The sequence below is a fragment of the Melanostigma gelatinosum genome (genome assembly GCF_949748355.1).
Source record: "Melanostigma gelatinosum genome assembly, chromosome: 17".
Classification (NCBI taxonomy): domain Eukaryota; kingdom Metazoa; phylum Chordata; class Actinopteri; order Perciformes; family Zoarcidae; genus Melanostigma; species Melanostigma gelatinosum.
Window position 1 is genome coordinate 12536775 of NC_136650.1, and position 60948 is coordinate 12597722.

At 42.8% G+C, this 60948-nt stretch overlaps 7 protein-coding genes across 8 annotated transcripts in view; 5 read left to right on the plus strand and 2 right to left on the minus strand.

Moving 5' to 3' along the window:
* Positions 1-3850, plus strand: part of grinaa (glutamate receptor, ionotropic, N-methyl D-aspartate-associated protein 1a (glutamate binding)) — a 12333-nt gene extending 8483 nt beyond the window's left edge. Inside the window, exons 4-7 of the mRNA XM_079287901.1 lie at positions 14-214; positions 446-574; positions 1047-1190; positions 2095-3850. Coding sequence (XP_079144027.1) covers positions 14-214; positions 446-574; positions 1047-1190; positions 2095-2244 — 624 coding nt within the window. The 3' untranslated portion in view covers positions 2245-3850. The remainder of the gene's footprint in view (positions 1-13; positions 215-445; positions 575-1046; positions 1191-2094) is intronic.
* Positions 3851-9509: 5659 nt separating this feature from the next.
* On the minus strand, positions 9510-22459 carry fam83hb (family with sequence similarity 83 member Hb; the record flags this gene model as incomplete). 2 transcript variants are annotated; one of them, XM_079288281.1, is made up of 8 exons in its annotated part: positions 22260-22459; positions 16874-17066; positions 16430-16762; positions 15132-15296; positions 14857-14981; positions 14205-14750; positions 11681-14066; positions 9510-11043 (listed from the first exon to the last, which is right to left on the minus strand). In XM_079288281.1, exons 2-8 carry the CDS (start codon positions 16994-16996, stop codon positions 11023-11025), a joined length of 3699 nt encoding a protein of 1232 aa, XP_079144407.1. In that variant the 5' UTR covers positions 16997-17066; positions 22260-22459. The 2 variants fall into 2 exon arrangements, with proteins under 2 accessions (XP_079144407.1, XP_079144406.1); XM_079288280.1 differs by lacking the exon at positions 9510-11043 and having other exon boundaries at positions 11627-14066.
* Positions 22460-27745: 5286 nt separating this feature from the next.
* On the plus strand, positions 27746-29489 carry LOC306791037 (receptor-transporting protein 3-like). The gene is made up of 3 exons (XM_079287642.1): positions 27746-27853; positions 28053-28227; positions 28791-29489. Exons 1-3 carry the CDS (start codon positions 27838-27840, stop codon positions 29143-29145), a joined length of 546 nt encoding a protein of 181 aa, XP_079143768.1. The 5' UTR covers positions 27746-27837; the 3' UTR covers positions 29146-29489.
* Positions 29490-29900: 411 nt separating this feature from the next.
* Positions 29901-45893, plus strand: LOC306791382 (ankyrin repeat and IBR domain-containing protein 1-like). The gene is made up of 21 exons (XM_079288061.1): positions 29901-30015; positions 32172-32489; positions 35208-35379; positions 35500-35631; positions 36051-36242; positions 36777-36894; positions 37029-37249; positions 37411-37499; positions 37611-37755; positions 38014-38174; positions 38387-38475; positions 38726-38856; positions 39013-39147; positions 39294-39380; positions 39513-39579; positions 39679-39824; positions 40533-40711; positions 40886-40937; positions 41107-41163; positions 41314-41437; positions 41816-45893. The coding sequence occupies exons 2-21, from the start codon at positions 32302-32304 to the stop codon at positions 43294-43296; spliced, it is 3966 nt and encodes a 1321-aa protein (XP_079144187.1). The 5' UTR covers positions 29901-30015; positions 32172-32301; the 3' UTR covers positions 43297-45893.
* Positions 45894-47095: 1202 nt separating this feature from the next.
* Positions 47096-50102, plus strand: snrpd1 (small nuclear ribonucleoprotein D1 polypeptide). Its single transcript, XM_079288636.1, has 4 exons — positions 47096-47231; positions 47867-47943; positions 48733-48924; positions 49872-50102. Exons 1-4 carry the CDS (start codon positions 47218-47220, stop codon positions 49946-49948), a joined length of 360 nt encoding a protein of 119 aa, XP_079144762.1. The 5' UTR covers positions 47096-47217; the 3' UTR covers positions 49949-50102.
* An 803-nt stretch (positions 50103-50905) lies between these two features.
* ggcta (gamma-glutamylcyclotransferase a) lies at positions 50906-53889 on the plus strand. Its single transcript, XM_079287525.1, has 4 exons — positions 50906-51202; positions 52754-52899; positions 52986-53118; positions 53288-53889. The coding sequence occupies exons 1-4, from the start codon at positions 51086-51088 to the stop codon at positions 53408-53410; spliced, it is 519 nt and encodes a 172-aa protein (XP_079143651.1). The 5' UTR covers positions 50906-51085; the 3' UTR covers positions 53411-53889.
* A 196-nt stretch (positions 53890-54085) lies between these two features.
* On the minus strand, positions 54086-60647 carry adnp2b (ADNP homeobox 2b). The gene is made up of 4 exons (XM_079287660.1): positions 60401-60647; positions 59529-59650; positions 57784-57888; positions 54086-57647 (listed from the first exon to the last, which is right to left on the minus strand). Exons 2-4 carry the CDS (start codon positions 59634-59636, stop codon positions 54987-54989), a joined length of 2874 nt encoding a protein of 957 aa, XP_079143786.1. The 5' UTR covers positions 59637-59650; positions 60401-60647; the 3' UTR covers positions 54086-54986.
* Between the last annotated feature and the right edge of the window lie 301 nt (positions 60648-60948).

Consider the following 60948-nt stretch of genomic DNA (forward strand, 5'->3'; position numbering starts at 1 on the left):
TCCATCCCACCAGGTCTTCCTGGTCCTCACAGTGCAGCTGATGGTCACGTTCTCGTTCGTTGCCATCTTCACCTTTGTCGACGAGGCCAAGTTATTTGTGCAGCGCAATCCATGGACGTATTACGTGTCCTACGCCGTCTTCTTTGTGTCTCTGATCGTCCTCAGCTGTTGTGGAGAGTTCCGCCGCAAGCACCCCTGGAACTTGGTTGCGCTGGTAAGAACTCGCCCGAATACCAAATCACAAAAAAAGTATGGATTAACATCTAATTGGAGTTGCATCAAGCATGCGTTCCAAACATCTAAACTAAAGACCATATAGCTGTGTGTGTTGTTTTTTTGAGACAGACGTATGGTCCATCTTTCCATCATCGTTACCTGAATCTACGACATGTAAAGTGTGTCATAAGTGATGCTGATTAAAATGTGTGTTTTCTGTGTCTTGCAGTCCATCCTGACCCTGAGTCTCTCCTACATGGTGGGCATGATTGCCAGCTTCTATGACACAGAGACCGTCATCATGGCCGTGGGCATCACTGCAGTGGTCTGCTTCACTGTCGTGCTCTTCTCACTACAGGTCAGCACACACAAACAGCTGTTTGAAAACGTGCTTTTAAATGTCTGTGTATGTATGTATGTGTATATGTATGTATATATATATATATATATATGTATGTATATGTATATATTATAGCTGCTTGTTAAACCCTCTGGAGTCTATGTATCCTAAATATACTGAGCATGCTATTTACAGTAGCAACTTTATTTATAAATCATTAAGAGTAAAGCTGTTAAAAGGGCTGATGTGGGGGCTTTCACACGGTACGCCATTTATGTTTCCAGACTATTTTAAAACTAAATTATTTAACAAAATTATCAATTTTCTTTCGTGATTTACAATGACAGACTTTCAATGAAAACTGTTAAAATCCCTTTACAAACGACTAGCTTTGGGAGGCTTATGAATGAATACATGTCTTTAAGTCCTTAAGGTTGTGATTCTCATGTCTTATCTCGGCTCATATTTTTCCACCATCTTGTCTCTACAGAGCAAGTATGACTTCACTTCCTGTCGGGGCGTGCTGTTTGTTTGCCTGATCGTGCTGCTGCTCTTCTCCGTCCTCTGCATCTTCATCCGCCACAGGATCCTGCACATCGTCTATGCCTCACTGGGGGCTCTGCTCTTCACCTGCGTACGTTTCATACTCTCATTGTGTTCTTAAAAAATTACATCAAACTGTTGCTTGTATTCAGTTCTTGCCGCTATTTTGAAAGTTGTTATTCAGCACAACAGTAATAATCACTTGGATGTCATTACTTGAGCAAGGGCTGTTCAATTCATCAAAGGTAGATTCTCCAGTTGTGTAATTTGATATTTAATATTTGTGAGGTAATAGTGTCAGGCGCTCTGGATACAGATACGATTTCCCACCTTCCAGTGAACTTTATTCTGCTCTAAAAGGTATAATTATAATAATAATTAGGTATAATTATCTGCAGAATGTTTAAGAGTACAAACTGGTTATGAAAAAGATGTCTGCTTATCAAGAGGAAAGTGGGACACTGACTTTATTATCAGGATCTGAATATATCACCAAAACAGTTGTTAAAACGGCAGGAATATTTCATTATACAGAGGATAAAATATGTGTTTTGGGCCGACAGAGGAGGTGGACAACTCTACGCAGAGTAGAATTCAATCAGACAATTTGATGTGTAAACAGCAACTCTTGAAGCCCAGCAGAATAATTGATATTGATCCATATGGTGTTACCAACACGATCCTGTGTGACACCCATGTGGTCTCAAAGCCTGTATGGACATTTAGCATTGGCGTGAGTGACCTGTGAACCTGTGAGATGATGAAATACGATCCAGTAAATCAATAGATCCACGAGACTGAAGAGTAATGTGCTGACTATCCCGTGTCTGTGCTGACTGTATATTCTGGTCTTTTAGTTTATGACAGTATTTGGATATATTTGATACATCTGAAACAATAGCTGATTAAAATAAATTAGTGTGTCTTTCATTTTAGATCCCGAGTGTAGTAAATCTCTTGAAATGACTAATTCCCTCCTTGTCGCCTCTCTGCAGTTTTTGGCTGTGGACACTCAGCTTCTGCTGGGCAACAAGAAGCTGGCTCTGAGTCCAGAAGAGTACATTTTTGCTGCCCTCAACCTCTACACCGACATCATCAACATTTTCCTCTACATCCTGGCTATTGTTGGACGCTCCCGTGAATGAGACGGAGAATTCCTCCCTTCATTGTGAAATGTTGCTAACATGCTCTCTAACTCCTTTTAACTTTTTCCCCACGGTCCTCTTCATTGCCTCTCCGATCACACATAAAACAGGCAGTTGTGCTGTGGAACAGCTGCAGCCTGTCATAAAATCCAACCGAGAGGGACACTATTTATTTAACACAGATCTCGTCTTTTCCTCGATTTGACGACTCTGCTTGCTGTAACTGTAACTGTGCTTCTACTAACACAGATGGCTACATTATGGCTGTGTTACCTCACCCCCCCCCCCCCCCCCCCAACTTCCAGTTGTAAAACAATGTTATCCTGTGAATGCGTGGCACTCAGCTTTGCCTTGCTGCAGAGATTAAAGAGAAAAAGAGCAGGGAAGGTATCCAAAGCGCCTAATATTGATGCAAACTAGCTTTGCCTGAAAAGAACTTAGTGCTAGAAAATACCCTCCTCTATCAGTCTGTTTTCTCCTTTTGAGCCCACTGGTGTAAAGTAACTGCATGGCAACATTGGAAACACAACTAAAGATGTGTTGTGGTTCTTTAGAGCTACCGGAGGAAGACCTCTCTCTAGCCTGTCACAGCTGTAAATAGTTAAGTGTATAACTGTGTACGATACCTCGCCCCCCTCCCACCACTGGTGTGTTGCTTTTTGGGAGACTGTGCGCTGATATTAGGACACGTACCCGGTACAGTAATTGAAATCTCTTAATGGCAAACGAATGAAAATCAATGTTGGATGTGGCAAACATGAACATAAATGATATATTCTTACGGAATGTCTTTTCATGTTTTGAAATAATTTCTGATTTTCTTTGAACTGAGATGTCCCCTTACTTTTACTTTTTTCTTGACAGTGCTCACTAATTTGCTCTCATCTGGTCATTAATGTGAAGTGAAAATTTAGTGCTGTATATGTTTTTGTTTTTTCTCATCATAAACAATGTGAACTAAAATTGAAGAATTGGTATTTCTGCCCACTTTCTATACCAAGCTAAATTTCAGAACTTAAAGTAGATGGATGACGGACTTATAACTTATCTATTTATTGAGCTTGATGTAGATAACAGAGTTGCTTTGAGGTTGCTGTTAAGATGGTGTTGAAGAAGACACCTGCTTCTGCTGTTGTTTGGAAATGTACAAGGACTTTGCTGCTTGAAGTGATTATAAAACCATCATATTCTGGTTATACTCACAAGCTAAAGGAATCATCGTGCACTGGAAGCCAAAATGCTCACGGCACGTAAACACACAACTTGAGGGATATATTTAACATGAACATTTTTTTATTTTGTAACTTGTCTTGATTTGTCACCTCTTGCATGGCCCTCTCCTCTCATTTGCATGTGCTGATAATGCACACTATACAGGTATTCCTGTTTTGGAGAGACACGGTGTTGTTTGGCGGCCCTGTTAAACTTTTTTTTAACTCTTGTGTTTGTATCTAACTGATGTGTAAGTGTACATAGAACTCCTTAGTGGTTTGATGTGCATAGGTATAGTAATATTGGGGCTTTGTAGGTCTGTTTGCATTGTATATTTGCATTAAATCCACAGTGGATCCACAGTCCTCTACACTGCTGTTTGCATTTCATTAAAACTGATACAATGGAAAGGTGTTGAATTGTGTGTGTGTATTCATTTACCTGAGTATTTTTCTGGTAAAATTAAACTGGCTGTGTTCTTGATTTTAAATACTGACCAATAAATCAGCATGGCCAAAATTATCAGTCCGTTTAGCTGATCATAGAAGAAGCTGCAGTACAAATCCTAAAGATCTACTTTAAGTTAACATTTTGCCATTGCATCTTGCGTTGTATATGTCACAGAGCTGAGACTTTATTTTTTTCAGTAAGAGAATGCTCCACTAAGTCCATGTGTTCGAGTTTTTGTTACGTGTTCAAAGATAAATAGCCATTTTATCATTATGGTATCTGCCTCAAACATCTTGGTCAGTTTAAGGCTTTTGAACAGTTGATACCTTGTTTCATATTTGGAGCAAATTTTGATTTAAAAGATGAATGTGATCGAAATATATAAAATCAAATGAAGTAGGCTTGATATTTCCATTGTGCTGAAATATAATTACAGGAGTTATATATTAAGTGTCCAACTGTAAATGTGGACATTCAAAATATAAATTTCATTATATCTTATAAAATGTACCATGTGGTAGCCATTGGGACCTGATTCATTATTCATTGTTCATAAAGCATTTGTAGACAGGCAGTAATTGTTTTTCTTCTGTTTACTTTTCTTTACACGTTAGTCTGCTTCTGTGGAGGGCGCGCACCTTTGGCGCCAAACGTCGTATTCCATTCTCACGCGCACGTACCGTTAAGTAGGACTCGGGAGGAAAAAAAATTGGATTCTTCCGCCATCTTCATATTTAAGGACAAGACTCTGCTGGCTGAGTAAATATGAGCGAACCTGCAGGTTCGACGGCTTAAATTAAAATTAAATGAACTGAGTTACTTTAGTGGTTAATGTATAACGTTAACTACAATAAATCATCAACATAACGTTATTCATGGGGATAAGTGGTAGAATCAGTCATCCAGTTGTTGCTGGCTATGTAACATTTTAAAATAATGTATGAATAGTATTCATGCAGAATAGTAAGACAGGGGCTTATTGTTTAGTATCTTCCTTTATAGCTGGTTAATCGTTCTAATATTACAGTTAATTAAGTGTCATGTCATTTTTAAAAGTCATTAATGTTAGCTAAAGGAGAAAGATTACCACTATTTTAAGTCAATGTTAGCTAATAACTGCTGACAGCTAACGTTATATCAGTCTGAGCCAAAACCTGAAAATAGCTGCAAAGAAAAAGCTTTAACTTTAACCCACCCAACAGTTAACTTTTAACCGTGTTACGTCAGCTAATTAGTGACACCTGAAGATACACATTAAAGTTAAGCTAGCTAACATTTGCTTATGGGCATGGTGGGACACTTATCTCACATTAACATTTATTTTTATTTAACAGGAATCAACCTTGGGGACTTGATTAATGTGACACCACTGAAAGAAGGTAAAGTTTTACAAAGTACAAATGAAACTAATCTTGAAAATCCCCAAAACAAGGCTGATAAAGTATATTTGTATGCCCTGCTGTCAGGTCGAGACGTGCTGGAGCCCAAAGTTGAACAGCTGATGGGCAAATTAAGAAGACTGCAACAGGGTTAGTGTTTTATTGACTTGAGGTTGTCACATTTTATGACTTACTTCAGAGAAAAGTTAGCTGTTAGTTGACTGTTTTAGGTCTGTTCAAACCCAATAGTGACATCTTTCGGAGAATACGAGTTAAGAAACATGTATAAAACGTTTTCAACCTACTGTAACGTATTTTGGTCAAGACACATGTACAAAGTGAAGTGAACGAAGTCACTGTCACGTCCTTCCCTCTTCGTGTTGAATTGCGCTCATGTCGGCGCTTTGGTACGGTTCTATGAAAATCCACGTTTAGGTAATTTGGCTGTCGTATTAATTGATTATTAATTTGATCAGCTTGAGTCCTGTAGTTCGTATTACGTATTCGCTGCTCTGAACAAGCCAGCACGAATTTCAACTTGGAATTCTGCGAAAACCGGATGTGGCGTGATCATCTTGACATTTTTGTTCGTCTTTGTGGAGCTGTACTTCCGCTTCCGGTGGTAAATCGCGCTGTGTTTTTCTTGAATTACGCTACCAAAACCTGTTAAATGAGCACTAGACCGCATGTAGCGTGTCTTATAGAGGTAAACTGATCATACAATGTGAACACTTTTCATCACGGAGGTCTGAGATAGATGGAAAGCTTCGTGAATGTCCACCAATGAGAAGGCTGGATGTGCTCTCTGTATGCTAATTAGCACACGACCTATTTTAGGTTTAGCTGAAATAATAGCATATAGAGCAATAATCGTAATAAGTTAAGACTAAGGGTCCGAGTTTAAGCTAAAGACTGTAAACTACATGCAACAAGTAAATGTTGACCAACCATTAGAACTTTAAACCGTGAGTAAGACAGCTGTACATACTGACCATAAAGGTTCTTACGTCTGTTCAGCGTCATCTTCAGTGAGGTACATCCTTACCTGTTACTCCAAACATGGAGTATCAGATCATGATGAGTGGAGGATCATGAGATATGATTAATATCTCCGTCTGATAGGGAACTGCAACACCCTATTAGATCCATTCTGATCTACTATGTAAACAATTAAAACAAATGCAATTATTTAAGTAGATGCAAATACAGTCGTGATGTGTTTCAGGAGTATTGTGATAGTTGAATATATTTGAATTACAAACTATGTCACGTGTAATAGGTTAGTAAGTGACCCTAAAGCTTCAAAATAACAATACTCTCAATCACAATGTTTTAGGTAAAAGAGACCGCATGTAGCGTGTCTTATGGAGGTAAACTGACCATACAATGTGAAAACTTTTCATCACGGAGGTCTGAGATCGATGGAAAGCTTCGTGAATGTCCACCAATGAGAAGGCTGGATGTGCTGTCTGTATGCTAATTAGCACACGACCTATTTTAGGTTTAACTGAAATAATAGCATATCGAGCAATAATCGTAATAAGTTAAGACTAAGGGTCCGAGTTTAAGCTAAAGACGGTAAACTACATGCAACAAGTAAATGTTGAACAACCATTAGAACTTTAAACCGTGAGTAAGACAGCTGTACATACTGACCATAAAGGTTCTTACGTCTGTTCAGCGTCATCTTCAGTGAGGTACATCCTTACCTGTTACTCCAAACATGGAGTATCAGATCATGATGAGTGGAGAATCATGAGATATGATTAATATCTCTGTCTTTTAGGGAACTGCAACACCCTATTAGGTCCATTCTGATCTACTATGTGAACAATTAAAACTGAATTGTTAGTAATTATATAGATACAAAGATAATCATGAGGTGTGTTTATGAAGTATTTGCATGGTTGAATCATGTTTGATTATACAATGTTATGTGTAATATGTTAGTAGGTGACCCAATAGCTTCATAATAACTACAACACACTCACACTGTGTTTTGTTTTAGGTAAAAGAGACCTGGAGGAAGAAATTAAGGAGATCATATCAGTCAGTGACCTTTTGCAGGAAGAGCTGACAACTTGTAAGACACAAAATGATCCCTGATAATTGTTTTTGATCCACATATATCACTCTGATTGTACCTGTTGCTGAGATGTTTCCAAAGACCTACTAAAAGTAGACAGTAACTGTGTTTGATACGTACCCTCTAGGCAACCATTTATGTGTTATGTATCGATACAAATGTTCACTATTGTATGTTATAACTAGGCACTGTTGTTGTTTTGACAGTTCGAACTGAAGCTTACAAACTGGAAGGAATCCATAAAGAAAAAGAAGGTATTCAAAAACAAATGTGTAGTTGATTATTGGTGCTGTGCAGAGGTTTCTGGAAACAAATAGCTCATTTGCTGTAAATCCACAAATAACTTATCATAATAAGTTGACGAGCTGTGATGTTTGTCTCCAGAGTTGTGCAGGAAGCTGCAGTTCCAGTGTGAGGAGTCTGAGCAGGATGCTGTCAGGTGAGCTCCACACCAGCCAGATAGACAATATTGTTGAATGTCTCCAGCTGTAAGGAGTCAACATTTATAACACTAGATGGCAGCAACAATCAGATCCTGAATATTGTGTCCTTTAAGAAATTGTCTGGTGTCAAACCTGTGTTTTAGATTCACCATATTGGCATATTATATTATTTTCTTCAGTCCTTCTATTTGTACTGTCAAATCATTTTGAAACTTGAATGTTGAAATTGTAATCAGCATTATTGGCCGAGTATGTTTAACACAAACAAGGTATTTGACTCCAGTGTACATACTGTAAATACACCTTTCTCTGTGGAATATATTGAGTAGAATCAAAATTAAGAAATGTACATGTTTCATTCTACACATCGAAAGCCCAAAAGAAGATGCTGTAGCGTCTAGGCTGAAGTTTAATACCAGTGTTACTCTTTGCTTTTCATGTCAACTGTTCACTTTGTAAATGTTATGCTTTTATATGTTGTTAAGCACATTTCCATGTATGATGACTGATGAGGTGACTAATTGTACTATATACCGCGTACTTAGCTTGTCATGGCTGTGACACATTTTTGTGTTATGTCACAGGATGATGCGATATCGATATCTAGTGTTAAACAAATGTTGTAAAATTAAGAATATGCTGTAATCACAGACCAAAGCTGATAGCTGTGTGAAGTGATGATTAACACTTTGTGAACCTTGTACCGGGTCTACTGTGCACTCTGTACGTTTAGGTGAAATGAAGGCTCTGGTGGAAACGTTTACATTTTATTTATATATATGTTTATATTTTGTAGTTAGTGATGAATCATGTGTTTTTTGCAGGCATTTGAAGCAGAACAAGAAAAGCGAGGAACTGCTGGAACAGTACAGATGTGAAATCCAGGAATACAAGCTTAAACAGCGGAAGCAGCGGTACGTATTAAAAGTGCAATTATGTATCACGACTTTTTGTCATATATTTCTGATAAAGTCAGACTTGTTTTTGCAGGATGAAGTTTGAAAACCAACTTCATCAACTGATCGAGCAGCATAAGCGTCTGCACTCTGTCTTTGTAAGTTTATTTTATATAAAATAACTTGCACATCTATATTTATCTCTTCAACTGATAACCTTCAAATTGTTACTTAGACTCCAGAAAGGCTCTCAGATGAAATAGAAAGTGCTGAGAATACAAAACGTCAGCTGCTATCAGCTGGTAAGTTCCCTCTCAAGCAGTAACACATTTAGTGTTTCTTTTCTTTTCCCAACCCCTCTCTGATTTGGTCTTCTGTAATTCTTACAGAAGAAATGAAGTTGTCTCAGCTGCACCGTCTCAATGAGGAGCTCGACGAGATGGAGAAACAGAGGCAGCCGGAGAAAACAGCTGCAGAGACTCAGGAGTGAAACAGAGTATTTTTGAGGTATTTTATAGAATCAGCGGGTCCCTCATTTAGATGTGCTATGATCACTTCCTGTCCGGTGAAAACCTTAAACCTCAAATGTTCTTCTAGTATCCTGTGTGGATATGTTCCTATGTTCATCTTACTTCAATATTGTGTATTCATATAAGTTATTCATATATTTATAAATAGAAAGGTTTTAACATTGTTGTGATGTACATGGGTTTACTTTATGAATCTTAAAGAGCCTATAAACAAGTAGTACAACCATTCACTACAATATACTGTTTTATGTGCACACAGCCAGATTCAATTTCAGTTTTAAAAAGATTTAATAAAAGACATTTTTGCAGTATTTCAAATACAATTTAACACTATCCGAGGTTCAAACAACATCAACACATTGACCCTGTGCGACTGATTTCACCGTACTTAATGCCAATTAGTTGTTACAGCCAAGAACACATGCTTTCATATTAATTCAAATAAACACACGGCACTTTGATAGTACAGTGAGGATGATCATCAGCTAATTTGTCATTTAAATTATCAACAAGCCCCCTTTTTTTAGATAAATATCTACATTATTATCCCGTATAGAAAACATTGTAACCCCTGAAGTGTCTGTATGACAATCGATCCTCCAGTCTGGTGCCCCGTCGAGCTCTCAAGCAGCCTGGGAACCGTACAGTAGAACTAAAGCTCTGCTTTACTTGTATTTACAGACCAACAAAGGCCTCAGCAGCTCTGCGTGGGGCGTAGGCCTCACAAGTTAAGTGACTTATGCAAGGAGGCATGGCCCTGCTCCAGTACGCTCAAATGCAGCCTCCCTTGTTCTCGTCCTTTCCTTTATCGGTGATGACTCATTTAAAAGTGAAAAGACAAAGAACCCGCAGTACATTTTTTTTTGTTTGTCAAATCTGTCTTCTTTTTTTTTAGTGTTCAGGACAACTGTAAGTGCTTTTACATTTTTATTTACATTACATAAGACAAGAGCTAGCACACTTACATTTTCAACCCCACTCCTCCAACCATGGACGCCTGTAGGCCGCTCTCCGGATGCTTATTGGACATCTTCAACCCTGAGCAGTAGGTTCACGACTCCACGCCTTGATAGAACGCTATATGAAACTCTTTTGTTTCACTGTGTTTTTCATTCTCTGTAATCTCACATATTTGCCTTTTAAATTCTCCACCTTCATCTCATGTTATTCCTCTTCATTTTACTCATCTTTGCTTTCTACTCTGGGTTAATAATGGCCCTTGTTAGACCATTGGCACACGGTGAATCCACAAGGACAACTTTCTCCCTTTCAGTTTCAAACAAGTACCAGCGACACAAACACTTGCAGAAACACACGTCAATGGCATGGTACACATGCTGCGTTGCACCTCGCGTTTTTTAACTGGCATGAATCTATTTTCTATCCCTCAGGTACAATATGTAATATCTTTTTATTTTATCCTCTCCAACTCCCTCAGCCACGTTCGTACAAGTTTAATTGCCCTACCTCTTTCTGTTTGGTGGAACATTAGCCCGTGCAGTCGAGTCACTGCTCTGTCTCTCAGTCACCATATAAGGTCAAGGTAGTACCAGGTCTTGGCACTCGGGCACATTCCAGACCCAATGACTTTAGTTTGTTTTCAGCATTTTCCGATATTGTCTTTCAAGTTTTATTACTTCTTGTGAAAATCCAGGAAAGGCTGCAGTGTCGAGCCGCAGAGGAACTTTGATAGCGGCGTTTGTTGGCACATATGGGCAATGGGTCATTTTGATCATCTTGCATAAATAGTTTCCATATAAAAGGTGGCTCCTCCTCCTTTCGTTATCCCAAGTTATTCCCCATCTGTCAACAGAACAACAGGGATGACATTGAATGCAACAGTGTATGAACTCACTTTAGTCCTTTTCCTCCTCTCTACTGTCAATATTATGAGGGACAGCCCTAAGTCACTTATATTTAACCAGCTCGTCCACCAACATTTATTTGTCAACATTAAGCTGTAGTTGTTTGGGAATAAAAACTAGTTTCAATTATACAAACAACATAATTACTTCTGAAATGATGTAGACCATCTATAAAAAATATCACAAAAACATATATATATAATGTTTATCTACATTTCAATGACTTATTTTCAAACCTGAATTAAAAATCTAAAATTGCACAAAGCCTTAAACATGAGTTTAAACATATCTGATCGTTTCTATGGCTCAGAGAGTTGCAAAGAAATCGTTCTTTTATGTTTTACTTTATAAATTCACACCAGTGTCCTGTATCCTGCTGCATCTCATTACCTCAAACAACACAGGATCTATATTTTAAACAGCTGTGTTTTCGTCGTGAAGTTTAATCTAAACCCCTGACTCCATTCATACATGTCCTAACTGCTTTCGTCGTTTACACCTAACGCTACTCTTGCTTCCGTTTATATCTCTTTCCCCTCCACGCTGCAAACATCACCCTTGCAGTGATACATTACCTCAAAGCGGCTGTAGACCTTCTTCTCCTTCCTCATACTCTCTATCCTCTTCAGTAATCCCTCCCGCTCCTGGACGTTGGTCTGTGGATGCAGAAACCGACTCTTTTTGATGGAGTTTTGTCTCTCCAGCCCCTTCTCCCCGCCGGCACCGTCTCGGCCCCCTCCGGTTTCTTCTCGCTCCAGTCGGTTCTTCTGGCTGTTGGCGGAGATCTGCTCTAGAATGACTTTGGTGTCATCTCGTAGGTTGCTGCTGAAGATAACCGAGCTGCCCGCGGCCTGGTATCGAGACGGGCCCAACGTGCTGGTCGGTGTCTTGTGATTGGCGGTAGTGTGGTCCGTCGCGGTAGATCCTTTATCTTTAGCCGATGAACTCAGCTTTTTGCTTGAATCTACCGTGACCTCTCTGACTGTGCTCATGACCCGATCATCTCCGGAAGATTTCTTATCTTTATCCTTGGGCCCCAGGAATCCCTTTAGCCTCTGAGTCTGCTTCTTTAAGAAGTCAAGTGTCTTACCCTCACCCTTGCTCTCCCCAAGTGTGTTGATGGATGTATTAGATCCCAAATATTTTTGCAGTCCTTCCCTGGATTCATCACGCGGCAGAGTTGAAGAACTATGAGAGCGACTCTTTTTCAATTCACTCTTTTCTGCATCTGTAGCGTCTGCGGTCAGCATATCTTCGCCAGAGGAGATGCGGCGAGGATTCAGTCCTTTGAGCTTCAACGGATCCCTCCTGAAGATCTTCGGTGAAGCGATGGGCTTTAGAGACCTGAATATGTCCTTCTTTTGACCCTCAGACGCACTTTCCTCTTTATGAGGTTGAGTTGTATCTGAAGGTCGGTGGGGGCTCGTAAAAGGCTTGGCGGAGATTATGGATGGTTTCAAGGAACTAAAGGAAGATCTGCGAGTCATCTCTGCCAGCTTTGCAGAGATGTCGGTCTTCTTTGGTTCAGGTTCTGCTGAACTAACAGAGACAGTTGGGAGCTTTGGAGTTATTGTATGTTTTATGGGAGGTTTAATAGAAAGGTCTGGTTTTTTTTCAGCAGGCTCTGGGGCTTTTAGCGATGACTCGGTCTCCATCCTTGAGGCTTTTCTCTTCTCAGCCAGCTCTTTGAAATACTGCAGTCTATTGGCTGGGTCATTCATGTTCACAGAAAATGATGTGACTTCAGATTTCTGAACACTTGGTGTCTTCTTTACCTCTTCGTTGGTTTTCTGCCATTCCTCTTTGGCTTTAATCTCATCTTTCAATCGAATCGCCTTCTCTTCTTGCTGTCGCTGTCGCTCTCTCTCCTCCTTTTCTTTCAGCTTCTCCCTTTCTTCATCCTTCTCTTTCTCCCTTTCTTTCTCCTTCTCTTTCTCCCTTTCTTTCTCCTTCTCTGTTTCTTCGGCCTTCTTTCTCCACTCAAAAGGCTCACGAGTCAATGACCTTCTCTTCTCTAGTATCTGGGCCACAATCGAGGAGGTGCGCACCTTGTCTAACTCCTCGTCTCTCTCTGTTGCTGGTGTCAGGCCAAGGCTACCGCTGTGTATCTCTGCTTTGGAAGATGAGAATATAAGCGAGGAACGCAGGCGAGAGCTGCGTTGAAGGAGTGGGTTAATACGTGTACGGAATGATTCATGTTTGGACAGGAAGAGATCTGGATTCTCATTCACCTCCACATCTACACCCACCTCCCTTGCTACCCCCCTCTCTGTGCCTCTCTCCCTTTCCATCTCAGCCTCCCTGGATTTTTTCTCCAGTGCATATGGCTGAGAGTCTTTACTGTTGCCCTCAGGTAAGATGGGCTTTCCATACCGCGGTCTTATGGCAGCTGGTCTGGGTTTGGTGGGAACATTCGGTGGCTCCTTTGTGCCAAAGCGGGGAGCTGAATATTCAGTGGCAGTTGGCTGCTGAGATGGTGGAAGATCTTCAAACGCATCAGGCCCTACAGGTTGAATCAGGCCTTCTTCTCCACTGTCCTCATAAGTGCTGAGATAGGATTGGATTCTCCAACTCCTCATGCCTTGCTTAGCGCCTTCATCTTCATCATTCTCTTGATCAGATAGTTTGACAAACTGTTTCTTCTCTGGTGGGTGGAGCTGCGTGGGAGACTTCTGGCAGGCATACGCCTGACCTATGGTTGGCCTTTTAGTGGTGGATACCCCTCCATACCTCCCAGCTAATGGATGTGCTTGGTGTTCCTCTGGTCCTCTCAAGTCCTCAGATGAAAAGTAGCCTCGGCCATAGTTTCCTGGTGGAGGCTCGGGATCTGAGCGATAGCTTGAATTTGAATACTGGTCAATGGAGAGTTGTGAAGGACGACCTCGAAGTCCGTCGTAGTGTCCTTGGCCAGATCCCGGCCCAGGCCCTTCATTGTAGTGATGGCTACTTTGGGTCTGCTCCCTGCCAAGAAAGAGTTATGGTTCTTAATTGTTTTATTATACATGTATTGTTATGTGTAAAGTCATGTACTCAATTAAGATTGTGATACATGTGATAATTCAGATTCCAAACAGTTGTAGATATCAAAGGGTTAGCTACCTTTGAAAATCTGTCTCATCCAGATTATTCATGACTCTATTCCTCATGTATTGCCTTGAAGATGAGTAGTTTTCCTGGGTTCCCTCTGCATAGCTGTGCCTCTGGAAGGAGGAGTTACTCAGCTCCATTTGTCTGGAAACGATGGACCTCCCCTGCTCCAGGTACGACTGCTGCTGACGAAACTGTTGCTGGGAATATTTTCCAATTGTAATTCCTGCCCCAGGTTCAACGGTGTGACGAAACGGATCAGTCCTTCGGAAAGGAAGTGCGAGGTTACGATCAGAGTCTCCATAGGGGAAGCCACCGGGAAGCTCGGGCTGCCTGCGGAAACGCAAAGACTGGGTCCTATTCAGACTGAACTGGCTGCTTATGTAACTGCTGGTGCTGCCGGTGTCAGAAACAGCAAGCGCTCCATTGGATGGGTCAATGACTAGAGGCTCTGACTGAGCAAAGAGAATGCGAAACTCTTCATCGAAGGTGGCAACTAGCGCCCCGAGGAAGAGGTGGGCGATGCAGCGGTGGATCTTCTCAAAGGACCACATGAAACTGTAAGAAATAAAGAAAGAACAGTGGAGGTAATTAATTGCTGAGTGAATGGCAAGGGAGTCTTGAGAATTCAATAAAACGTAATAGATACAATTGAATGGCTCACCTGTAGTTGCCACTAAGTACCGCTTTGCAGTCAGCAATCAGGAAACGATCCTTCAGCTGCCCTTTAAAGGATTTTCCCGTACGGGAATAATAGGTTACTCCTGCCACAGTCCTCACGCGCACCATCTGTAAAACCAAATTTCAAATCATGTTATGGACACATGCAAGCCTTAGTGGAAATGACATGTTATAAATGAGTAAAAAACACAATAAATGACCAAGGATAGCCAACTGGTAGCCCAGTCTTTTGTGGAAATGTCATGAAGGCGAACTCACAGGATGCATGTCCAGGTTGACTTTGCAGTTGACGACCATATCAACAAAGTGATGGGCTTCCTGCTCGTCCAGTAGAATGTAAACCGGAATGTGGCGTCCTGCTGCGTCCAGAAGATCCGCAAAGATGTCAACATCTGTGAACGTGTCCATCACCACACCGATAACCTGAAGTAGAGGAGCAAACACAAGAATGCTAGTTTGCTCAGTATAATATTGTCTTTATTAGTTCCGTTTTATAACAATTTTAACTAAATAGGTGATTTAAAATTGCAACATGAAAATGATTACATATTTTCAAAAAAGGTATGTATACAATATGTACATGCTTTTGACGGGATTGGGTAAAAGTTTCTGCTGACAATGTGATAATTAGTAGGATGTTAAGACAAATGTATGTACTAACGTTATTTACACCGTTCCATAGATACTGTAAAAAAAATCAATAATGAATTCAAATATTATGCAAACCTCAATGAAGACATCGCTTCCTCATTCCTCGCTCAACCGCATTGGGTCAAAAAAATACACCAAACCTCTTTCAGTGCCCCATGATGAATACATGTACAGTAACAACTGGCTCTCAAACAAATAACCAACACCACATGGGAATTTAACTGCACTCAGTGTATCAGCAATACAATACACGTTGTACAGAATAAACACGGTATGGAAAGATTAATGACTCTCTGTCTTCTATGTTCATGTTGAAACACTTTTATGCCTGAACACAGGAGAGTCACACGTGTAAGTTGTGTCACAGTTAAAGAGATGTTTTCACCTAACAAAAAGACAAATAAATAACAACACAGCCACACTAACGTGGTTTGACTCATGTTCACTTCATGTAAATTGTATTTTAAATCGCGCCAAAGGCCAGAGAGGTAAAAATTCATCTGAAAGGGAGTGGTGTCGAAGTTGGCAGCAGCAGATAAAAAGTAAGATTAAACTGAGAATGAGACGGCATTACACACACAGACATTGATCGCTGCCAGCGATCTTTTTTTGTTTTTTGAAAGATAAAGTTTGATTTGTACCGTACATACTGATAAGACAGAGAAAGAGGATACTCATGGTGTGTTAATGTATGACATCATAGGTGTTTTCCACCCATCCACTTTTAGATTAGCCATGAAAAAGAATGGTATGTGCTTCGAAAACAAAAGCATTCTTAGCAGATTTGTTGTTGTACGCTGAATATGTGCGTTTCCGCGTAATGCTCTGATCTCAACTTCAGATGCTGTGGTTATAGTAAACAGGATATGCAAGTTTAACTCGCGTCTGCCCTCCCTTTTACTTACTTGACGTGCATTCTTGATGAGTCTCCTGGCCTGCTCCTTGATGCTCGGCATGTCTGGGTCGGAGGGGTTGACTAGAGTGGTGACCTCCGTGGGCCCCATGAAGCTTTGCTGCGGCAGCGGCCAGCCCAGGTCCAGCCCCGGGGCATCCAGGTCAGAATGCATCGGCCAGTAGGTATCGGAAGAGCCATCGGCCTCTTGACCTCCCTCGTGGTATGTCAGCTCTGGGACATTAGAGGTCTGGTTGGGCGTCTGGATTGTGGACTTGATAAATTCAATTTCCGCCTGTGACAGGAAGCCGACCACCTCTGCGGACTGGAGGAACTCGCAGTAACCCTGGTGTGACAGGAGACACACCCAGATTCATTAAACCAATACGTCTTTTAAGATAATTATTTATTTGATACGTATGTAAAAACAGTTACAAGTGCAAAACTGCAGCTCTACCTGAATGTCATTTTCTATCAGAGCATCAATAGCTAGACGGTACTCCTCACGGTAATGAGGGGGAAGGTAGTTTGGGTCGTGGGGGTTATCACCAACAGACGAACTCTGAGATCGGTGTGCCATGGTTGGAGAGAGGGGTGGGGTCAAAGGTCAGGGCTCGGATGAGGAGAGGTAAGGGAGCAGGAATTTGTACCTGTGCAGAAAAGGCAGAAAAAGAAGGTCAGTGATGGAGAAATTATGTTGGCAAATAAAAAAAGCTGACACAATGCTGTAACATTACACGTTTTTAAGAATCTCAGAGCAAACTGGTACACAGAACTATATTCAGGGATTCAGTCACATTGCTTCTGTAGACTAGACAACACAGCAGCGCTACATCAGTGACATACAATACTCATAATTCAACCAAATACTCCTCAGGGTGGTGAGATGAAGAACGCTTTGTGCCAAGATACACAGGAAGACAGATTAACTCTAACCTGTTACACAAAGAGTCTATTGTTGCTGAGTCAAAAGCTTGTGCAGTAAGTTTAACAAGTAGACTTTTTCCACATTAACACACCTTTACCGGCACACAATACGACATTGTTATAGTCCCTACAGACGTTAACAGTGACAGATATCCACAAACTCAGCCAAAGGGCACGTTTCTAAGTTTACAAGGCAAATGAATGCAGTTGAATGGTGCAGATTTATTTATAAATCAATTATAATTGCGTTGCGATTGATGTTTTTTTTATTTATTATTGCCATTAATATTATACAATTACAGAAAATAGTGTGGCACTAAACTAGAAATAACTTGACAACTCATGTAATATTTAACCTTGCACAATAATAATATTAATATTAATAAAGAGCAATACCAAGACATTGTTTGTAACTTCCTCAGACTAAATATCTGACCCCAATGCATCATCACCAACTCTGCTTAATTACCCGTTTAATGTACCGTCAGTCGTATTCAGCAAAGAAGTATCCTGCTCGTGATAGCACAGATGATAAACTGAAACTCAATCTGGCTTGTGAGAAAACTCTACATAAAGTAAAACAACAGGATATGGAAAATACAATAAGAGTAAGAGAAAGAAGACAGTCAAGAGAAAGGGAGGAGTAAGAAAGGCATTTAGAGGTGTATAGACAGGTTCTCTCATATCTCGGCTCAGTAAATCCTCCTGCTGGTGCGTCACGCTTCAAGTTGCTACTCGGACCTCATCCTGAAAAATCTGGTTCAGTCACAACACACACATTTATATATAAGAGCAGAACAATGCTATTAGTTATGCCCTGACTTGAACTGACTTAATTTGAGGTAGTGAAGTAGTGTAAATAACAATTTGGGAATATGCGATTGAGAACGAGAGGATAGAGAAGTTTAGGATTCACTTCGCAGATCCACAGACCCTAAGTTTAATATCCTTCACATAATTTGTACGCGGATGAATCGATTGATTAGATACCAATTCTCTCACTCAAAGCCCAAAAGAGACAATAAACCATCATCGAAAAGCAAGATAGATGGAAGACAACTGAACCTGACAAAAAGAAACTTTACGACAAAATACACAAGGAGGGAGATAATAATAATAATAACAATTAGGACTGCAGCTAGCGGTGGTTTTCATTATCAATTCATCCGCAGATTTTTTTTTACGATCAATGAATTAATCATTTGGCCATGAAATTGCTTGTTCTGTCCGACCAACACTTTAACATCTGAAGATGTTCAGTTTAGTATCAAATAAGAAAAACAAAGTCATCAGATCCTCACAACTAACAATCTGAAACAAGGCAACGTGTGTTTGCATGAAGAATTATTGGTTGATTATCAAAAAGGTTGCCGATTGTTTTTCAATTAATGAAACACAAGTTTCAGCTCTAATAAGATCCACTTCGTTTAGATTACGTTTGGCCATCATTATTTGGTTTACTGTATCTGCTTTCAAAAGATAAAGTAAATGATCACTGACTGAGGTCTCAGGCTGGATTCCAGCCCTCAACACAGTCATCAGGCACCATCAGCTGAGCCAAGCAGGACATCTCACTGATATGTAATGTGGTCCTGACGGCTGCATACTGCATGGGCCATCTGATGGTGGACCCGCCGCTAGTATTCAAAGTAAGCTGGTAAACACTTCGACAGTAAATCTAAGGACTATGCATGTGTCCCTCCTGCACATTGTGGCACATGGTCAATACAGGAAGTGTTTTTGACTGTGTGGATATATCACCATGGAACTGGGGTTTATTGACAGCTTGATCAATAAGGGTGTGTGCGACCCGGGGTCTGAGTGGGAGGGTGAGTAGATGTTTTGTAAGGTTGTACCTGCTTTAGAAGTGTGTTACGTCTTTTCTGTTAACTTCCACACACACTTGAGAGATCAGCGGGGATAGCACAAGGCCCCAAGTCCTAACCCGCAATCAGTGGGAGAAGCTGGTTCACTCAGAAGCCTGGTGAGTCACCGGGGAGCCCGGCCTTTTCTAGCCTGGGGGATAACTTGGAACATGCTGCTCTCTGGTGATTCATCTGCTGGCAAATTGGCTGACATCCTGTTTCCTTACTCGGTTTGAGCCATAGAAATTGGGCCTTTGCGGTGTGCTGTTCCCATTTAAAAGTTCCATAGCGGGCAGCGAGGTATGCTCGACGCATATACTGCTTTCACGGAGGAATTCTACTCCTGCCTAGTTTCTAATATGGACGAATCACATCTACTTTTACGTGTTTCGTTTTGTTCGTTATTTCAAAGAAGTGTAGCAGCCCGGGGCTTGATGTCTAATCAGGGGAATTATGCTGAGGCAGCAGTAGAGAACATACCTGAGGACGTGTGATAGCAGCCAAAAACTTGCACCTGGCTGTGCACCTGGCTGTGCTTGTCATAATGTTTCAACCTCAGAAGAGCTGCCTGCCATGTGTGGCAACAAAAACACTGCAAGTGCTTTTCAAATTATGAAATAGTTAAAACTACTGTATTGCCTTCAGTTGCAAGATTCATTTTTGAATTGTTTACTCAAAAATGGCAAAAGATAATGAAGATTGCCACTAAAACCGAAAGATAGACACATAAAACACAATTGAGGAGTTGAAAGCAGGTGATTGATTATTAAAGTTGTTGATGATTACAACACTCTCAACTGACAATAATCAGCTGAAAATCAACCCTGAGGTGAATATGAGCTAAGTAGGTGACTACAGAGCACAATAGCACTAAAGAGAGCCTGTGACCTCTGGGTCACTGCAGAATGAAGCAACAGAAGAATATCACAATGTAAGAAGCATGGCAGACTTTCTCCACCTCGCCTGGTAGGATATTCAAACAAATTTCGGTTGCTTTGTTTGTTGTCATAACAACTACAGTAAGCATCAAACCGTACACAGTGACACGATGATCGGGATCGTTCACCTTCTTTTCTCTCTCTCGCTCTGTTCTTTAGTTAAAGCTTTCTGTTCCTCACACAAGGACGAGGCTGCTCTAAATGCACCGCTGACAAAGACGGTTTGAAACACTAAACCACCTCAGCGGCGGCAACCGACTCCAGCTCTTCAAGGCTGATCAACACAATATTCAGATGTGCCGATTGTTTGCTCACCAAGCGTGTAAACGGATCATTCTCAGCATTCCTACCATGAGAAGAGGTAGAGAAACATTTGGTGAAGGGCTGAGGGAGGGAAACATTTTATCTGTCTCAGCATGTGAATAAGAGAAACAGGCTGTCAATCACAAACTCCCCAAAATATGTTGTATTTTCTCTCTTGTCTTACACACACACGCACATGCATCTGACCACTCCTCGCTAAACAAACACCAGGATTGATCCGGCATACCTCCTCGGTTGATTCATTTTGTGCAATAATTCTATGTGAATGCTGTGAGAAACGAATACCGCAAAACAGGTTTGGAGGGATGAGCCACTAATCTCCTGATGTTCCAGTCAGGACCTTTCAGTGACACTTTCGTCAGGTTAACGCACACAAACACAGATGAATGCAAACACAGAGCAGCACTCGCCTCTCTGTACATCATCACACCTGTTGAACGGACTGTGGAAAGTCACGTGTCACGTGTAAGGAAGAAATGGCGGCACATGTCCTCCCTTCTCCTAACTGTGTGTTACATAGCAGCACTGCTAGAAAAACATGTCCGCTGCTGTCCTCGTCATCTGTTCCACCTGCATTCATGTCTGCGGAGAAATACTTCTACTTTGCATTTTCTCGCCCTAGGAAGCACACTATTGCTCATACATGTTTCACAACCACAGACAATGACCCCTTGTAACAAATACAATGCAAACACAGCTGTGAATGGGATGCAGCCTTGGCCATGCTGCTAGTGTGACAAGATGAAATCTATAATAAGAAGCGCACATGCAGGGACTTGCCACAAAAAAAGAAAAGAGCTGGCACTACAAAACCTTTCCCTCCAAATTATAAACACATGTTGGATTATTTCTATCCAGTGAGTCACTGAGTGAATCGAGGAGACGCTTGTAAAGGTGAAGTTTGAATCATTACATTGCTTGTTTGGTACAAAGCTACGAACAATTTTAATAAAGATAATATAAGAGCCTATAGAAGACGACACGTGGCGGATGTCTTGCTTGCTCAACACAAGGCTGCAGGACAAGGACCTTGTATTATCTCATCAAGAGCTCCAAATTAGAGAAATGTCATGTTAGCTTCACGACAACCTGTAATCCATACATAACGTTGTGCAACCAATGCATTAGACACGCTCGTAAAAGTGTCGCTGCCTTTTCAAGCATTATTTATCTTCTCTTCCCCAAACAATACAGTGCAGACAAGCCAAGTCGACACAATCTGACAAAAAAAAGGAGCAGTTATTCTCTTTCTTGAATGTCTTCAAAGGGCAGGAATGAGAGCAGCCAAGTCAGTGGCAGCCAATGCGGAGCCTTCTGTGTGCTTAGAGTATAATAACAGTACTGTTCAGGTTTTGCAATACACAGCAGCAGCTATACCCGATGATTAATCCTCTATAAACGTCAGGCTGCTGGTGAGGAAAGTAACCAGCATTTCACTTTTTTTTATTCCACTCACGTTGAGTAATGAATACAATAGAACAAAATAGACTAGGACACAGGAGATATTACACCAGGAGGAGAATATATTATAATTAAGATGCAGGTAGAGGATAATAAAGTTGGATCTCTCCTTACATAAAGCAAGAAACAGCTAGAATAGAATAAAACAGGATAGAGTAGAGCATGATATAATTAGAATAGGACATAATAGAGTAGAATAATAATAGGATACATTTTAAAATATATTAAAACAGGACACAATGGAATACAATAGACCCTCTGTACAAATAGTTCTTTTGTCCCATTTTGCACTTGCAAACTTCGCCTTTATATCCACTTCTGTCAGTACCTCCAAACTTTGCAGCAGTACTTTTCTCCTCACTTTGTACCGACGTGAAACCGCCGATGTGCGTCTCCCTCTCGTCGGTATTCCTCGGATCGGGCTCCAACTCCACCAAAACCGCCGGTGTGCACCCTCCACTGCCAACAGGCCACAGGGACTCCAGGCCCGGGCTACTTGCTTCACTCGGCGGGGTGTGAACCTCCGAAGCTACCGCCACATAGGGCACCGATCAGCGCGCTGAATCAGGAAGGAGACGCGACTCCTCCAGGGCAGGGCTTTCCCACCGGTGTGACTCCTCCCAAAACCCGTTGATCACTGGAAGCAGACCATTGGAAGTTCACTCCCACTGGCGTATTTCTAAAGTGTTGGCCTTTATGTCATGGCTGCTAATTTGGAATCTATCCAGCCTTCATTAAACAGAAGTTTATCCAAACCTTTTCCCAAAACTCCTTGAACATAGATGTTGTTTTTCTGTAGGACTTTGTTTCAATTGTGTCAGTTTTGTTCAAATAAATCGCCCTTTGCACTTACTTTGTACACTGTTTCTGTCTTCTTTACAAAGTTCTGCACTTGTTTTGTTTTATTTTTGGCACCTTACCATGTCTTTTGGCCCGTTATGTTGGATCAACATGTTTATTTTATATTTTACTTTATTTTACATCTTTCTGTACATTTTAATATATGTTTCTACTTTGCACTGTGTTGATTGTTGTTGATTGTTAAATGTTATGCACCTCCCGTCATGTCAAATTCCTTGTGTGTTCAACATACCATGGCAATAAACGGTTCTGATTCTGATTCTGATGAATTGTTTGTGCTGCGTAAATATTAAATGAAGCACAGTTGGCCCTGGAGAAACGAGATGTCACCCGCTACCTCGTATTTGTATGTGGATTGGTTGACAATAACGTTCTCTTGAGTCCCTGGAGTGTCTGTCAGCCGTTCAAAGCTGCACTATAATTTATGACAGAAGAAATAACTGTATTCCTTCCATTTCTTAATTCAACACGCTCAGCGGTTTTGCTGCTAAAGCCTCACTGGGTCTGGTATGACCGGTAGCCTTTGGTGGCTAATGTTAGCTAACGTTAGATATATGCTGCTTTTTAGCAAAACTTACATAGGCTCACTTTGGTTTCCTTGGAGACCATGTTCTCCACTGAAACACTGTGTGGATGAGTCGCCTGCTGATTCTCTCCCTGGTAAAACACAGAATCAGCAGACTTCTGCACTTCTCCTTTCTATGGATCCTCTACTGCAGACAACACTACTCAGTGTCTCCTTCTGTAAGCTGGCACGCATGTTTTTCTCAAGGCCATAAAGCCACAGTGCAGACGATACTCAGATTCAGTGACACTATTTGAATATGTATCATTTGTAGGAGAAACTGGGTTTAACAGGTTGTTTTAACACCTTTGGCCAAAAGGTCAATGACCATTTAACATGTTCCTTAATGTTCCTTAATTCCAACATTCGTTGATTGTGTAATAACGACTAGTGACGGCATCAGTCTCAAGCCTTCATCTGTTTTCACTCTTTCTTTCTTTACTTTTAACTTCTTCTCTTTGAGATTCTCTCTGTGTGTCAAAGGCACGAGCAACCATGACATTAAAACAAGGCATTATACCGGTATACACCGCTGTGTGTGTACATGTGTCTGTGTGCACTTTGTCCTGAAACGTGTCTATGAGACAGAACACACCTTGTTTCCTGGCCCTCTGATAGCAACACACACACACACACACATAGGTATGAATATAGTGTTCAGTCCTGCTGAAAGGTGTGGCTCCTGTTTATACGCACCAACGTCCTCGTGAGCTGTTATTCACACAAACTGCAGGAACCATATTCCTGGGTTCTTACGTTACCTGTTTGCTCTTTTCCAAATTATGCAAATGTCCAATTCTCAGCTTGACAAAGATATGAAATGAGAGTTGAGTGTTTGCATACGGCTGAGTGAGTATTATTAGTGTGCGCAAGGAAAAAGAATACTGTGTGGTTGTGAAATTATATCCGATGAAAGACGTATGAGTGCCAGGAGAGAGTCTGCTCACATGAACAAGCTCTGATAATAATCATGAGCAGGTATACAGACTCTGAAACGCAGGGTGCGGCCGCTCCATGGAATGTGCTCAAGGCACCCAGCCACACCCAAGGTCTCTCTCTCTCTCTCTCTCTCGCTCTCTCTCTCTTCCTCCCTTGGCCTCTCTCACCCCCTCCTCCTCCCTCTCTGAGTCACCTGGCAGCCATTGAACAGGTGTATACAGGTCCAGGCGGAATCCAGGCCGCAGCTAAATCCTGGCCTGCATCTCAACCTGCCTGGCAGAGGAGTCTGCATTATCAGGGACGATTTGAATTCAAACAAGATTTATCGTGTTGGCTGTTGTTCAATGTTGACAATGTTGTTATATATGTCGAGCACAATCACAGTGAGTACATTATTCATGGTTTGGACCGCCACAAGCCAAAACAGCTTCAGTGTCTCCTCCTAATATACTGGAAACGTAGTGTATTATAATAGATGTTTGACGTGATTTCATCTTCCTTTTTCAGAGGATAACTTTGCTGTTAAAGGGAGATGAGAGATGGGAGACAAAAGCACAATAGTTCTGTGGAAAGCGGAGTAGCTCAGTGGATCAGGAGTCACTCAACACCAACAGTTTGCAGGTTTTGTCTTTCTATTATCTCAGTTCTTTTTCAGACCTGGCTTTATGCAATTGTGTCAGATTAGGTTTTTTTAAAGCTATTTGTAGATTTGTGTATCTTATTTGAATTTGGTGCATGTCTACAGTCTAATGTAAAGCTGTTGTCCCAGAGCAGACTTCATCACCATTTACTTGGATCAACAGGACTTTCCTTCACTGTAGAAAGTTAATACAAAGAGCTCAGTCTGTGAGTCCGCTCTTGTCTTGTCTCTCTGGAGCCTGCATCTCTGAGCTTTCCCAGCATGCTTTTCTCACGCTGTAATGTCACACCTGAGTATAAGGTGCCTCTCTGGAGGCTGGGGCTCTGAGGTCATCTTTACACCACTGTGCCGAGAGGAAAGGGGCACACATTCACTTCAGCACTATACAGTATATGGGTTGCTATGTATGTATGTATGTATGTGTGTATGTATGTATGTATGTATGTATGTATGTGTGTGATGGGGGTGGCAGTGTTGTGTGTAGTTGGACTGTCATGCGAATGAGACGACGCTACATTCCCATTACCACCCTCCATATAATGATATTTCACATGTATTTTCTTCAGTCTGCATCATGTGAAGATCCTGCAAATTAATAATTCTCAAGAGAGTAAAACAGGATCCTGATGTGTGTGTATGTAGGTGTGCGTGCGTGCGTGTATGTTTGTGTGCGTGTGTGTGCGTGTGTGTGTGTGTAACTAACAAACATGATTATCTAATTCCCATTATGTTGTTACACCAGATAACACCCAAATAATCACTGACAAGTATATCTAAATTAAATTTGTATTTTTAACCTGTCAAACCTGCATGTGTGTGTTATCAAATGTGTGTGTGTGTGTGTGTGTGTGTGTGTGTGTGTGTGTGTGTGTGTGTGTGTGTGTGTGTGTGTGTGTGTGTGTGTGTCTATGTGTGTGTGTGTGTGTGTGTGTGTGTGTGTGTGTGTGTGTGAGTGTGTTCCTGCTTTGACCAGAACTTGAGACCTTGCCAAGAGACTCTGACAAGCATTAATCCATTTTTAGTACTGGGTGGGGCATCATCATGAACCATAAACAACTCAGGTAAGGAAAGTCCCATCGTGTGCGCAAGGTTTTCATTATGTGTGTGTATGTGTGTGTTTTGTTGTGTATGTGTGTGTTTGTGTGGACTGACAGCGTCACCACATACCTGTGACAGGTGTTGTCAATCTGATGCTATTATTTCCACTGTACTGAAATGATGATCGTTATTATTCAGGAAACACCAAGCATCACTTAACAGACATAAAGACAGAGTCGTGTCTGCTTTATCAAACCAGTTCGACACCATCATGCTGTTACTGCAATGGCCGCTCCAAGATTATTGTTACTGCCTTTACCACTAAATAATAACAATAAACTTGAAACAGCAACGAATATTTCATGAGCACAAGAACAAACATTATGCTTACTAAGATATTTGAATAAAAAATAAAAGAATTCAGGACAAGCTCCGACACATTACGGGTCTTTGAACTGTACTGTAAACCTCACAGGACGGCTGTGCTCGGGGACATAAAGGAGTAGTCTTGGCTTTTACATAAAGTTTATAAGTCAAGAATATAGCTGAGGGTTGAAACCTTAAACATTAAAGCAATTAACGATGTCCTAAAATAGGTTTAGGTGGGAAAAGCACTTCAGAGTTACAGCAAGAGATCAAAAACAGTTTAACCGTCTTTCAAAGGTGACTTAGATAAGTGTTTGCACCAATAACTTGGGCTTTACATTTCAGAAAGATCAACAGACAGACAGGACTGATAGAGGCGTAAACATGCAGCAATACAACGATGGATATCAGTCACCAAACAGAACAAGCTGACAAAGCAGTTAAGACTCAGCTGGATGGGGCACACATGCTTCCTGGTTACCACGAAGAGCAGAATACAACTTAAATGTAATGTTTAGGTGTGAAGTGAGTTTCCTATTCGTCAAATACATAAATTGATGACACTATTTTAACATTCATACTGAGGTTTTTAAACCTGATATGGCTAAATTGGTCCTCTGGGCTCTGGGGATAAATTAAAGTTATTTCACCTGGTCATCAGGATGACCGGAGTGGTTTCCAGTACTCAGACATTGAAAGTATATTTACTTATTGAAAATTGAAAGTAAAGCTGATCCTGTTGGCCTACTTCTGGGACATAGGCAGTGGCTTGTGGGGAATCCCTTGACTCCTTAAAATCCTTGTTTCCACTGTGCACCAAAAGATGCCACCCCAGTTTGTGGCGCGTGTGGATCAACCAGCTGTCTTATACCGCCCCCTACTGACCTGACCTGAACTTGAGAGTGTTAGCTGACACTTAACGATGTTACTGTAAATTAAACAGAAACTACAGCAATTAAAACAAGTCATGGACGGACACGCCAATCCCCTTCTCATATAAGCCTGAGTTAAACTGAAAACATGATGAGGGAAATTAGAAATTGTTGTTTAGGAGAACAACAACAATGAAATGTGTTCTAAGACCCCAAATTGCTAAAAAAATGAATTGAGCTCCAAGAGAACCACAAGAAAAAAACACTTTAATTTGATTTAAAATGTATTGTAGGCAAAAGGACGAATTCAATGGGGGTAATGGGGTTTCATACATGTTGCAATGCCTGTCTAACCATCATTCATTACAGAATACAGTAATAAACTGGTGATTGTACTTCCATGAAATCCCCTTTTACGTCAGGCAATAAGCTATCTCGTGATGTTGCCTTGTTTCTGCACGGTCACCTGAGTTCAACTACATGGAAAATGAAACTAGGTTGGTAAGTTTCGTTTTCCAGAGCAGAGCTGCAGTCGGTGTTTAAATACCGAGACTGTCTGCGCAGCAGCATTCACAAGACAAACATCGCTTCATCTCACCAGAAGAGTCTCTGATCACCGAACAACATGAGCAGATCTACGGGTAACACATCATGTCTTTTGTGTGTAAATACGATAATATGCTGTGTGCTTTGGTGGTTTGCAATATTTGTTTTGATCAATGGTAGTATTTAGGTTTTTTCATAATCGTCTGTGTTGAATCCATTTTGTTTTTTTTCACATGTTCGATTTTTATTCAAAAAGAATGCTTTCTATATTTAATTGACTTTCCACTCGTGCAGACTGGGTTTCTTCCTTGTGGAGGGAGACCTTTGAGGAATTGCTGGACGACGACAATGAGCTGGAGTACGGAGACCAGTGGACTCTCAACTTTAACTACAGCCAGACAGACCAAGTCACCGCGGAGGAGAGAAAGAGAGGCTGGAAGGTCTACTGCCACTCCTCTGGCTATGGACAGTATGTATTGTTGTTACATATTCTCAAAGTATCAAGATATATAACTTTAAACTACAGTGATTGATATTCAGGTTAAGGAGGATAAGAAAACTGTCAACAGAGTTTCTGTTTTTCTAAATTGGCTGAATGTTCAGCAGGCTGTCTTGTTGTGCTTTTTCTGATCTCTGTCAACAGATTGTGCAATCACATGTAGAAACATGAAACAAGATTTTAGGTTTTGTTTCTGTTAGTCTGCGTAGTATTGATGGTGGTGTCTGAAAAGAACACAGAATATGATTTAACCAACAAAGTCATGAGAAGATTCATCCTTCTTCAGTTAAATGTTTGTTCAACAATTCTAAAACATGAATTTTTGACAATTTTACACATTTCTGCACAAAACCACGCTATTTCTCGTACTAAGTTTCTGTTATTTACAAATACATCAACGAAAAATGCCTTGTATGTAAAACAAACCTACTTGCCCATAAATCTGATTCTGATAACTTAGAGGAAACGCTGCAGACCTGAGAATACTTCAGGTAGAATCTTACAAACCATGCATGTCTTCTCATTTCCCACAGTTTCCTGTGTACATCTTGCAGCAAGAGCTGGTCTTCAGCAAAGGTGACGTTGTTGTTCCGTTACCGGCTGCGAGGTGACAAGGGGTCAGTGATCATGAGGCCCTTTGGACAGGCCTGTCGCAGTTGCAACGACAAAAGCTTTAAACTACCTGGTTTTGCCAGGGAAGAGGTGGAAAATACCTTATTCAGACTGTTTGCCAAAATCCGGAAGAATTGCTACGGAGAGGTCGACGACGATCATGGTGGCGTTCCAGGAAACCGCTCGGATAATAGAAAACCACATGAGAAGGCCTTGTGTCAGGCCTGCAGTCAGGGCATCTGCAGGCAGAGCAACTGCCCTGAGGATGATGATTAGGTGTGTGTGTGTGTGTGTGTGTGTGTGTGTGTGTGTGTGTGTGTGTGTGTGTGTGTGACAGATGAGAGAGACAGTGACTGACTGGCAGGTTGTGTGCAGATGTCCCTTTGCCGTTTGCATGACCCCATTCCTATTTTGAAGTTGGCTAATTTTGTCGTTATGTTGATGTTGTGTTATGATTTATTTTGTACCATCAACACCAATAATAAAAGTTTCCTTTTTTAGCAGCACCAATAATACCATTGTTCCAGTAAATATATTAAAAGTTTAGCATTTTTGTCAGTTTTAATAAAGTCTTAAGTTTTTGTTTCAACATGTGTAGTTTTATGGTTGTTGACATACATAAACGTATACCACAATGTTTGACAATATCATGTCGCCTATTTTCAGTTTTTTAAAACTATATTCTGTATAATATAATGATATAATTATTATAACAATATACATATTATTAATTCTTGTACAATGATTTAGTTTATGTCTATACACACAACTCACCTGTTATAGCAGCTAAAATACAACTTTTGAAAAAAAGGTTACAATATGATAGCGTTTCACCAAAACGACCCCAGACAACCGACCAATCAGGTGAGAGCCTTTCCGCGTGACAGTTGGTTCCCGAGCATGCGCAGTACGCTTCTCTCTTTTGGCAGCCACAACAACATACACTGAAGCGATCCAGTCAGTCTCGCCCCTCCGCGCTCAGCAGCATCATCGTCGTCGTCGTCCCCGCCGGGTCCGGGTGGCAGAGAGGAGGATGGTCCAGTGGAAGAAAAGCAGCCCGGCGATGCGAATGACAGTGACACGATAATGTCCCTCGATTTACGCAAGTGCCCGAATGTACGACTAGTGACCAAGTGAGACGACCGTGTAAGTAAAACGGCGCAGATTTTAACGTTGTCCTGCTCGAGGTAGTTGAGGCTAACACAACAACGCGCTAACCTGAGAGAGGAGGCTGGTTTGCTAGCTTCGGTAACGGGCAGGACAGGTAGGCTGCTTTTGGGTGTTAACGTTTACCCCACCTCAGTGGTGGAAACGTTAACACCCGGGGTAAAAACGTCTTTTTTTTCCTGCAGCTTTTCGGACAACCTACACCTAACACTCGCGTCCCTGTTTGTGTTAGTGATCCACTGTCAGTGTGCTGAACAAAGGAGCTGTAACCGAGGGGCCGCATGGACAGAAACATGCACAGAGAAGTCGGCTGCTGTTTGTTTTGTGCTCCATTTCATGCTGACACACTTCTTCAGCGATAACCACACGAGGTCTGACCTGAATGTGTCGCTGATTGACTGTGACCTAGCTCATTTTGGTAAATGCTATTGAAGGGACTTGCTGTTACTGTATGTCACCGTGCAGCTGTTAAGATGGAGAAGTTTGATGTCTCTGTTGACAACCTGGTTCAGTCAGGTTTATGCAGAAACCTGTACTATACAGGTGCTGGCAGGTAGGGCTGACATGCTGCATGTACTTCAGTTAAGGCTACAGTTAGTCACAGCTGTAGATGATCATAGCTGTGCTGTTATAGAGCTGATACCTTGATAGATATACAACGAAATAATGGATATTTATAGCGCTGATCTATTTTCCTGATTAATCAACAATGGATAGAATATACAATGTCATAATTTGTGATTGCTGGCTGAAACCAAGACTGCCATGACTTGAGTTTTTGTCAGCAGGAATCATCAGACAAAGATTTCCAGACAACACTCATGTGTTTGGGATTCTTGAGTTCTTGAGTTCATGAGTCATTAAGTCTTGATTATCACATTCCCGAAAATGGGGAATGCCATATGTTCTAGAGGCCTGTTCTGTGTAGACCTGTGGCATGAGTGTAACTTCCAACAAACATAATTGATAAAAAACAAAAAAAACCTGGCTGGATTTAAGGCTAATAAGACGAGTGTCCAGCCAACAAGGAGTGAACACTTCCTCAGCCACCACAGATTGATGTGTAGCCTCAAAGAGCTTTGGTAACGGCAGATAATTAAACCGTGCAAACCGTACGTTCCCTGGAATTCCAAAGTTCCTCCATGTCCAGACTTCCTGTCCTTATTTAGTATGAGACAGAGGGAGACCGGCGGAGATACACAGAGGAGTGACGTGAACTGGAAGTAAACTAGTGTGCACAAAACAGAGAGCCAAGCAGACACACTGACCTAATAACTATCGTAGCCCCCCTCTGCTCCCCCTTACCACCACCACTTCAGATATAAACACACAAGGTCCGGTCTGCTGCATGCATCATTGGAGCAGGACGTGAAAGAAGTCGGCTATTATTCGCCGGTGGTTGCAGCTTCTGCACGGCACATATGCCTCCGTCTGTCAGTGCGTGTTTTCCGTGTCTGTCACTGCATAGAAATGGGAGGCGAGAGGAGGGGAGGCAGCCAGCCACGCTTTTCAAATGTTCCAGAGCTCGGACCAGCCAGCGGCCAACTGTAGCCGGGGCTAAAAGAGACTCTTTGTGAGGGCCAGACAGATGGCCGTAGAATGAAGACTGTAATGATACCCTCAGCGGCCCAATACACACTCCGCTCGTTACAGGATGTAATGTTGTTTGTGTGTTGAAGACGGGACAAATTGTTTGTGTCTGAGGGAGAGGTGGGGAAGATGAGGAAGGAAATGAATCAGAACACGCAGATTTGAGAACCTACAGGAGGTTAATCAGCTGTTGCTGGGAGAGTAAACTCGGCTGTAGCAGCCATAGCTGCGATTCTTGGGATTCTTTGGTTGAGCGCCTGAGAGGCAAAGTAAAACTGTTTATTTATTTTTTTGTCCAGGATATTAGTGCTGCACGGTTTAACACACACACTCAGACTCTCATATCTCCAGTAGCAGACAAGCATGTAAACAGCCTAATGTATGCAAGTTCTTCACAAAGGAAAGCTAACTGGACTCGCTGTGGTAATATTGACCATGCCTTTCATCAACTGACTAACAAATCGATTAACAGATCTCTCTCTCTCTCTCTCTCACTCACTCACTCACTCACTCACTCACTCACTTACTTACTTACTTACTTTCAGGGCAGGAAACCGCTGAACCATGTTGCTCTAAGTTGTGACCTGTGGTGAACGGGGGAGGAGGAAGAGGAGGGAGGCGCAGACGGGCATCTGCCACAGCTCCCTTTCGGCGGCCCTTTGCAAGCTTGAAGCCATGGGCAACACAGCCACCAAGTTCCGCAAGGCCCTGGTGGGTGGTGACGAGGCCCTGGCCTGGCAGCTGTACGAGGGCAACCCTCAGTTCAGGGACGGCCTGGACCCGAACGCATCGTACGGAGAGCAGTACCAGCACAACACGCCTCTGCACTATGTCTGCCGCCACGCTATGACACGTCTGCTCAGGTAAAAAAACAGAAAGGATTTTGTTGAGACTGTCAGAGGTGTTGATTGAATTCAACACTGTTTGAAGCTGTGACTTGTGTCGTTGTTAAGCAGTTATCAAATACAGTCAAAAAGGCATTTATGCAAGTGAGTCATGTTAAGCTGAATAACATTTAGCAGGATGTCAGCCGTAATAGATGTCTGAGAGTCCCCGTTTTCATAATAGGCAAGAAAGAGGACTCTTTGTACAGAAGGGACCTGATGCATATACTGTCAAACTCTGTTAATGATGTTACAGGGTAAATAAAAAATCCTGCAATATCACATTGACGAATGCCAGACACAGGAAAAGTACGTTAACATGAAGAACGCTGGCAATCAGACACAATTAGACCCGCGCAGACAGGGATAAACAAAACGGCAAACAACTGCCTCAAAAGAGGAGCAATCGCTGGAAAGAGCAACAGTGAGCGTCTCAAAAGTAAGCAGGAAAAGGGGCGCTCTGCCAATTCTGCTCACTCAGCCTGTTAAAACAGCAGTATAATAGCCCTCTGTCATTCTGGATGAAGTTTTATTAAGTCTGTGGGAAAGTTGCATTTGGGCTTGTTTACTTGAGGCTGAAATGCAGGATGTCTCTGCTACTGCTGTGTAGATTTTGATAATCTCTTTGTGAGTCCCCCAACTTAATGAACATAATGTATTCTTGCTTGAAGCAGGTGTACACCCCCCCCCTCCCCTTGAATAATTTCTTAAAAGAAACGATAAAGTCTAACACAAACTAAAAGAAAAGCCTGAAATATTGAAAAACATAGAGCGAGCAAGACACCAGTGTGTCTTTCTACCCCCTGCAGGGATAATCAGGCTGCTGGCCATGACCAAGACAGCTGATTCAGTGACTCAATAGCCATCCTCACCTCCTCCTGCTCGCACTCCTCCTCTCTCCTGCCCTTTCTTTCCATGATTACAGGGGGGGGGGGTCAGAGGAAGCTGTTTGAAAAGGCCAGTCAATTATCTGTGCATCTGCATGTGTGCACACGTGCATGTGTGTTTTGAGGAAGGGGGAGGGGAGGGGGCTGTGACTCCACAACTGCTTAATGTTTCAGAGTCTGTGAATGTGAATATAACACAGTGAATCAGTCGGTGTGCTATTTGGGTCCCTTTTCCTATGAACCTGTAATGGGCCAGAGAGGCGTGCTGCACGCACACTCTGCTCAGTGTCAGAGGAAACGCTGCTTTGTTCAAACAGCTCGTTTGGACCGAGGCAAGCAGGACAGACGACCAAGAAATCGGCCACAAAAAAGACTCGCGGAGAACAAGCGTGGGCCGGTAGATGCAGAGTCTGTTTTTCAGATTATTTTTAACATATGCCTCGTGGCTCTCTTCTGGTTGTCTCCTTGGGACGGATTGGGGAGTAAATCCCATGAGATGTGCAAACTGGGAAATCACAAGAAGACCTATTACTGGAAAAAAACCGAGTGCAGTTCAGGAAGTGTAACCCTTCCTCCACAACAACGGAGAACACAGTCTGAGAAACGCGTAAATACCAACAGTGACTCAGTCACTCATTGTAACCAATCAACCTCCTGTTGGCCAAGGCATAAAGCAGATGTGTACGTCAACACAACTCCCTTTTTTATTTTAGTGTGAGTCTTCAAGCTCCAGGACAGGTTTGGTTTGTTTTTGGTCACACGCACACGCTTCAAACAAATTCATAATTTCAGTGTGCATTGTAACATTTTAACTTTCCCTGGAGGTTCCCCGTCGTATTCAAATGACCGTATGGTCTGAACAGCTTTGGTGCGCGACAATTGCAGCAAAAACATGCGATGTCCCGCGATGTCCAGCGGTGGAAGAACAGGCTGCAAGGCTGCACAATAAGGAAGCATTCAAACACTAATTTAATAGTGGCGACTGCAAAGGGAGCAGAGAGGCAGAGGGTTTTTACTGTGTTTTTGTGTACATTGAACCAATGGAAATCCCCACATCCGATTATTTGTGAGACGGTCCTTTCGACTATTCATGTCGTACCACTGATAGAAACCGGTTATTCGCTACAGTTTAACATGCAGCTGCGTTGGGACAATGTAGAAAAGGATGTCAGGTTGAAAAAAAACAAGGACATTGTAGAGGAGAACAGAAAAACAAGTATAGGATAGAAACGGACAGATGGAAGTGGAGCCAAATAAAGGAGTTGAAAGCGAATCAGTAAATGGAGATTTTGACAGACCAACTGTTCACTAAACAGAACTGCCAGGCTCTCAGCGCAACTGGGCCGTGTGTGTGTGTGTGTGTGTGTGTGTGTGTGTGTGTGTGTGTGTGTGTGTGTGTGTGTGTGTGTGTGTGTGTGTGTGTGTGTGTGTGTGTGTGTGTGTGTGTGTGTGTGTGTGTGTGTGTGTGTGTGTGTGTGTGTGTGTGTGTGTGTGTGTGTGTGTGTGTGTGTGTGTGCCAGCATGTCCATTATTTCCGAGATGTGAAACAGAAATAGTCAATATTCTGCCGTCTTTCTCCTCCCTCTCTCTACTGTTCTTCTTACCCACCAAACTCATCTCACTACCATTCTTCATCCTCATGTCATCTCCACTCATGCCTCCATGTCCTCCTTCCTCCACATCTGTCTCTCTCACCTTCCCTTTCACCCTCGAATTAAAGACTTCTTTCTGTTGCCGTCAGTTCTGTCTTCCCTTTCCAGCTCATTTCTGAACTCTGCTGTGTCCTTATTCCTTCTTCTATGTTGTGTAGGTCCTTCCTGTTCAGTAAAGAGGGGAACCCCAACAAGCGCAACGTGCACAACGAGACGTGCCTCCACGTGCTGTGCCAAGGCCCACAGATCCTGCTGCTGCCGGAGGGAGCGCTGTCTCCACGACTGGCCCGACCCCAGAGGGACGAGCAGCGTCGCGCCGACTGTCTGCAGGTACGAACACACCGATTAACTTACACGTGGGTGGGGGAAAAAAAGTGTATTTAACCAAGTTGACGTACAAAATAACGTTGCGCGTGTGTGTATTTGTGGGCTCGTTCTTCCTGCTGCCAGATGATCCTTAGCTGGACCGGTGCCAGGCTGGAGGGAGGCCAGTACGAGAAGGCCAATGTCAACGCCACCGACAATCACCACAGCACCTGTCTGCACTATGCTGCCGCTGCAGGCATGAAGAGCTGTGTGGAGGTGAGAGGGTGTGTGTGTGTAGACTCCTCTGGAAGCAAAGCTCACATTAGGGAGGAGCCTTCTCATCTGTGAGGCAGATCTGTCTTTGTGATTGGGTTTTAGAGGCAGTGAGATCAGTCCCTGCTTCAAGAGCATCTGCTTTGTGTTTCATTACTGTCAGATTCAAGTTGTGCTTCCTGCCTCGCCTTCCTTGCCTATTTCCCGTTTCTTATATTTATTTTCTGCCATCACAGCTTTCTCTTTTGTCCCCTTCCTCCTGTTTTCTCTTTGTCTGCTCCACTCGCTCAAACGTCTCGCTTCCTTTTGTTCTCTTTTGTTGCAAGTTCCTTCAATTTCTTGTTCCTCTCCATTATCCACCTCTCTCCTAATTTTTTTCTCCCATTCCTTTTGTCCTCTCGTCTCTCCTCTCCTCACTGTAGCTGCTAATCCAGAGCGATGCAGACCTTTTTGTGGAGGACGAGGACAAGTTGACGCCATGTGACCATGCCGAGCGGCATCACCACACCGAGCTGGCCCTCAGCCTGGAGTCACAGATGGTTTTCTCCTCCTCTTCGGCTCAGCAGTCAAACACAGACGCACGTGGTGAAACCAACCTGCTGCAGTACAAGGAGGTGAGACCACAGTCACCAGATCTGGGGCTTTCCTGCTGGCTGGACATTGAAGACAATTGTTTTGTTTTTATGCGTCAGTACTTCCCAAACGCATGAATTCCCGAACATAAGCATTTTTTCCAAAATCTTACTATTGAAGTAATGTCGCCTGGGAACAATTGAGTACGCTGTTGCATTTTTATCATTTTTATTTTTGTATTTTAACGTGGAAGTATTTTTATGATCGTTTAGATATTCATCATGCTGGTTTGTTGGTGATGTGATGTCACGCAGATTCTCACATCTTTTACTCTTTATTTTACATCCTTGACAAAATGTAAACTTTTACCACATTGAAATCATCTTGAATAGTTGTGAAATATTGATGTGTGCCACGCATCAAATTGCATTTACAGAAAAAAAAATGTTTTATAGACATACCAAAATATCTTCTATTTCCCTTTTCTCTCTTCAAAGGTCACAAACTTCCTTGATTTTGTTAAATAACTTTCTCTTCCTTCATCACTCTCTTTCTGTACCTCCCTAACATTTCAGCCTTATGAGGGACTGAAACTTCAAGATCTGCGCAGGCTGAAAGACATGCTGATCGTGGAGACGGCAGACATGCTGCAAGCCCCCCTCTTCACTGCCGAGGCCCTGCTCCGAGCACACGGTATGTGGAAGTTGACATTCATCAGACCGTCACAAACCCTCACAGCACTGCGATTGCAATATTTCGAGAGAATTACAAACGTATTTCCCGTCTCTAAATTGTCTTTAACCTTTCTTTCTGTCTCTCTCTCTCAGACTGGGACAGAGAAAAGCTTCTGGAAGCCTGGATGTCAGACGCTGAGGGTTGCTGCCAGCGCTCAGGTGTGACCATGCCCACCCCGCCACCCAGCGGGTACAATGCCTGGGACACCCTCCCCTCACCTCGCACCCCCAGGACCCCACGCTCACCACTCACACTCACCCTCACCTCTCCGACTGACAGCTGCCTCACACCTGGAGAGGAGGGCCTGGCTTCGGTGAGACACACTTAGTGATGACTTGAAACGTGTTTAACTGGCATCAGTGTTTAAATGAACTCTTAAAGATACTGTTGTGAATGGAATGCATTAGTTGATTAATGAGGGATTACTGTTCACTGTGATATCATTTCGTGTCTTTATCTCCTGTCTCCCTGCAGTGTGGAATCTGTCTCTGCTCTATCTCCGTGTTTGAGGATCCAGTGGACATGTCCTGTGGACACGAGTTCTGCAGAGCATGCTGGGAAGGGTAAGGGGCCCCTTGTGTGTGTGTGTGTGTGTGTAGATGTTCCTGCATACTTCAGTGTGTTTGAGCAATTAGGGATCAATTGTCCTGTGTATGTATTTGTGTGTCTCTCAGGTTCCTCAATGTAAAGATTCAGGAGGGGGACGCACACAACATCTTCTGCCCGGCCTACGAGTGCTACCAGCTGGTGCCGGTGCATGTGATAGAAAGTGTAGTTTCCAGGGAGATGGACCAGCGATTTCTACAGTTTGACATTAAGGTAGAAATGAACATCCATACCGATATTGATGTTCATGTTCTCATTCAGGCTCACCACAGCTAAATAAATGCTTTTCATCCAACTGTAAATCTATTTAGAGTCTGAAATTGTCTTTTGTTTCTTCCTGTTTTTTGACATTTCCTAATCATTTCTGTTCTGTACATTCCCTCTTGCCTGTCTGTGTTCTCTTCCGCCTTCTATATGCTCCATAATGTATCTGAGTCCCGTCTCTCTCCTCTCCTTCCCTCCCTATTGCAGGCATTTGTGGAGAACAATCCGGCCATCCGATGGTGTCCTGCAGCACGTTGTGAGCGGGCGGTGCGGCTCACCCGACCAGGCCCCGGGGACAGTGACCCGCACAGTTTCCCCCTGCTGCGCTCCCCAGCCGTCGATTGTGGCAAGGGTCACCTCTTCTGCTGGTACACTTCATGATTTATCCATGGCTCTATACACATACTTGCACACTCAACACAGCTGTTGACCTAAAAACTTAAGGGCAACTAACAGAAACTTTCCTTCTCTTCTCTTTTTGCATTCCGTTTCTAGGACTTGTTGCTTATTACCGCTTTAGTCTCAATTCTCTGTATTTTATTGCACCTCATTAACTGTTTATCACCCTCCCTGTCTGCAGGGAGTGCCTTGGTGAGGCCCATGAGCCATGTGACTGTCAGATGTGGAGGAACTGGCTCCAGAAAGTGACAGAGATGAAGCCTGAGGAGTGTAAGTCTGTCTTTGTGTTGTTAGTGTTTCTCTGGATAATTTTAGCTGCACCTCCGTAAGCTGACGCCACAACGAGGCAGTTAACAGCAGCTGTCAGACGGCCTACCGGGATGTGTCTAATATATTTTTATAACGTAGTGACAGGTGTTCGGGTCATGGATATTTGTGTGTGTCTGCAGGGCAAGTGTTGGCCAATTTAGAGGTTGCTAATGTGTGTGTGTGCGTGTTTGTGTGTGCGCGCTTTCCACAGTGGCAGGTGTGAGTGAGGCCTATGAGGATGCTGCTAACTGCCTGTGGCTGTTGACCAACTCAAAACCGTGTGCCAACTGCAAGTCGCCCATTCAGAAGAATGAGGGATGCAACCATATGCAGTGTGCCAAGGTATACACATTTATCTGCCGGTCAGCTGTGTGTCATCATTTGTTTCGATGCTGATATCTGGTAACGGACTATAAATAATTCTACGCTTTCATTTCGTTATTTACTGCAGTTTTGTTAGAAGTATAAAACGGTTTCTCTTCCTCTCTCTATGTGCAGTGCAAGTATGACTTCTGTTGGATCTGTCTGGAGGAGTGGAAGAAGCACAGCTCGTCAACAGGAGGCTACTATCGCTGTACTCGCTATGAGGTCATCCAACAGCTGGAGGAGCAGTCCAAGGAGATGACTGTGGAGGTATTGACACATGCACAATCCAAAAAAAACTACCCCATCACCTGTCAGATGATACATTATTGAAGCTCATGGTGATTTAATGTACTCGCATACACCGAAACACACACCAGGCCGTGTGAGTGAAATCAAGTCTCTTTTTGTTACAGGCAGAAAAGAAGCACAAAAGTTTTCAGGAGCTGGATCGTTTCATGCATTATTATACTCGCTTCAAGAACCATGAACACAGTTATAAGGTGATGCACCCTCCAACCGTGAACACACATTCATAGCAATGCAACGCTGAATTTCTTAAAGGCTCCTTGAGACATACGATCTGATGATCATTTCATGTTGGAAATGTGTATTTCTCTCCTCTTGTCTGTTAGTTGGAGCAGAAATTGCTAAAAACAGCCAAAGAGAAGATGGAGCAGCTCAGCAGAGCCTTCATTTGCCGTAAGTCTCTCCTATATGATACAAGGTGACAGAGCGTTTTGTTTACAATCATAACACATTCATCCCATCTGCATTATAATACTGGCTTGTTTCGTCCAGGTGAAGGAACTCCTCCAGACACGCGTTTCATTGAGGACGGTGTGAGTGAGCTGCTGAAGACGCGACGCGTCCTAAAGTGCTCTTACCCATACGGCTTCTTCCTGCAGCAAGGCAGCACCCAGAAAGAGATATTTGAGCTAATGCAGGTACAACACTACACTAATGACGTTAAAGCCCCTCCAGTGATCCCCTGCTGTGCTCACCAGACCACAGGTTGGCTGAACTGGTTAGGAAAAACAAAGTACTGTTGGGGAATTCTGTGGCAATCTGACCACTAGGGTTAGTATTTCTAACAGACAGATTTGTATTTTGGCCTGATGGTCATGCTAGACGATTGGTACGAAACGACAAGTTAACAAAATCCTATTCGGTTATTCATGAACTGTCTATCATTAATGTTCTTCAGACATTTTGCACAAAGCTCTCCTCAACATACAACACTTTATAGTGTTGGTGCAGTTTATAATCTGTGTTTTTGGTGTTTTAACATCCCTGTGCAACTAATGTTTTGTATTCTTACTACTAATCCTACTACGAATAAAAGTAACCTGAACCTAATCCATAAACTACTTTGCAACATTGTTCAAGAAATAACAAGCATTTCCTTTTATAAGACACTCATAATTTGCCTCAATTGCAGTAACTTGACACTTGTGTGATGTTTTCTTTGAGTCACACAGAATAATGAGATTGTAGTCATTAGTTGGATGATATCTCCTGTGAGATAGGAAACACTCAAAACACACACTCCACTCATGTCTTGTCTGAATAGTAGAAGTTAAATATGAGTGGCAATCTGAATTTCCTGTCTCTGAGCAGATGGAAGTTAGCCTGTCGGTTTTGTGTCTTCTCAGACGGACCTGGAGATGGTTGTGGAGGATCTGGCTCAGAAGGTCAACCGGCCGTACCTGAGGACTCCCTGCCACAAGATAATCAGCGCGGCGCGTCTGGTGCAGCAGAAGCGGCAAGAATTCTTGGCATCGGTGGCCCGAGGCGTGGCGCCCAACGATTCTCCTGATCCTCCCCGCAGAAGGTAATGACAAACACACTCCCACATACTCAAACAGTACGTGGGTTTGTTCTGCTTCGTCATCCTCCCACTGGCGGGGATGAAGAAGACAAAGTGGAAATATTTGAAACTGACAATTAAATTCAAGTTATTCTTCATGTGTGACACTGTGAGCAAACACTCTTGTGTTTGTTTCAGTTACCCTGGAGGATCGTGGGACTGGGAGTACCTTGGCTTTGCCTCGCCTGAGGTAAACTGTCGCACCATACACTGAAACACTAACTTCTGTTCTGCTGACTAATTGGTTTGTCCCGCTAATGGTACTCCCTAAACCTGCACTTAGTGACCTACTTCAGTATGAGGTCATCTAAATGCATGACTACGGCTGCAGCTGACTTAGTTTGCTTGTGTGTGTTAAGATGGGGAGTCGTCACTCTGTACTGGCAGCAGGAGATCAGAGAGAGAGACAGTCGCAGGTAATGCACCATAGTTTCTGCTGTTTTGTGCATATGCATGGCCTGAATGCAGTCTTTCTGTGCTGAAGATTTTGCACCTGTTTGATACAAAATGGATGCTTTGAGAGTTGTGTTTTTTTTTAGTAACCCAGCCTTAATGACTCTTTGCAGGATTATGCTGACATCCAGTACCGTCGTAGACACAGACCACGGCGCAGAGGAGACATGCTGAGTCTGCACAACCTTAGAAGCAGCAGCAACACACCAGAGACCAGCAGGAGGAGTGACAACACAGGTCTGGCAAAGACCTTACTACAGAATATAGTAGCCTCATATAAAGCCCTTTATTACAAAAAGGATTATCCAAAAGTTGTATATTTTAAAGCATGGGGCATTTTGGAAATAAACTCAATGTTACACTGTATAGGTTCTATTGTCATTTACTTATAGCACCTATAGTGGAAAACTCTGGATCCTAATCCAGCTCTATCCTTCGCCTCCATTTATACATTTCGTCTCGTCAGCACACCAGACAACCAGAAAATAGGAGTTTAAATTATTGCTCCATGAAGCCAGTTTGGTCGACGCACACAGAGACGTTGATCACTGGGATCAATTTGTAATCAAGCTTCACAAAGCAGTCCTGACTTTAATGTGATATTTCGTGTTCCAGAAAACCCAGAAAGAAGTGAGGGCCGCAGAAGAGTGCTGGGCTTGCTGGATGAAGATGATCCAAACATCCTGCTGGCCATCCAGCTGTCCCTTCAGGAGTCTCGCAGAGAGCGAAGCCTGGCGGGAGGCCCGGAGGGAGGGACGGAGGGGAGAGTGGAGCTGGACAGTGGACTGGATAGAGGACCGGAGAGGATGCGGCGACCCTCGGGCGATCTGGGCGATGTCGCTTTGCAGTCTCTCAACACGGACGGTCCTCCAGGAGCCAGAGGCTCCTCCTACCCCACTTGTCTCCTAGGTCCTCCTCGGCCCCCTAACAGGACAGACTCCACCTCACAGCCTCCCGTGTCAAACTCCCTCCACCTCCCTCCCCCTCCTCCCTCCCTCAGTGCAGAGCTGCTGGAGCTGGGAGACAGCCTTATGAAACTGGGGAGCATAACTACTCCCTATGACCTGGACACACACACACAGGAGCAGCTCTGCTCTCACCACACATACAACCACAGTACACTCAACGCTCCCTACACCATTGAACCCGCTTACAGCGACTTCAGCCATAGACCAGACCAGAATGCACTGACCACTCCATATGTGCTTGACCATATCACCATTACAGATCCCAGTTACTGCCACTCCAGTGGGTATTTGGCTGAGGCTGAACACACTGCCTCTTGCTCACTTGAACGCACCCAAAACCCCACCCATCCTAGTTCATGTAACCGGGAACACTTAGTCACGTACGACAGCACCCCAAAACCCGACATCTCTTACAACCCCTGCCCCGAACACAGTCGCTCCTACACCCAGGAGCGTCCTGCCGCCTACGCACTCGAACGCCCGCCCAAGTCAGACCCCCAGCCCCTTGCCCAGTTGTGCCTCCCATCTCTAGAGCTTGAGTCGGAGCTGCTGCTTTCACCGGTGATCCCCCCAGGGGGCCCTTTCACCCCCAGTGACCCTCAGAGTCTGGAGCCCCTGGACCCAACAGCCAGTGCCCAGCTGCTAGACAACATCATGGCCTGGTTTAACAACAACATTAACCCCCAGAACAACCCCCAGAGCCTGGCCCTCATCCCCTCCCCGCCCACCACAGAAACAGACTCCTCCCCTGACACACACACTGAGACTGAGTCAGAGAGCCAGACCTCCAGGGACATGACCCCCGCCCCTCTCTGGCAGCCCCTGGAGGGCGAGCCAGAAGCAGACAGAGGGTCGGCGAGTCCCTGTCTAGGTGCAGAGGGCCTGAAGACGTCGAGGCCCAGCACTCTGGAGCTAGAAAAAAGAGAAAATGGCGAGGAGGGTGCGGACGCAAGGTGTGTATCTGACCTGTCGCTGGACGAAGCGCACACACACCCGTGTTCGCACTCCCAACGTGGAAACAGTCCCGCACACACTGCCCCAGCCACAGAGAGAGACTTGGACCTCATCCTCCAGTTGGAGGGAGACCAATCGCCCGAGGAGTGGGAGGAACAAGTACACCTGGTGTGACAGCGACAGAACGACGTGGAGAGAGAACGACGTGGAGAGAGAACGTTAAGCCAAGTACAGGAAGAGAGAGATGAAAGTTAAAGAGGAAAGAAAATCAAAGACTGGGAAAACTAGAAAGAGGAAAAATTTAAGATATAACGGTGACGCCTCAATGAAAGATGTAGGTCTTTGGAGTACTAACTGTATGTATTATACTGTATCTACAGAGGACATAAAACACTGGGGACTTTGTCCAGTAAAGATGATGTCATACGCAGATAGATTTTGTTTTAAGTGCTTTTGTCTGCTCTAAAAACAGACAACCCATTCTTTGAAAAAAATGTAGTGTTTAAAGCAAAGTACATCAATGGAAAGCTACTGATAACACATACAATGCTGCACATGTTTTTTTGTTTTCATGTATTATTTATTCCCTGTGTTTATCTTCTCAGTTTGTTCAGGGTGACGTTTTGGTGCTGATCATGCTGAAATCCAAACCCGCCTCACTTTAATTAACACACCGACCCAACCACCAGCTTCCTGGAGCCAAATATGATAACTGTAACCTTGGAGCTTGTTTAGCGTACTGTACAATCGGAGGGCCTAATTCAGATTTTGGGCCCTTCACGCACACTGTGCCTGTTTTACGAGTGAGCCAACACACTACGGATGTTTCCTTTTGATAGGCTGCAGAGAACGACAATATACTCGTCTGCTCAGTGACCGTCACGCTTGTACAGCGTGCTATCTGGATTTTATGAGAGTTATAATTCTTTTGTAAAACTCCAGCGATCACAGAAGAGATGATATATTGTCCCTCTGCACAGGGAGGTCAGAGGTCAGTCCCAGCTAAGTCTTGCTCAAAGGCACTTCAACATCATGGGTGCTTGTTGTTTGGCTCAGTTTTGAGTGTCTGTGTGCAAAAACTCCCAAAATGCTATTACATCAACAATAATGTTTGCCTCACATTTGACATGGAATATATGATGAAAACATATTTTTTTAAATTAGGTATCACAGCATCACAATATTGTATATTGCTTAATTTGAATCACTGTTGCATTTCAAAATGTTTGGCTTTTATAAAATAATGCCATGAATCATCAAAACAAAATATTGAATGTGTGACAGAAGAAATAAAGATCAGAACAGCTGTTACTGTAGCTATAAAGAGTGACTTCACACTACAGTAAGTCTGGTAAACATTTATCATATATCAATTTGTCAGTTGATTGAGCCAAACAATCAGACAATACTGTACACAACACATTTCAGTTATTTTTCACACCTTTATCATGTCTATTCCACTACTGATGGCTAGTGCAGTGTGCTATTGATAGACGAGCGATGGGTTGAGATTTACTGTAATTTATCCTCTTTTTTTTTTTCTTTTCTTTTTTTTAATTCCATATAGAGATGATCTTTTTTCCAATTGAGACCAGAGTTGTTGGGTCTGTGTGCCTTTTTTGTTTCAGTCGTATTTGTTTATTCGTTGGTATTTATTACTGTCATTGCTTTTTATACATGCAAAACAAAGCTGTCGATGGACGATAACGGAGAACACACCACTTTGGCAGTTGCCATACACTGAGGTTCTTGATGCACATTGGTATCGTTTGTCCTCGCACCACAGGTTGATCTTACTTTACCTCTTCCTCTGAGGAAAACTGAATTTGAGCTAAATAAAAGAAATCATTTGTCAATTATTTACACTTTAGTGTTTCCGCTATAATTAACGACCATTTTATCTTGGAAGTGGTTCACATGTGGCCTTTGATTTTTTTTCTTGAAATGCGATGTAGCACTCTGAATCCTGGGTTGTCACTCAGCCTTTATCTTTAAAAACTTTATTGCCCAACTGGAATGTTTACAAGAGAATCAAACACTGCCTGTTGTGTTGAGATCTGATCTGGTGCTGCTGGGACTGAAATCATAACAATGGAGTGTTTTTAATCATACTTTCATGCCAAGACAAACATGTAAAGATATCTGAATTTAGTTGAAATCTCTCCCTCTACTTTAAATGTGCCAGTTATGCAGAATGTGATTTGAAAAAGTGCATCACTTATAATTGATTGAATTTGAAGCTTTGTTTAAAATGTGAGGTCTGGCGTGCTCCACTGAAGTGACAACTCCTAAAATAGTCCCTTTTCCATTCTGTGTTTAACATTAAACTGTGATGGTGCTGGACAGGTTTTAGGTGCTGATGAAGGGCAGCTGTTGCCCATAAACATTTCAGATGATGTTTCTCGAGGAATAGTTTAACATTAATTTTAGGTTGCTACAGGATACAAAATGGAAGAGTCTGGGGTCTTTTAATTTGCACAAGCATGCTGTTAATGTGTTGCACTAATCGGGCAGGGCAAGATGTGGAGGATTGATGGGTGTGGTTTTTATTATTATTTCCTTTTTTGTTTTCTTGATTTAGAATTTAATTCATGGTGTCATGGGAATGGTCCTGTATCATTTTCTACACCATATATAGTGTTTATATTTCAATGATCCCTAAAACAACCACTTCAGAATTTAAAAAAATGAAATTGCACTCGAACAGATTATACTTGATACATTCCCAGTCGTCCATAAGAGAGGTTTGATGTGGCCAAAACTGTAAATGAAAGTGCAAAGTTTTCTCTCAATAAAAACAACTGAAAGATTGCCGCTATGAGATTATACTCCGTTTTCCAAAACCATCTCAACAAAAATCTGCAAAAGAAAGAGTAATCTGATTACCAGAACATTGTATACTGTGTGTAGGACTCGTGTGAGAGCTGTGAGGCTGCCGTCTACAGTCAGCTTTTCCATGTCAAGTTATAAAGAACATGATCATGTAAACTAACATATATATAACCATGAATACTCTGCAGCAATATAACTTGTTTAAATATTGAACTGTTTGCAAATACTGCCTTCAGTTACAAAAAAAGAAGAAAGATATTCATTGATCATTTTTACTCAAAGCATCATGCTGCAGCTTCAGGACAGCCCTACTACCAGTGAAAGCTATATCAATCAATGCCATAAAGGTGAAAACAATACATTTAAGGGCTTTTTAGCAACATCTACTTGCAGCAGGGAAAACTACAACAACCCAGACAAACTTGTGTCTTCCTCCAACTAAAGTAGATCTAGTATTGGGAATTTCTCAAACAAATTTCACCATCTGAACTCATACAGTACTTCAGAAAACCACTGAGTGTGTTTGGTTTGCTGCATATCAGTCTATCTACATCTCCGGCAGGCATAACATGGTGGTGTATTTTACAGCAGTAAAAGCACAAGTGAAGATATAAAAAAATAAAATAATGATGGCTTCTGGGACACTTGAATACAACAGAGTCATAATCAATGTTATTAGTAACACCTGTGCTTTTCCAACTAGGACAAGTTCAAATGGCTGCTGCGAAAAAGGTCTGTGCTTTTGTATTTAATTGCTCATGTGTGTTGTAGTTTAAATCTGCTCATACTGTTTTAAACGCAATTTTTAGGGAAATAGCACATCCATAAATCAAGAAACAAGAATGTTGTTCAATTTAGACTTTTATTTGACATTAAAACAGTATATTCCTCTGCCTTAAACAATCTCTCCAACAGAAAACAGCTGTTTTCTTTCTTTCTATATATTTATTGTGCAGACATGTCTACTGTTATGAGATGCAATAACGTGTTTTTAAAATGTAGATGTTAATAATTTTATAAATGAAGGCTTAAAACCATACTCAACTGTTTAGGGTTATATACAGTATGGTTTCGCCCCTCACTGTATGATGTTCACTATTCCTCCTGTAGGCGGTCGTATTTCCTCTTTGCTGTCGCTCATTTGATGACGTATAATCAGCGCGACTCTAAACATAAAGCTTACAACAGCGGCCTGTGTTTTCACTCGACCGGTGTAATTTTTTGTCTCTTGTGGAGGATTTCTCTCAACAGTCCATCACCATCATGAAACTAGTCAGGTAAGTGGTCGTTAAAATTAATCTTTTATTAAATGATGTGAGTGTGGGGCGATGATACAACTCTATGCGGATGGATGGAGTTAGATGTTAACGGAGAGACTGTGAGGATGAGGCGGGAAGAACGGAATGAATGGAGGCTGTGTACGGGGTTACAATGGCGGAGCTCCAGGCTCTGAAATAACACACTGATACAAACCAACATGTAGTGTTACTACTAATAGTTTAACTTTAGATTGAGCAGGCATGATAGCAGCAATCTTTGCTAACTAGCTTTAGCGAACGTTAGCTCGTTAACTGCTAGGCCCTGTCTCTCTGTGTTACGGGCAGTTAACGTTTACACATTTAGCGGCAGGATTAACAACTAGACGTAGCCTTACGTAAATTACGTTTACTCACTTAACATCCCGTACCAAATTAAATGCATGGAGGTTTAAAACGTTACCGTCGTCCTCCAGAGTAACGTTACCATTGTTTTGGTGTTGACCGCTACACGGTCGGTAGCTAACGTAAGCTAGATAACGTTAGCTAACTTTACACACTTTTATTGTGGGGATACACGATGTAAAATGTTAGTTTTAAATTGGGGAAAAGTTGACAAACAACTATGTGTTCACACTGTAATGTTCGTCTCACAGGTTTTTGATGAAACTCAGCCATGAGACGGTTACCATTGAACTGAAGAATGGCACCCAGGTCCACGGCACCATCACAGGTGAGACATGCTGGTGCATCATTTAAGTGTTAGAGTTGCCTCCTACGTAAGTAAACTGCAGTGAAATGTTTCTTTAAAGTCCAGATGTTAAGATTTAAATTAATATATTAGACAGGCACCAATTAGCCAGTTAAACGCAACAGTAGGAAACCGTTTTGAGGTTCTGATTCAACTGAAGGATCTTTTTTTCAGGCTGCTGTTTGTGGTTTTATATTGTTAAACAGCGTATTGCCCCACTCCACCAAAACTATCTTTTGAGGTTGCTTCTTCTTTTTACCCTGCTTTCAGTAGCCAGTGGGACAGACAGAGTCTGGTTACTGCTGAGTCGCAGTTGGTTAAAACTCTGCTCAATCATTTCCTCCTCACTGTGATCACCTATAGTGCATTGTAGCACTAGTTGTATAACCTTTAAAAATAATTAAGTGGTAACAAATAGTCATTTTTAATAGGGGACCACAGGTCAGCAAAGATGAGACTACCAGTTGTTCAGTTACTCTTTTTTTACAATTACTGCCACAACGCTTCTGTCACTGATTTCCAGGATTCAGTTTAACCGCAAAAACACAAGACTGGAGTTTTTAAAACGCTCATTTTGTGTTGTGTAAGGGCTGGTTTACTGTGGATTAGAAGCTCAAACTGCAAGAATATGTTTTTAGCCAGCTTAGTATTTGCATACTATCACTCACTGGTCATATTTTTCTACCTTCACATCTTTGTATATTAGAATAAACGGCACGGTTATGTCATTAATTTTTTTGTCATCTCCGTTTTCTTTCTTTCCCCATTTAGGTGTTGATGTGAGCATGAACACCCACCTGAAGGCCGTGAAAATGACCCTGAAAAACCGGGAGCCCACTCAGCTGGAGTCGCTGAGTATTCGTGGCAACAATATTCGCTACTTTATCCTCCCCGACAGCCTCCCGCTGGACACCTTGCTGGTTGACATCGAGCCAAAGGTCAAGTCCAAGAAGAGAGAAGCAGGTGAGGAATGTCGAAACATCACTGAGGTGTACAGCAGAGGGAGGACCATAATGCAGCGTAGTTGGAAGTTGATATTTTGGTGGGGGTGGATCATTATTAGCACGATATGAGGAAACTGTGCAGTATTGAGGTGTGCATATTATCCAAACATTTCCAACGTCAGCAGTTTGTCTTTAAATCCAGAACCAGGTGGGAGTTTTTATATTCAAAATATAGCAAGACTAAATGTCGTATCTAGAGGATTGGAAGTAATGTTAACAGCAAAGTGACTATTTGCACTCGTTTATCTCACTGGAAACTTATCTAAAGAGGCTCTGTAGTCTGCTTTTTAAGTTTTTATTGCACTTAAATAGAGCATTTCTAGTCATCTTCACTTCACTGTGTCCCGCGGCGTCATTGGTCGGCTGTTTGCTGACGTGGAGAGCTCCTCCACAGCCCAGACACAGCCGGGCAGAGGCTTCAGCGTGAACATAGACTCTAGGGTCTTTCGCGATGTGTTTATCCCGCATGTATGTTCATACCCAGACGGTGATAAACACCACTTATCAGTCAGTACTAATCAACCCTGTCCAACCAAACGTTGGTTGTTTTTGTCAGATGTCTTTTCACCCAACTCAATCTCCACTGTAACCGTTGACCATGATGCAGTTTGTATAGGATTCATGCGTCGTGGTCATGTTTTGGTAGAAGTTAATGTTCTCTGCAGGAAACATTCTGCCTTTGGTTTTATAAGAGCCGACACATGGGTTTGTCTTCTGATTGCCTGTCTTATGCAAATTGTTGGCTCACCTACAGGTCTAGTGGTTTTGTATACTTTTAGAAAGTGACTTGATTATTCACAGGTGGGTCCAACTATTGGAAATGTTAGATGGCCCACGTGACTACTGTGATACTTGATATGTGGGTCGATGTTTGACGCATGTTGCTGACTGTCTCTGTCTCCTCAGTGGCTGGACGGGGACGAGGCAGAGGACGAGGCCGTGGCAGAGGAAGGGGACGAGGTCGTGGCGGCCCGAGGAGATGATCACCAGGCTTTATGTTTTTTTGACCACCAACCCACTGTTTGTACAGGATTTTCTTTTCTCAGAAGAAACATTTTGTGAATTTCCATGTGTTTTTTTTTGTTTTTTTTTCAATTTTGTTTTTCATTATTTTGTACATTAAAATCCTTTTGAAGAGGATAAAGTGAATCTGTGTATTATTGCAGAATTGGTAACGGGGGTTGTTTTGTTAGTCATTTGCTTTGTTTCTCAAACATTTTATTTGCATTACGTGGCTGAATAAAGTACCATTGCATGGAGTGTTCCCCTCGTGCTAATTAACAAACAATTCAACATCAACTAAAGAGAGCTACATGGTAATTTATTTATTCAAATACTGTATGTATAGTTTTTAGGGACACTTAGAAACTGAACAATTATTTACAAAAGTATGCATTTCAAACATGGTGTGTATATAAAAGTCAAATTACATCCAAGCAGAGCTTAACGATCATTAAACTGCAGCACGGTGTCGTGTACCTGCAACTTCTATAAGAGCATGAACCTGGCAGTTTGGTAAAAATGTTTTTGTAAATTGTATATTATAAAATCGTATTAAACATATGGGTAACATTAGGGTTGGAGTTATTTTAACTATCAATCATAAGTGGTTGTGCCTTACTGTAGATAGAAACTGCATCTAATTAGGTCGTTTATGACATTTTAGTTTTTCCTTCATGTCAAAGGTTATGCGGGTAAAGCCTGCTAGAGATTGGCATCTCATCTGAGAATGAAATGAGATATCGCACCACAACAATGTTACTAGAAGCATCTAAATAAAAAAACAATGCAATTGCAATGTCAAATATATGTTTAAACCCCACAATTCGCAAACAACTATTTCCTGATTATAGTTGACGTAGATGTTTGTGAATGAGTGACGAATCTGCCGACAGGCACCGCAACGGCTAATGTAAGGTTGCACAAACCGCTAGGGATCCGGTTGAACGTTGGGACGCAACGGCGATCCGTCTCCGCTTCGAAGGGCAACAAGCAATTGAAAACTTTTTCGGACACCAACATCCATACATTTCAATCGAAATATATTTCTATGCCGACATCCCGGCAGCTAAATATCAAGTTTTAGCTGTGCAGCCGACGGGAACCCACAATATCAAAAGATGTCCGTTATTGCCAACGGTTGCTTCATGTATTTCGCGTTTGGAAGTAATTTGTTGAAGGAAAGACTGCGACTGGCGAACCCCTCTGCGACGTTTCACACCACCGGACGACTAAAGGTAACCAATCACTTTATTGGAGAATATACCAATATCACGTGCAAGTCATGTGGTAATTAACAAACACCCGAGTGGTGACAAGCAAGTTTTTCTTACGTTATCCTGAAGATAATTGGCAATGATACATACATTTAGTATTAATTAGTCTGCAAATAGAGTGGTCTCACCTACGTCACGATCTCCTTAGTTACGAGGTCTGTCCGCCATGTTGGAGTACATACAGATCCTACATGGCGGCGAGTAAACAAGGAAGTGCGGCGAAAATACCATACTTTGAATCACTGGATAGCGCATCAAAGGTTCGCATTGTACATGCACGTCATTGTGTGCGTGTGTGTAGGAATTAACTTTAAACTAACTCCTAACTTCAACACACACACAATAAATATCAATCTATATCTATCTATCTATCTGTCGTTAAACTCATATCACGCAAAGCTGAGGCTGCATCTCTGTGTTTCGCCTGTTGTACACGCTCGACAAGTCTCTGGTACCGACTGCTGTCACGGGCCGATGAAGCTTCGGTAACCTTCTCATGTCCAAGTTTAATTTATATTTCCTTTATTAAATACTGTTCACAAACTAATTTGTAAATAAAATCACTGACTACTTATAAAGTGATCCGCACATACTCTAGTCACTAGAGTCTAGTGTACGCCAAATTCCATTCCTTTATATCTCGAGAGATGCGTGACAGCCATTTCTCGCGACGTCGCTTGGATAGCTCCTTCGTGTCATTTCCTTGATGTGTAATGACCGCTGGCAAACGAAAGAATGATTTCTTGTCTTTCAGCTCTGCTGCCACAACCAAAGACAGCACAAAAGTTCACCATGATCGATAGGTTATGCGACTCAGCTGTGCATGCCAGTGGCTTTGTGTGTACTCCAACATGGCCAACAGCTAAACTGTGACGTCACACGAGACCACTCTCATATGAACCCTTACACATTTGGACCATGACAGTCGTTCATTGTATGTGCCAATGATTGCAGTGTTGTTTGTATTAGGATTAAAGGGGAACTATTCCCGCAGTTTTATTGTATCTACTTCTGGTTTAATAAGCGACCGCGTTACCTGAAGACTTTAAGACGAATAAGTCTTTGTGGTGGTTGGTTCAGTTGTTGAACATGGAAGAGGACCCGTAGTTAGCTGTCCTCGTGAATGCCTAACTGTTTTTCATTACACCGTAAAAACGTCGTTCTACGTGACACATGTTTACCAAAACAGGCTCCAACGAAGATCATGTGCATTTACAAACTAATAATTGAAAAGGGCAGCTTGTTCCCTTCCTGTTTCAACACTCAAAACAATACAAGCGACGTTTCACACGTTTTCTTCAAAATAGACTCCCTAGAATCTGGTATGTTTTGACATCGAACTGAAAAATAAAGCAATTGGGCAATCACGAGGACACCAGCACCAGCTGTAACAACAGTGTGCTCTGGCCCAGCCATGCTGTTTAAAACGCACAATGACATCACTATTCACAGCCTTTTGCCCTTTACTTTCCACCCCACCCTGTGTGTGTGTGTGTGTGTGTGCGTGTGCAGGACTATCAGTTAAACTTTGGCCTGTGTGAGAAAATTGAACACACCACTTGGCATGGTGGAGTGGCCACCATTGCTTCCTGTCCAGGGGCAGACGTGTGGGGGGTAATCTGGACTTTGAGCAACGAGGACCTCCCGAGGCTCGACAAGTGAGACACACAAACACAGCGGATGAGTCAGTTCATGTTTGTCACTTAACTCAACTGCAGCATGCTGCTTTTTTGTGTGTCTTCAGACAGGAAGGGGTGAATAAAGGAATATACTCTCTTCTGGAGGTTTCAGTGGAGACTGACAAAGGACTCCTATTCTGCAGGACTTATCAAATGATGAATTTCCACGCCTGCCCCCCATCTCCTCAGTACAAACAGGTGTGTACATGTAAACACAAACACTGGTCCAAAGACAAACCATCATTTATTAGCAATAAAACCCATATTATGCAATGAACTTAACTTTCCAATTTACCGAGTCTAATGTCTTTGTGACTGAATCAAAATGTTAATTTGAACATCTCTCGCTCTCTTTGTTTCATATAAGGTGGTTTGTCTGGGTGCAAAACAGAACGGACTCCCGGTGGAATACGTGAAGAGGCTGGAGGCCATTCAAACAAACAACTACAGCGGCCCGTCTTTGCTTGACACAATCAGGATAGACAAGTAGAGCTAGATAGGTCACATTACTGGATATGGAAACAAACATCAGTTGGCAAAAAACAACCCCACCACAGTCATGTTCGTAGCTGTTCTGAGAACATAAAGAGCAAAAATGGAAAATAAAATACACTTAAGAGTGGTCCATTAAATCACTAACTTTCTGGCAGTTTCTGCCACTTTAAACTGCAATTTGCAGCCTCTGTCGTATATATAACAGTATAATATGACAAATAAATTTGTCAAACATTTTCTAAGGTCAAACTTGAGAAACCCTGTTAGGAAATTGAATTGGCACCACCGTGTGGTCAGAAGTCGGTAGTGCATGAAGTAATGAGACGTTTGGCTGGGCCCAACATACGACACATATCTAGTCTTTTATTGGAAGCTGCTGTCAAACAATTGATGCATTTATATTTTAGAGCCATCACACTGGAAGACTGAAATGTATGTGACAGGCAGAATATTAAACTGATGACACACCCTCAAGGCTTCTTTTATTCTGACTTTGACCCACATGTTCTATTCCTGCTCATTAGCCAATAAAGACTGGGCCGGTGTTTTAAATTATTTTCCAGGTTTGTTCAGTTACACATGAAAGAAAATGACCTTTGGGTGCTCTGAAACAGCTTGATTTAACTTCAACGGTTTTTATTATGAAATGAAAAACAATCAGTCATTCACGTAAAAAGGAAACCACTTTATTTGTTACAACGCAGTGGCCTCGGACAGAATGATAATTTGCACCCCTAACCCAACATTTTAGATCCTCCAGGAATTCTAGAAAATACAAGTGTAGTACAAAATAACTGCTGTCAGGAGAACAAAAGACATACGGTGTCCACCCAATAACTTGTTTTATATTGTGTTGAATCTCTCGGTCTCAAGTCTATGCGAACCTCACCATGGCAAATAATAATTTTATCTGACAACAAATGCTCATGCAAGCAACACATGGTCATAAATATATAACTAATGGTTCTTCAACTGAGAATTCAGAAACCTGGCAACTCAAATATTTGTACATTCTTAAGAATTTAGCTTCAAAACTGCAAGATGAACATAAACCTTCCTGCAGCAGCGAGAAACATGTTCTCCTTAATCTGTTGAAATGTAAGGGGGGGGGGGGTATGAACAATAATAAAAAAACAACCACACAGGTCCAAATATGTAAAGACAAAACAATTATAAAACAAAAGCATAATATTGTGATAAACCAAGTCTATGTTGAAGTGTGCGCGTAAGTCGTGATATTAGCAGACAAGCAGTGATGTAGGAAGCACAAATGTGCTTTAATAAAGGCTGCAAAAAAACAAGATAAAAAAAGCTAAAACAGTGCAGGAGTTGAAGTCAGTAGCCATTGTTGAATAAGAGATTGTAACCAGCTAAATATTGTTGCAGCTCGACAGTCTGACACCTTTATATCTCTTTAATTATTATATTCTCTTAGGAATACGGACCACAGACAAACAAAGCACTATTAATGTTGCTACATTAAGAGTGTGTAGAGTCTCCAGTGACTGGCTGTCATTACAGTTATCTGGGTTGTTTTATGTTCGTTAATTAGGGGCATTTTCACACCAGACTTACTCCATCTGCTCCACCTGTTCCCCGTCTTTCTGACTTCCACTTTCATCCATCGGTTCTGGTCCGTCCTCACCGTTCTCCATCTGCTCTGTTGAATCCGCGGCGGGCTGCTGTTCGGGGATCGCGAGATTGTGCTTGACTCTGCTCAGTTCCGTCATGTTGAAGCCGAGGAATATGGACGTCGCGCTCCTCTTGAGGCTCCTCATGCACTTGCTGCGCTTCTTGCTGAACTGGGCCGCCAACTCCGACTTCGTCAGGGTCAGCCTCTTGCACAGCTCGTCGGTCTCGGTTTTGGTCGCGTAGGGGTTCAGGTTGAAGTACTTGGATATGAAGTCTTTGCGCTCCTCGCTGCAGCGGCGCTCCACCCCGGAGGGCTCCAGCACCAGCTTCACCGTGGGATCGATCTGCACCACGGGCTGCGGCGGGGGCACCAGCTTGTCCTGCTCTCGCTTCTTGCGCATGACCGCCTTTTGCTCCCGCTCTCGTTTGTTGGTCTCCAACACCTCCCTCCACGCGGCCTCCAGCCTCTTCTTCGACAGCAGCTCGGCTTCCGTCTCTGGAGGCGCCGCGGCGGGAATCACGGGAGCTGGAGCTAAAGTCGGTTTCATGGTCAGCCCTGGTGGCATTTGGAGAAAGTAGATCGGCTGACTGAGCTGCTGGGCGGGTTTCGGCGGCTGCACTGGCGGCGGCGGTGGTACTTCTATCGGTTTGAGTGGCTGCGGTGGTTTCGGGGAACACCGGCACCGCTGAATGTGGAGCATCACCGCCTGCTGGGTGACTTTTCCCGTGTACACCCCGTTGCAGTATATGCACTTGAAGGCCTCCGTCTTGAGGATAGCGTGAATCGTGGGTGCTACCAAGTGTTTCTGCTTCAGGTGCTGAAGGTGTTGGGTCTCATTCTGAAACTTTTCATCACAGAAGGGACAATACGCACTGTTGACTTTCGCAGTCGCCGTGCAGACATCCGGCTGGCTGCTGGGCTGCAACTTAAAGAAGATCAGGTCGAGTGAATTCGTGACCAGAGCGAGGTTGACCTCGGTGTCTCCTAAGACCTCTTTGGGTCCGGTGGTGTGGACGTCGAAGTAAGGGAACAGGATTCCCCCGACACCTTTAGAGTACACCCTGTACTTCTGCCTCAGAAAATCACAGTATGTCTTGCTTGTGGGATTGTGCTGCTTCACGTGCTCAACCAGCTGTTTGATAGAAAAGAACAAAGCCGAGCAGTACAAACAATTCAGGCCGTGCAGAAGGTGCTGGAAGACGCTTTTTTCGGACAGAAGAATTTTGCACGTTAGGCACTTCACAGTTTTGTCCGGCATTTTTGTCAAGAACGCCGCTCGTGCCGCCACACTTTCTGACTTGGACGTGTTGGATTTTTGCTGGTGAGCGACCTCCGTGTGCACGTCGAAGACATTAGAGGGGAAAAGTTCATTGCAGAGGGGACATGTAATCCATTTCTTAGTTTGTGGCGTGGAGTTCTTCGTTTGCTCAACAGCCTTGAGAGGGGTACTTGTGCTCTGAGAGACGGGCATTGCTACTTGCAGCGGAGCGAAAGTGTACGTGGGCATGCCGTTCATCTTGTTGCCGGTCGGGATCAAGTGACTCAGCAGGGACTGGGAAGTCAGCATGGTGCCTTGTAGGGCGACTTGGTGCATTGGTGCATTTTTTGTATCCACAGCAGGCTTCGATACGGCTCCGGCTGCCATGTTGGCCCGCAGTCCAGCTGGGAGAAAGATTTGCTGCTGTTGTAGAGTATGTTGTGCTGGAGCCGTAGCTGCCTGTTTCAGAGACATGTTGGACACTGTGGGAAGCTGCAGCATAGTTCCCGCTCCGTGAGGCAGAGCACCTCGGAGGGCTATCGTGGCACCCGGCTGGAGCAAACCTTTAGCTTCAGCACTAGCTAGCTGCACTAGCGCCGACGCTTGGGGGGGCAGAAAAGCCTGGTTGGTTCCGGGGGCACAGATCAGAGTGGTAGCGTTGGTTCTTTCTAAATGCTGTAAGGCCAGCATAGTCCCCCCGGGTTGGCCGTTACTCTGTAAAACCAAGGACTTGCTGTTGAACAGTTGAGGTTGCTGTGGTTTAGGAGCAATGTATGGGAATGTCACAAACACGCCGTTCCCATTGGGTGTCGCTTTAATGGTGAAGTTCTTGTTCTCGTAAATCATACTCTGCACTTGCGTGCTGACCGCATAGTGCGATGGCTCGACCAGCATGTGATGCAGCATTTGGTCCAGGTTCCCAGTGTTCACCTTGCACACCTTGCAGCAGTAGACCTTCACAGACGTTGACCCACGAAGGAGGAATCTGTAACCGATATACTGTTCTGCCACACTGTCCAGGTGCTTGAGGATGACGTGCTTCTTCATCGTGAAGATAGAGGGGGCCGGAAATCCACATCGTCGACACTGGTACCGCTCATTTCCGCGGTGGGCGGGTTGTGGCACTTCCCTTGGCGGTTGCGCCAAGGTGCCGTGGAAGAACAGCATGTGCTTCTTGACAGACCTGGGGTGTCCGATGAAGACGCACTTGGAGCAGGGCGCCAGCGCACAGAAGGACTGCACATATCCATGGCAGCGAGAGACGTGGCTCCTGAAGTTGTAGATGTTTTGTGAAGAGTACTTGCACATGGTACAGCACAGAGCTCGAGACCTGTAAGGCCACTGAGTAGGAAGAGACGAGAACAGAGTTAAAATCGGCACAGTTTGTAACAAGTACGTAACATTAATACCGAGCTACACACCTTAAGCAAAATGGACCGACTACTCTCAAATGATCATCCAAACGTGTCATATTCACCTTTTTCTGGAGTCTGACATTGTATCCATCCGTGATATCAACCCAATCAGTCTCCTGAAAGACCTTGTCTTCATCAGCGTTTTTCTCAGACGTTTCATTGAGATCCTGCGCAGTAAACACACAAACAAACACATCTTAAAGTGGCAACAGGCAACTCTCCGTAAGGATCCCATGTGGAACTATAAACCCCGATCTCAGTACTATTATTTAAAGGCAGAGTAAAATACCCCGGTATTCCCGTTATATACATTCTGCAGCGGCGGCCTGCTGCAGAATTCTATGAGATTAAATGAAACAAGAATGAGCTAGCACCCCCCCACGGTAGCAGACTACTTTGCCATGAGGAGAGCAGGTAGTAGCTCCGGAGACGGATCTTCAGTTGGCGGCAAACTGAAGGTCCGTCTGTTTCAGCGTGGGTTGACACAATATCAATAGAATAGGACATTGAACTTTTTTCTGTGGTCATTTGACAATCACAAAAAAAAAAAAAAGGTTGAGTGAGGAGGAGGGACCGGCAGACTCAGTGCTGACCACCAACCACAGTCTGTTTAGCTTATAAGGAAGTTAGCAAGCTACAACGGTCCACATCAAAATGGCTGCCGCCACTCTGACCATCCTGCTGTTATTTGAATGGGAATGTCCCTTCTACTTCAATGGTTGACGCACTTTCTTGGTGCCTTTATTTTCCTGGCAGATCGTACCCGGTGGTCCACAGCATTGTGAAACCAGAGCTTTTAGGGAACCAATGTGAGCTCGGCTGCTGTCCGCATTCTGTAGCTTCTACATTGTGCAATCAACATTCACTTCAGAATGATAAGTTAAAGCAAAGAAACTTTTCGATCGCAACTTTAACGATAGCAGCAGCGAACAGTGTCATTCCAGTAGCGGCGCATCAACACAGTACGTCATTCATGCTCAGCTCTGCGTGCTTATAGATGCAGTCTAATCGATAAACAGGTGACACATGTTGACACCTGTATATCGAGTCCTTCAGGATTTGAGTTTTAATCCTGATAAGCTAGTCAAGTGGAAGAAAAGAAAAAAGAAACAATCTATTAATGCAACATAGCCATTAAGCCATCCTGCTCATTGATTATCCACATTAGCCCAAAACCACAGAACGTCTCGAGACATCATATGCCCAACCCCACTTGTTGCCATAACAACCAAAGGCCCTCTGAATCGCTCTCTCAAGGTGACCATCATGATCAAAGTTAAATCTGAGTTTATGTTGGCTGTTAAAATGTTTACAACAACAAAACAACATATATATTATAACATACATTTGTTTTAACCGCCGAGGCTGTTGCTGCACAGACTGTAGTGTTGGTTGCATTAATGGCTGACATTACAAATCAAAAGTGTGACTGATGTTCTCTGCTTTAATGAGGATTATTTGTAACTAACGTATAAAAACACAAAATGCATTTCTCCAGTATGACAAGATTTGGTGGCAGACTGTAATTATTGACCCATGCTTTGCACACTATTGTTGTTATGACTAAAAATTTTGGACAGCAACGCGGATGATATACATAAATCATCAACAAAATAGGCATAGTGTTTGTAACTTTAGCTATTATTAAAAAGTATATATATATATATATATATATATATATATATATATTTGAGACAACCTTATCTGAAGTGTTTATTACACTTATATACTAGCTTTAGACCCAAATCATACAAGGAATCCTCGGTTGTTAATAATTAATTAAGATATATATAATTATAAAACGTACCTTCAGCAGGTTTTTACAGTCTTCCAGGCCAATCTCACCAAGGATGTTTTTCACCGCCTTGCGTGCCTTTCGGATCTTCTCAATATTTCCAACCGGATACTGATACATTATTCCTCCGAAGCCTTGTAGAAGAAAACAAGCTTTAATCTCAGCATCAAGCCACGAGAAATATCACTTCATCTTTTAGTCTGTGTACTATGTGATGTATTCTATGTTGAGAGTACATTCACAACATTCCCCAGTCAAGGCATAGAAAGTAAAAACTATTTGAGTTGTTTCAATTAAATTAAATAGCACACAGACAAATGGCACACACTGGAACGAATGGCCACAGAAACAACAAGCCGGTCACCTCGTCATGTTAATAGAGGTATTAAACGCCAACGCAATAAGTCTTACTGCTAGCATTATTAAACCTGCACAAGACATGCAATGATGAGAATACTGTCGTAAAATACTAACTGCAGAAAGATGATCCCAGGATACTTTGCGATAAAAATGACTGAACCTAACATAACGTAACATGCATATTTTAACCAGCATAAGCATTGTGGAAATACAAATAACACAACAGTTAACTTACTGTGCAACAGCTGCTTTTACAATTGCACACGGCCAGTCTCTGCGTGAATAATAACGGATTTAATCGCTGGCCATTTCTGAAGGGACATTTTAAAAAAACACCTTATTCTAGCAGGTTAAAACTGTGTTTATTTAACGTTAGACCACATACGAACTAAACCCTTTCCATCCATGCCAACACAGTGTACGCTGCCCACACTGGACTCGCTAAGCAGCCTCTGGCAGCACGCTGGCAGCGATGAGCCGGCCGCGCCGCTTCTTCCTGCTTGAGGACGCACACAGATATTTACCTCGTCCAGATTTCGGTGTAGATTGACGATAGTTGTCGCTGTGCCACCTCTCCGACAGGGCTAACGTTTTCCACTTCCACCGGCCCTCCTCTGTGTGTGTGTGTGTGTGTGTGTGTGTGTGTGTGTGTGCGTGTGTCGCTGAGCTGCGTCCGCTACCACCAGCGCTGCACACAGATACTCATCCGAGCAGCATCCTCCGTCCACACACCGCTGTATGAAGAACCCAGTTAAATATTAAAGATGGTGTTTGCGGACCCTCCTTCAGAAGGGTAGGCTCCTTTTTGGTCAGCTTTTGTCCCTTTCTTCCCCTGTTGAGGAAAAAATGGCGCTGAAGTTCAGGATCTGACGTAGTTTGTCCAGATTTGCATAATGCACAAACTGACCAATGGGAGGCCTCTCAGCACAAAACAGAATAACTTTTTATTCTTTCACCAAGACTGTCACACATCGTTCCAGGGTGTCCAGGTGATGCATTTCATATTCATGTTTCTGAATTTCTTGTCACACTTGACTTGTTATTTGGACTTCAGTGTTCTACAACAGACAGC

What these genes read in the sequence shown, in the direction of transcription:
- LOC306791037 (XM_079287642.1), top strand. An exon ending in CACTCCTCTGGCTATGGACA is followed by an intron (nt 28,228 to 28,790) that starts GTATGTATTGTT and finishes CATTTCCCACAG; the next exon opens with TTTCCTGTGTACATCTTGCA.
- LOC306791382 (XM_079288061.1), top strand. Translation starts at nt 32,302, where the DNA reads ATGGGCAACACAGCCACCAAGTTCCGCAAGGCCCTGGTGGGTGGTGAC. An exon ending in AAGGGTCACCTCTTCTGCTG is followed by an intron (nt 38,175 to 38,386) that starts GTACACTTCATG and finishes CCCTGTCTGCAG; the next exon opens with GGAGTGCCTTGGTGAGGCCC. An exon ending in AGAGAGAGAGACAGTCGCAG is followed by an intron (nt 41,164 to 41,313) that starts GTAATGCACCAT and finishes GACTCTTTGCAG; the next exon opens with GATTATGCTGACATCCAGTA.
- snrpd1 (XM_079288636.1), top strand. An exon ending in GGTCCACGGCACCATCACAG is followed by an intron (nt 47,944 to 48,732) that starts GTGAGACATGCT and finishes TTCCCCATTTAG; the next exon opens with GTGTTGATGTGAGCATGAAC. An exon ending in GTCCAAGAAGAGAGAAGCAG is followed by an intron (nt 48,925 to 49,871) that starts GTGAGGAATGTC and finishes CTGTCTCCTCAG; the next exon opens with TGGCTGGACGGGGACGAGGC.
- ggcta (XM_079287525.1), top strand. Translation starts at nt 51,086, where the DNA reads ATGTCCGTTATTGCCAACGGTTGCTTCATGTATTTCGCGTTTGGAAGT. An exon ending in ACACCACCGGACGACTAAAG is followed by an intron (nt 51,203 to 52,753) that starts GTAACCAATCAC and finishes GTGCGTGTGCAG; the next exon opens with GACTATCAGTTAAACTTTGG. An exon ending in GACCTCCCGAGGCTCGACAA is followed by an intron (nt 52,900 to 52,985) that starts GTGAGACACACA and finishes GTGTGTCTTCAG; the next exon opens with ACAGGAAGGGGTGAATAAAG.
- adnp2b (XM_079287660.1), bottom strand. Translation starts at nt 59,636, where the DNA reads ATGTATCAGTATCCGGTTGGAAATATTGAGAAGATCCGAAAGGCACGC. An exon ending in ACTGTAAAAACCTGCTGAAG is followed by an intron (nt 57,889 to 59,528) that starts GTACGTTTTATA and finishes TTTACTGCGCAG; the next exon opens with GATCTCAATGAAACGTCTGA. An exon ending in ATGTCAGACTCCAGAAAAAG is followed by an intron (nt 57,648 to 57,783) that starts GTGAATATGACA and finishes CTTCCTACTCAG; the next exon opens with TGGCCTTACAGGTCTCGAGC.